The sequence below is a fragment of the Pleurodeles waltl genome, chromosome 6, assembly GCF_031143425.1.
Source record: "Pleurodeles waltl isolate 20211129_DDA chromosome 6, aPleWal1.hap1.20221129, whole genome shotgun sequence".
NCBI classification, from domain to species: domain Eukaryota; kingdom Metazoa; phylum Chordata; class Amphibia; order Caudata; family Salamandridae; genus Pleurodeles; species Pleurodeles waltl.
This window is the reverse complement of record NC_090445.1, coordinates 38221638-38293726: the sequence shown is the minus strand read 5'-3', so window position 1 is coordinate 38293726 and position 72089 is coordinate 38221638. Positions and strand designations below refer to the sequence as shown.

The window sequence follows — 72089 nt, the reverse complement described above, 5'->3', positions numbered from 1 at the left end:
CAGGTGTTGAGCAGTATGCAGTGGAGGTGGTTAGTTTCGACCTTTGTTGGTTTCGTTGTTCTGTCGCAGGTGAATCTGCAGGTGCGGCATGCGAAGGGTCCATGGGTGTTCCTTGGTGAGGACTGGGAGCATGCTGTGATGCGGCTGGGTTTGAGGGCGTTGAGTTGGTCGGCCGTGTAGCGGCGTCTGGAGGTGCAGGGGTCTCGCGGACCAGGGGGTTGGCGCTGGGCACGGTCCAGGCGCGGACGGGCGCATACGGGCTTGCCTTTGGCGTGCCTTCGGCGCGGCCGCTCTGCGGCTGGCGTAAGAAGAGGGGAGGGTGGGAGTGGCAGCTGGGAGGCGGGAGGGCCTGTCCAATGGGAGGGGTGGGGGGAGGGGCTTCAAGGGACGCAGCGGTGGGAATAACAAGTCAAAAGCAAGCGGTGAGGAGGAGGGGTGGGGCCGCAGGGGACGCAGCAGTGGGAAAAACAAGTCAAAAGCAAGCAGTGAGGAGGAGGGGTGGGGGGAGGGGCCGCAGGGGACGCAGCGGTGGGAAAAACAAGTCAAAAGCAAGCGGTGAGGAGGAGGGGGAGGCGGGAGGGGCCACAAGGGATGCAGCGGTGGGAAAAACAAGTCAAAAGCAAGCGGTGAGGAGGAGTGGCGGGGGATGGGCACAGGGGATGCAGCGGTGGGAAAAACAAGTCAAAAGCAAGCGGTGAGGAGGAGGGGTGGGGGGAGGGGCCACAGGGGATGCAGCGGTGGGAAAAACAAGTCAAAAGCAAGCGGTGAGGAGGAGGGGTGGGGGGAGGGGACGCAGGGGACGCAGCGGCGGGAAAAACAAGTCAAAAGCAAGCGGTGAGGTGGAGGGGGGAGGAGGGGGGAGGCGGGAGGGGCCACAGGGGACGCGGCGGGAAAAAAGCAGAAACGGGATGGAGCACGGAGAAGGCGGAGCGGGGAGCGACCTGCCTGCTGTCCCAAAGGATAGGCCCAAATCATGGGAAGCGGGAGCGAGGAGCACCACCAGGACGAAAGTGTTTGCAACGCAAGGAACAGAAGACCTTCTGTGCTTTTATACTGACAAACAGGAAGTGACATGCAGGAAGTGCTAAAGACACCATCTTGGATTGGGAAAGCCACATATAGATGAATGGAAAAATAGCCATAGTAGAAAAGGTGGTAAGCAATGCATGCAGGGAAGGAAACACAAACTCCTGGGAAGAAGAAGAAAATATGGCCAAGGAAGGAGAAAAAAGAAAAAGAAATCCAGAAAGCAGGTGAGTAAACTCTGGGGCAGCAAATGTGCGCGGCGTGACCCAGAGCCAAGAAAGGACTCCCAGACCATGCCGCAGCCCAAAAAGCAGGTTGTGGCCCAAAAAGCGGCCCGTGGCAGGACTGGCCACCCAAAAAGCAGACCGCTGGTCCGACCGCAGCCCGCAAGGGGGACGTCGCTAGTCTCCGTGGCGTCACACACTGGCCCCAAACCCTGGGTCCCACCTCTGGTAATTGTGCCTAAGTACAAGCAATCTGGGGCCATTCAGCTATGTGTAGATATGCGTCTCCCAAACAAAGCCAATCGAAGGGTGCAGCAAATCACCCCTACAATGGATGACATTGTGGCAGACCTGAACGGCGCTCAATGGTCCTCTAAATGTTACTTTAATGCTGGCTATCACCAACTGAAACTAAAACCAGCCATCCGCTTCATAACAACCTTTTCAGCCCACATAGGTTTCCAGAGGTATCAGAGACTAAACTTTAGCATATCCTCAACAGCGGAAGTGTTTCAGAAAATCATCCCCAAGACCCTCTCTGGCCTGGTGGATGTGTTAAACATCAGTAATGACATCTTGATTTTCTCCGACACCCTTGGTGAGCACCATGTGTGAGTGAAAGCAACACTGAAGTGGCTGGCGGAACGTTGCTTGAAGCTATAAAGGCAGAAGTGTGCGTTTTACAAGAACTCAATAAAGTTCTTGGGGATGTGTTCTCAAGAGAAGGACTGCACAAAATGCCACATACTGCGGCTGGTTGATCCCGAACCTGGCCACCCTATATTCCGTGGAGCACAGAGCAGGGTTACGTGTACCAGAGGATATAATTCCTGAAACAAATTAATATATTTGTTGAACAACATGAGCCCAGTGTTATCCCCATTGGGCCCATCCTTCTGATTCGAGGAGGGTTCCTGCTCAGATTACTATTTCATCAATTAATCATATGGTATGTGTCTACATGATAGTGAGGATTAGGTTGTTCATTCATAGGTCCTGATGAATTACAGATAGATCCTTATGACTACTAGAGCGATAAACATGTTGACCAATTTATGGTAGGCAGTGTAGGGATTACCAACACTTGACCTCTTGAGTCAGTCCCTAGATTAGCGGTACATGACACACAACCAGTCATACTTGGAGGGGATTGGGTCATTGTACTTAGCCCTCCTCTGTTTTTTTGTATTTGATCTTGACCTTGACAGGGGCTCCATCTTCATAATAACGGTTGGTTCTCTGGATCCCTCTAGTCAATTCTAACAGTTTTTTCACCAATCCCACATTCTTGCACTCACCATCACCAATAATTTCGAAAAGATCTCTGGCAAAGAGCCCCCTTGAGGGGTCCGTCATGAATTGCAGTACCAGCATAACGTGGAGCATAGCCCAACGATGAAGCATGTCACCAAAAGGTGGGTGAGGGCTCTTGTTCCAAGTACATCTTGCTTGTAGGGACAGGCTGACTTCTCCCCTAATCGGTAGTGATGATCCAATCTTCCAGTGGATCTGTGCATTCTTTTTTATTTTTTGTATGGCGGGAGTATGATGCATAGGACCAGATAAATCTCCTATATGATTTTCCATTCCCCCTTTTTTTTTCCTTTTTGCACCCTATCTGAGCCACTGAAAGGCCTAACGAAGATTGACTTCCATGAGACATGCACACTGCATTTCGCTAAGTGAAGGAGACACTGCTGGCTGACACCACCATGGCCTATTTCAACCCAAGGCACCAGACAGAACTGGTGGTTGATGCAAGCCTTGTATGCCTGGGGATTGTCCTTTTGTAGCAGAAGAGCGAAGGGCCGTGGGTCCCCATTGCTTGTGCAATCAAAGCATTGTCAGACACTGAAGCTCGACATGCTCAAATCGAGTGTGAGGTGCGAGCGATCAGATGGGCCTAGTGACATTTTTCTCTACCTATGTGGGCAACAATTAAGAGTCATCACCGATCACATGCCACTGATCCAGCTGTTTGCAAGTGCATCTCAACACACTTCTCCCCACATCGAGTGGTGGGTTGTGCAGCTGTATTTGTTGACATCCACAGGTACCACCAACCCTGCTGAAGACAAAGAAGATGAAGGGCCTGAAGATTTTATGAGGTTGGTTGCTCACAATGCATGTCCCTGAGCTTTGTCAATTGAAGAGGACCATGAAGCGACAATGATTGATGGTAGCCTGTTTATGGCCAAGGAGGCGCTTCCCAGGAAGTGGGGCAACTTTCTGGATAGAGCCAGGTTGTTAGCGTCCACTGAGTTAATGACAATGGGCCACCTGTGAAGAGTCTGAGACGAGCGAAGCACCAGCAGTGAGGACATGCTACTTAGAGGGAGGCAGATTGTGATACTCCGAAGTGTTTGGTCCCAGGTTGTCGACCTGGCTCAACAAGGCCGCCATGCATGGTAAAAACCAAAGCGAGACTATGGGAGAAAGTGTGGTTCCCAAGAATGGACACCCGGGTAGATGAGAGGGTGCGAAGCTGCCACTTATGCACCATCACCAGCTGGGATCCACCATCAGCACCAGTGACCACAGAGAAGCTGTGCTTAAAACCATGGTCCTGGATCAGGATGGTCTTTGGGGGGGTTCCCAGCAGGCTCACTGCTGTAATAGTACGTAGCCATACAAAGTACCCAATAGTTGAACTAGTGCAATCCACCGCCTTTTCAAAAGTGAAACCCATCCTGGAGAAGGTGTTCACCATGTTAGGACTCCCAGAGGAGGTGAAGATTGATATTGGGCCCCCATTCTAGGAGAGAGAATTTCGAGATTATCTGTTGTCGCTCAACCACAGACACAGTAAAGTGACTCTACAATGGCCCAAGCTAACGGGGAAGTGGAATGCTTTATGCGCACATTGAACAAAGCACTCCTTATAGGGTTTGAGGAGGGTGAAGATGCTGAGCGCTGCCTCCACAGGGTTCTTCTGGCATACCGGCAGACACCACATAGTACCACAATCTATGGCCCAATGGATCTGCTGCTGCGATGGCCTCTGAGGGACAGCAGCCTTGCAAGGCCTAGCCTGAAGCACGCTTCCCTCGACATACTAGCGGAACAAGAAAAGCGAAGGAATAAAAACAACCAAGTGAGCCAGGTCTAGAGAGAAGTGACTCCTGACCTTTCGGAGGATGATCAAGTCATCATGCGGAATGGATCGACAGCCGGATGGAAGTTCTGCACACTGTTTAAGAGATCGGGAACGTTGTGAACATTCAAGGGACCATGGTCACTGTCCAGTGGGGTCAAACCACCATGGCTAGAAATGTGTCCTGGTTATAGTTGCTCTGGCAGGGGAGCAAGGCGTTGAGCCAGAGGGGTGGATGAGATGGGATGAGATGCCATGGGAAGGGACTGAGACACCCAGCCCCACGAAGGGAAGGACGCTCTGAGAATTCTGGAGCCATGTCGAGGGTTGGGGGACTCCTGTGTTCAGCGGCCCCGTCACGCTTAGACACCTGCGCCAGGGAAGCTGATTTGGCCATCCACGCGACTGGGGAGGGAAAACATATCAACTGGAGCCAGAAGTATGGACTTTGTCCCCAATTCCACGCCGAGTCAGAGGCTGCGAGATTGTGTATGCAGAATGTGATCTCATCTCAAGGGCCGGACGCAGCCCGAGGGGATAAATAAAGGGAGGGTGGCTGTTCGTGGTCACTTGGCTGACACCAGCAGTGTACACGTGTTTCCGCCCTTAGCTTGCAGTGTTGGCAGCCTACCGTTTTGTCTGCACAAGGCCGACACCACAAGGCTTGCGATCCATAAGGAAGAGCTGGGAATGCTGGGATATTGAATGCCAAATAAGCAAAACCTGACACTTCAAGCCTCGTTTGCATGCAGCGGCCATCTTTGTTGGCCTACAGAATAACATCAGCGAGGCATGCCAAGATTGTCAGATGTTTTGGTGGCCTTTTTCTGGGATCAACATCAATACTGTTGCAAACCTAAAAAAGCATGCTCGGGAGACAGTCTAATTTAAGTACTAGTCAGTGAAAAATATTCACAGGACAAATGTTAGCATGTTTTAAATGTGGTGGGCTGTTACCAAAATGTCAGCCTATCTAAACAGTGCTTGAAGGGGGCTCGCCCAAAAAACAGATCCTCTATGAATTTAAATGCTTGTATATTTTTTGTTGCCCTGAGCTGAGCTCTGGCAGACAGGCTTAGCTGCCTGTAGCCTAATCTAAAAAAACACTTCTTTATATGTATTAATTTTTCATCACTTGCAGGAGGCGCCCTTTGCCTGCTGCCTTATCTCACGTTAAGGAATCACTGGCCCTAGTGGCATATACTGTTAATGAGCACCTGCATTACCTTTTCACATGGCCAAGATTACTTCTTAAAAGCAGAATCTCATGCCTGCTCATCATTAGGATGCCCTGATGGTTCCTGAAATTTGTCCCAGGTGTACTTGCATCGATAGAACCCCCAACATTCAGCAAATAGAAGTCCAAAGTGGGCACATCTTATTCTCACCTGAATTACATAAGAAAACTATCATCCTTATATCACTCTGGTCTCTTCTGGTCTTTCTGAACATGATTCTCAAACTGTGCTCCCTGTCAGTGCTGAGGACCGAGTTGTGTTCCCTGGGCTTCGCGCCCCCATCCTTCATGGACTTGTACCTATGTGGCTTGTCAGCTCTGATGCTTGAAATGAGCTCCCTGGCTACTGTGGATTCCACCCTTCATGGATTTGTACATATAGGGTCCATCATCTTAGATGGTTGTATTGTGCTCCTTGGTCAAAATGCTTCCTGTCCTTTGTAAACGTGTCCCCCTTAATCCTGCTAACGCTGATGCTTGAGTTGTGCTCCCTGGTCACCACGTCTCCTGTCCTTCATGATCTTGCACCTCTCCGGACCATCAGCTCTGATGCTCGTGTTGATCTCCCTTGGAGCGCGACTTCTGTCCTTGAGAGACTTGCACCTTTCCAGCCACTCAGCTCTGATGCTCGAGTTGTGCTCACTGGTCAACACACCTCCCATCCTTTATGGACTTGTAACTATCCCGCCAATCAGCTTAGACACACCAATTGTGCTCCCTGGTCACTACATCTCCTGCCCTTCTTGGACTTGTACTTACTCAGCCCATTAGCTCGGGTGCTCGAAATGTGCTCCCTAGTCACCAAGCCTCCCGTTCTTCATGGACTTGAACCTATCAGCGTCGCCATCTGAGATGCTTCAATTGCGCCGCCTGGGTCACCATGCCTCCCGTCATTCTTGCACTTGTACCTATCAGGGTCGCCATCTAAGATGCTTCAATTGCGCCGCCTTGGTCACCATGCCTCCCGTCCTTCATGGACTTGTACCTATTAGGGCCCCCATCTAAGATGCTTCAATTGCGCCGCCTGAGTCACGAAGCCTTCCGTCCTTCATGGACTTCTACCTATTAGGGTCACCATCTGGGATGCTTCAATTGTGCCGCCTGGGTCACCATGCCTCCTGCCCTTCTTGGACTTGTACTTACTCAGCCCATTAGCTCGGGTGCTCGAAATGTGCTCCCTAGTCACCAAGCCTCCCGTTCTTCATGGACTTGAACCTATCAGGGCCGCCATCTGAGATGCTTCAATTGTGCCGCCTGGGTCACCAAGCCTCCCCTCCTTCATGGACTTCTACCTATTAGGGTCACCATCTGGGATGCTTCACTTGCACTGCCTGGGTCACCATGCCTCCTGTCCTTCATGGACTTGTACCTATCAGGGCCGCCATCTAAGATGCTTCAATTGTGCCGCCTGGGTCACGTAGCCTCCCGTCCTTCATGGACTACTACCTATTAGGGTCGCCATCTGGGATGCTTCAATTGTGCCGCCTGGGTCACCATGCCTCCTGCCCTTCTTGGACTTGTACTTACTCAGCCCATTAGCTTGGGTGCTCGAAATGTGCTCCCTAGTCACCAAGCCTCCCGTCCTTCATGGACTTGTACCTATCAGGGCCGCCATCTGAGATGCTTCAATTGCGCCACCTGGGTCACCATGCCTCCCGTCCTTCATGGACTTGTACCTTACACGGCCGCCATCTAAGATGCTTCAATTGCACCGCCTGGGTCACGAACCCCCCCGTCCTTCATGGACTTCTACCTATTAGGGTCACCATCTGGGATGCTTCAATTGCACCGCCTGGGTCACCATGCCTCCTGTCCTTCATGGACTTGTACCTATCAGGGTCGCCATATAAGATGCTTCAATTGCGCCACCTGGGTCACCATGCCTCCCCTCCTTCATGGACTTCTACCTATTAGGGTCGCCATCTGGGATGCTTCAATTGCGCTGCCTGGGTCACCATGCCTCCTTTCCTTCATGGACTTGTACCTATCAGGGCCACCATCTAAGATGCTTCAATTGCGCTGCCTGGGTCACGAAGCCTCCCGTCCTTCATGGACTACTACCTATTAGGGTCGCCATCTGGGATGCTTCAATTGTGCTGCCTGGGTCACCATGCCTCCTGCCCTTCTTGGACTTGTACTTACTCAGCCCATTAGCTCGGGTGCTCGAAATGTGCTCCCTAGTCACCAAGACCACCGTCCTTCATGGACTTGTACCTATCAGGGTCGCCATCTGAGATGCTTCAATTGCGCCACCTGGGTCACCATGCCTCCCGTCCTTCATGGACTTGTACCTATCAGGGCCGCCATATGAGATGCTTCAATTGCACCACCTGGGTCACGAAGCATCCCGTCCTTCATGGACTTGTACCTATCAGGGTCGCCATCTAAGATGCTTCAATTGCGCCGCCTGGGTCATCCAGCCTTTCGTCCTTCATGGACTTTTACCTATCAGGGTCGCTATCTGAGATGCTTCAATTGCGCCGCCTGGGTCACCATGCCTCCTGTCCTTCTTGCACTTGTACCTACCCTGCCCTTCAGTTCAGATGCTCAAATTGTTCTCCCTGGTCACCATGCCTCCTCTCCTTCAAGAACTTGTACCTCTCCTGCCCAGACTTGCACCTCTCTGGCTCATCGGCTCTGACGCTTATGTTATTCTTACTCGTCACCACACCTCCTGGACTTCATGGAACCATCGGCATGGCTGCTCGATTTGCAATGAATAATGCTGGAAGAAAACACAGTATAAATAACCTCCTCTCCCACTCAAGCAATCAAATCTCAATCAATACCTTAGCAAGTATCTCATGACTTCTCAATTTTGACTTCTTTGAGACTCCTTTTCCCTTGCATTTATTCATATCTGTCTCTCTATTTAAACTGTTGATTTTGCATTTCTGCAAAACTCTGTTCAGTAAGACATCACTTCCGCCATGTGTTCGGGTATTGTATTTGAAACAAGCCTCCGTCCATCACAAAGGGCATTGATTTTACATCACCCCTTCTTTCTTCCAGAAAACCCTGTGGCTGTGCTTTGCCGTGAGAGTGGCCCTGACCAGACACGGCACCCCTGGCAGTTCTGTTGCAGACTTCCTCTCACCCAAAGCCACGACCTACTTGTTGCCTAAATTAAAGCTGACTCTTCTTTCAGACAGCGGCATACCCCTTCCTTCTCTCCCTGCCAGCACAGGATATTATTTTTCAAATCTTTTGGTTCAGCTTTGTTGTTAAATCCACACTGTCACTGTTTTTAGCACTGCACCGCCTGCAACATTGTCTACTGTATTGTTTATGTCAGTGCTTAATTTGTGCTTGTTGTTTCCGGGGTGGGGCACCAGCACTTATTTTTGAGAGCCGGCACTTATTTTTCTGCCTCAAGCGACAGAACAGATATGGGAAAGATGGGGGAAAAGAAAAATGAAAAAGCGTCACAAAGGGAGAAAGCGGAAAGCTGCAAGAGTGAGCTTAAGGGGCAGGGAGTGGCTGTAAATGAATCAGAGGCCCGAGATGGCTTCAGGATTACGTTACTTCAGTATTTCGCAAATTTAAATGCAGCAGCCGCGTGTTTCAGAGGAGAGCTTTGGGTACCAACACCTTTTTATTTACAAATGAAGCACTGGCTTATGTAATAGATTGCCTGTGATTTACGATTACAGGCCTATTGTCCCTACTGAGTGGCTTTTCCATACGTTTGTTTGAATTTAAACACATGGATTGATTTGTGCTTTCTCAACCCCACGAAACAGTTGTGTTATCTTGATGAAATGTACTGCTAGGACTGGGCCACAAAATCACCGTTCAGAGTGGTCACAATTCAACCCCATGAATGTTAATGATGTAGATTACAAATTGTGACTTTCTTCAATTAAATGCCGCCATAGGTGTGGTAGTCAGCAGAAAACATGACTTTGAATGCATTAAATAAAGTACTTTTTTAAATGCAGCCTGTTTTCCTTAAAGGAAATGGGACAGTGTTTATCGAAAAATGTTTACTTTTTAAAAATATTTGTCTGAGAGTACTTCCTACTCCTGAACACCTTTTTTTTAACAGTCCCTTTGCAAATCCGTTACTACCCCCTTTGAGGAATCTGTAACTTTTCAATGGTTTGCAGCAGAAATTATGGTTATCATTGCTACATTGCATCGCAAATTTCAGTTGTGAAGAAACGCCGTAGACACGCCCCTTTCAAATTGAGCTACCTTATAAAATTTGAAACCTATTTTGCAATTCGTATACTGAATCGCAAAATGGGTGAGGTGCATAGAAAAAAGCAATTTAGCAGTAAAAGCTTGTGATTTAGTGAATCGCAGTGTTTGCAACCACACAAGTTAAATTTGCACTGCTAAACTATGCAGTTTATCCGTTATTAGTACAGCTTTGGTTAACAAGTCTCATGCTATCGATCATGAGAGGATGAATGGCTGAGTTGGCTTTTTCATGAGACTGTGGCCCATTACAATTGAGATGTAATAGATGGACTATGACATTTACAGTTACAAGGCCCACAGATCAATGGTACAATAGACAGTGAGGAAAGACTATAAAAGTGACAGAATACACAGCTGATGCTTGCCACACACAGGTTTGCGGATTCACTTACACAAGCCCACACAGAGCGACCCCAGGCAGGGCCAGACTGCTGTGCTCAGAGGGCACAGCAGGACTGGTCTAAACACTGGAAGACATCTCAGAAAACCCAGTTCTTCTTCAAGGCTGTTAGGACTGCCCAGTAAAGCACATTCCAGCCATGGCCAGTCTTACCTGCCTCTCATAGAGACTGGCCTGGTTGTTATGTGCCATTGGGGTCTTGGCGGGAAGCCGACCACCAGGAGGTCTGACCCCCTGGGATAGTTTGGGGAATGAAGCAGTCCAGCGGCTGCTCCGCTATGGGTGCCTTTTGAGCTATAGCGGGTGCCCTGATTATGTAACCGGACATGTTAGGAAGCCAGCCACCATCTTGTTAGTGATAACACATGGCTAGCTATAGTTCAGTAGCTTTTTGCTTTTGAGTTAATTGGCATATTTTGAGGAGCGGTAATCCATCGCATTTGCGGAGTACCTTGGTTGAAGCGAATATTTCATCTAACAAGAGAGTGTCCAGGGCCATGCAGCTCCTTCAAAATATCGACTATTTTGATCCCGCACTTTAAGAACAAATCTGCTTCTAACCTCGTGAATTAAATTATGCCTATATACTGTACCTTAAGGTATCCTTTACCTTATCGCTAGTACATATGCACTTCTAGGGATTCACACAAGTATGCATGCTTCGGTTCCTGCATGGGATTGAGGGCTTGTTAATTTTGTCCTTTTTTCATTCCCCCAAACTTCTCACCCTTTCATCTGACCACCCAGAATTTTGGGAACTTGGACTATACATCTAGATACCCCATCACAATTGGCATGCCCGCACTGCTGCTTTTTCATTTTTGTGATTTTTCTAGAATCACCTCCATACATCAATTATAAGAATTAGCCATGCTTTTTAGTGACAAAACCTAATATGTACTACATACTTTGACTCAATTTTTTTAACCACAGGCTGTTTTTCACACACCTTTGTTTTATCTTTTTTTATTTTTTTATTTTTCCACACATGGTGATGGACTCACTCATTTTTTACCATTTTTATCAAAGCTATGTCACCAACTAAATTATTTGTAATCTACCTATGCAGCCTTGAGAAAACCCCAGGCTTTCAGCAGTGTGAGGGGCGAAACACGTGTTGGCTGTATCTTTAAGGAAACATTTGCACTAAGGAACAATTGGATCATTTGTTTAATATGCAATAAAATCAACTTGGAAAAACTAAAGAATCACTCTTCAATTCTTACTTTTGGCGGACTCGTGTATTTGTTTGTAGAAGATATGGAATCAAATCTGAGGCATAGGAGGTTCAAACCTCAACTAGTGATCCACCCACTTCCACGAACATAGGTATTATGCAACAGGAGGTTAGTGTTGGACCTAGGAACATCTCAATTTAATAGTTGCAGTGAAACTGTATGGGAGGTTAAAGGCCTCAAGTGAGGAAGTTTAAGTCAGGAGGGGGCACCGCCATACAGGTTTAAGTTTGTGGCGGAGGGTCATTTTTAGAGGAGGGGGTAGTTTAACACAGGTAACTTGTTTGTATAGTGAGGTTTACATTTGTAAGGCTTAAGACCCAGGGTGTATTCATATGTGATGTGAACCTGTTTTTTACACAAATAAAGTATCAAAGGTCTGTGCTTCTCCCCCTATTCCCCAATGATGTCTTGGGGGCAGCCAACCACGGGGAGGTCTGCACCCTAGCATAGTTTGGGGGCTGGAGCAGTTCAGCGACTGCTCCACTTTGTTTGCTCTCCTTTTGGGCTATCGTGGGTACCATGATTATATAACCAGACATGTTAGCAAGCCAGCCACCATTTTGTTAGTGATAACACATGGCTAGCTATAGTTCAGTATCTTTTCCCCACCGTACCTGCCCTAATTTAGATCCATTAGGCAGGGTGAATGGTGGAGACTTAGCGGGACATGCTTTTCTGTAACAGGTGTGGAGGGCGATTGGACAGATGTACGGTTTATAGGTGGCTGAGAAGTTGTCATGGATTAGCTAAGCTTATTGTTGTTGACAGCAGCAATCCAGGTGGACAGGGACTGGGTAGACAGTCGCACGCTTGGATGAGGCAGGAAGTTTATGGTTCATTAGCAAGTTAACTTAGTTACGGGTTAATAGTTGCAACTGTATAAGATGATAAAGGCATCAAGTGAGGGAGTTTAGCCCAGGAGGGAGTAGAGCCTTGCAGGTTTGGGTGTGTAGGGAGGGGGGGACATCTTAGGGACAGGGGGTAGTTTAACATAGGTAATGTATTTGTATAGTGAGGTGTAATTTTGTAAAGCATAAGGCCCAGGGCTTATTCATATGTGATGGGCTCCTGTTTCAGTAAAAGAGCCCTTTTTTGCACAAATATGGTGTCAGTGGTCTGTGCTGCTCCCCCTATTCCCCAAATTACTCTGTAGGCCCATTCTAAACTGAGGGCAGAGGGGCATGGAGGCCAGTAAAAGAGGTTCGGGAGAGGAAGGCTTGCCGTGGATTTAAAAGCTCATCTGTCAGCAGCCTCTTCCTGGGGGTGGCTGAGAGGTTTTACATTGCATTGGTTTGAACTGATGCATTTCCTGCTAATGCCCACATCAGAGTGCAGGATGTACATAAAGTACAGGCAGTGCAGGGTAAGAGGGATATTCATCACTACCACAAATGTAAACAACAAGACAAGCAGATAAATAAGTGGTAGTGCCCTGATGGGTGCGGAGTGATGCACGCCTCTGGGGGCAAGGGCCTGTGCCAGGAGAGTACAGTATAGGGCATTGGGAGGGAGAAGTAGTCCGTGAGGAGATGTACAGGTTATGGAGTGGAGGGGTGGGGTGGGGCTAGTGCTTGAGAACATCACTGGAGTCTCTATGTGAGTGAGTATGTGTGTAGAAAACCTTTCCAATGTATGCCTTCCCTAAACTTCACTTCTAGAGTTGTGATGGGGATGAGCTCTGAGGAGATGTACAGGCTCTAAAGGAATGATTAAAATGTGCTTTGGGCAGATGTTTAGGCTCTAGGGAAGTGATGGAGATGAGACAGTTCTAGAGGAGTCAAAGGGGTGGGCTTGATGGAGATGAGCCTGAAGGAGATGTGCAGGCTCTAGAGGAGTGATAGAAATGAGACAGCTCTATAGGAGTCAAAGGGATGAGCGTTGAAGAGATGTACAGGCTCTAGATGAGGCAAGGGGCTGATACCTGAAATGTATAGGCTCTGGAGGAGTGCTAGAGATAAGACCTGAGGAGCTGTGCAGGCTCTAGAGGAGTGATAGAGATGAGCCCTGAGGAGATGTGCAGGCTCTATAGGCGTGCTGGAGATGAGCTCTTGGGAGATGTGCAGACTCTAGAGGAATGACGGAGATGAGATCTGGGGAAATGTGAAGGCTCTAGAGGAGTGATGGAGGCAAACCGCTCTGGAGGAGTCAAAGGGATGACCTCTGAAGAGATAGGAAGGCTCTAGAGGGGTGACAGAGGTGAGCTGTGGGAAAATGTGCTGGTTCTAGAGGAGTGATAGAGATAAGTGCATGCTCTAGAGGAGTGATAGAGATGAGCCCTGAGGAGATGTGCAGGCTCTAGAGGTGTGATGGAGATGAGCTCTTGGGAGATGTGCAGACTCTAGAGGAGTGATGGAGATGAGCTCTTAGGAAATGTGCAGGCTCTAGAGGAATGACAGATAAGATCTGGGGAAATGTGCAAGCTCTAGAGGAGTGATAGAGATGAGCCGCTCTAGAGGAGTCAAAGGGATGACCCGTGAATAGATATGCAGGCTCTAGAGGAGTGACAGAGGTGACCTGCGGGGAAATGTGCAGGTTCTAGAAGAGTTATAGGGATGAGTGCAGACTCTAGAGGAGTGATAGAGTTAAGCCCTGAGGAGATGTGCAGGTTCTAGAGGAATTCTAGAGATGAGATCTGGGGAAATGTGCAGGCTCTCAAGGAGTGATGGAGATGAGCCAACCTGGAGGAGTCAAAGGGATGACCTCTGAAGAGATATGAAGGCTCTAGAGCAATGACAGAGGTGAGCTGTGGGGAAATGTGCAGGTTCTAGAAGAGTAATAGGGATGAGTGCAGGCTCCAGAGGAGTGATAGAGATGAGCCCTGAGGAGATGTGCAGACTCTAGAGGAGTGATGGAGATGAGCTCTTGGGAAATATGCAGGCTCTAGAGGAATGACAGAGATGAGATCTGGGGAAATGTGCAGGCTCTAGAGGAGTGATGGGGTGAGCCGCTCTAGAGGAGTCAAAGGGATGACCCGTGAATAGATATCCAGGCTCTAGGGGAGTGACTGAGGTGAGCTGTGAGGAAATGTGCAGGTTCTAGAGGAGTGATAGAGATGAGTGCAGGCCCTAGAGGAGTGATAGAGATGAGCCCTGAGGAGATGTGCAGGTACTAGAGGAGTGATAGAGATAAGCTCTGTGGAGATGAGTAGTCTCTAGAGGAGTGACAGTGATGAGCTCTTGGGAGATGTGCAGGCTCTAAAGGAGGGAAAGAGATTAGCTCTGGGGAAATAGGCAGACTCTAGAGGAGAGATGAGGATAAGCTCTGGGGAACTGTGCAGGCTCTAGAGGAGTGATGGAGATGAGCCAGCTCTAGAGGAGTCAAAGGGATGACCTCCGAAGACATATACGGGCTCTAGGGGAATGATAGAAATGAGCTCTGAGGAGATGTGCTGGCTATAGACGAGTTATGAAGATGAACCCTGAGGGGATGTGCAGGTTCGAGAGGAGAGATGGAGATGAGCTCTTAAAAGATGTGCATGCTCTTGAGAAGTGATAGAGATGAGCGGTGAGGAGATGTACAAGCTCTAGAGGAGTGATCGAGATTAATCCTGAGGAGATGTGCAGGCTCTTGAGCAGTTATAGAGAGGAGCCCTGAGGAAATGTACAAACTCTAGAGGACTGATCGAGATGTGCAGACTCTACAGGAGTGATAGAGATGAGTCCTGAAGAGATGTTCAGGCTCTAGAGGAGTGATGGAGATGAGCCAGCTCTAGAGGAGTCAAAGGGATGACCTCCGAAGACATATACGGGCTCTAGGGGAATGATAGAAATGAGCTCTGAGGAGATGTGCTGGCTATAGAGGAGTTATGAAGATGAACCCTGAGGGGATGTGCAGGTTCGAGAGGAGAGATGGAGATGAGCTCTTAAAAGATGTGCAGGCTCTTGAGAAGTGATAGAGATGAGCGGTGAGGAGATGTACAAGCTCTAGAGGAGTGATCGAGATTAATCCTGAGGAGATGTGCAGGCTCTTGAGCAGTGATAGAGAGGAGCCCTGAGGAAATGTACAAACTCTAGAGGAGTGATCGAGATGTGCAGACTCTAGAGGAGCGATAGAAATGAGCCCTGAAGAGATGTGCAGGCTCTAGCAGAATGTTTGAGATGAGCTATGAGGAGATGAACAGGCTCTGGAGGAGTGATGAGGATAAGCTCTGGGGAACTGTGCAGGCTCTCGAGGAGTGATTTGAGATGAGACAACTCTAAAGGAGTGAAAGGGATGACCTCCAAATAGATATACAGCCTATAGAGGAGTGACCAAAAAGGGTCCTGAGAAGATGTGCTGGTTCCAGAGGAGAGATGGAGATGAGCTCTCAAGGGATGTGCAGGATCTAGAGGAGTGACTCTGATGAGCTCTGAGGAGATGTACAAGCTCTAGAGGAGTGCTGGAGATGAGCTCTTAAAATATGTGCAGTCTCTAGAGGAGTGCTGGAGATTAGTTCTTTAGAGATGTGCAGGCGCTAGAGAAGTGATAGAGATTAGCCCTGAGGAGATGTACAAGCATTAGAGGAGAGATAGAGATGAGCCCTGAGGAGATGTGCACACTCCAGTAGAGTGACAGAGAAGAGCTCTAAGGAGATGAACAGGCTCTAGAGGAGTGACGAGGGTGAGCTATGGGGAAATATTGAGACTCTAGAAAGGTGATGGAGATGAACAGGCTCTAGAGAATGTAGTGGGGATGAGCTCTGAGGAGATGAATATGGCGTAGAGTGAAAGAGATCAGCTCTGTGGAGACACAGAAGGTGTGGCCTGAAAATAGTGAGTTCTAATGAAAAATATACAATGAGAGCAACGGAGGTGGTGGGATTTGGGGAGATTTACATAGAGAGAAAGAGATTAGCACTGTGGACATGTAAAAGCTGTACAGAGCAAGGAGTGAGGGATCTGTCAAAATTGATGTAAGGGTCCCAAAGAGCGAAGTTGTGGTTTTTGAGGACATGCACATGTAATGTGGCATAACTTAGAGTCTTGAAGGTGTACATACTCATGAGACGTGAGAGCTATGTGGTCGGAGGGGCATGGCGGTGTTGGTGGTGCTTAATTTCTCAGGTGACATGAGTTGATCTGTACAACCACTGAAAACATGGTGATGGATGAAGGTGAAGCAGGAGATCTCCACTGGCATGCAGGGATTGTGGTAATGAGGGTGACCTCTGGCTGGGATCAGCCTCTGTATTTAAGAGGTGGATCTGAAGAAGGACCACAGGGTGTCAGGTATGAGCTGGTTATCATGCATGTGATAGAGAAAGCCTATAAGAAGTGCTGGACTTTGAGCCCTAAGAACTGCATGGAATAGGATGCCCCAGAGAAACCCTAAGATCATCTGCAGCAGTGAAGAAACATTCTGAGGGCCCCTATACTTGAGAGGGTAAAGAAGGTGGCCATTAAAGGGTTACCGGGCATGTGGTGCTTTGGGGGCTGTAGGATAAAGGAGTGAGATAGAGATGTACTTGTTGTTGGAGTATAATGTCACAGAGCTTTTTCACTGAAAATCAAGCAAAGTAGTAGATTTTGCCAACCTTGGTCCTGATTGTAGCTTGAGGAGCCTCACAACATTGGGAAAGTATGTAAGAGGCTTTATTTGCTCATAGACATCACCCACTACATGACCCATCCGGTCAGCTCAGATCCCGACAGCAACTGATGGATGCTGCCGCAATCCTCACATGCAGTTGCATACATGCACAAGACATTGTCTAAAACATAACATGTTAGATTACAAAATATAACTTTAGAACACACTACACTGATGTACACAGGGATTTTACCATTACAAATGTCAAATTTGAGCCTTTGCGGCCACAAAATGGCGTTTTAATGTTCAACGGTGTTTTACTTTACTAAATACAGAAAGGGCGTATAAAGGGTGTCCCCTCCAAATACCGATTCCTTAATGCTTTGCATTTGAAACCTGGTTGCAAAACATTAATATTTTACCACCAAATCCAAATTGGTGTTAACCATAAACAAACAGGACGAGCTTTCTGAATGCTGGCAAAAACAATTTTAGGAGCAGGCAGTGGTCTATGTGGCCACAGCCTGCTCCTAAAAAATGATAGCAAAATTATTCATTTTGTCTTTTAAATTGGATGCATTAAAAAAACGAAAACAGATCGCTCTATTTAAAAGCAATCACATACTGTATATTGTGGTCTGCTGGCCCCAGCATGCCACCATTCCTGTGACCCCCACCCAACCATCGTGTGTCTCAATTTGTGACCTACCTCATGCTTATTAATGAGGTAGGTCGAATTGTGTCCCACTACGAATTGGTATTTTATGAACCAACCTAATAATACATGAATTGGCTCACAAAATGCCAATGCATTTGGTAGACGTCAGTATGCAAATTGCATCTAGTTCTACCGAATCCAGCTCCATATTTATCAAGTAGTTGCATCGCTCTTGCATCATGCAATGTGGTGCAACAGCGACACAACTTTTAAGGCAGATTTATCAAGCCAGGCAACTCCACGCTGCGTGGCCTGATAAATCTAGAGTAACGCATGCAGTCCAAACTGCTGCGTTGCATTGCTCTGCCCCGGGAAGGCGTTCTATGGGTTGAACGTGGGTGTTCCCACGCATCCACAAATGTATTTGGTACATTTCCATATTTCCCGTTACAGGTAGATCTGGGAATGCATCATAAAATACGCCTCTCCAAGTGAGGCCTAACGTGGATGAAATATCTTTATTCCTCCTCGTTACTTCCTCTTTCTATATGTGCTGCATTCTGCAGGACACATAGAAAGAGGAAAATGCCTCTGAGGGTTGTTTTTGTGCAGGAAGGTGTGACTTCCTAAAACAAAAACAATACTTCGTACAACACAGGGTCCCTTGCAACATGATGCAAGGGTGCCTGCGTTGGCTCTGGGCAGCACATTGTGCACCAGCACTGGGAAATTACAGGAATGCGTCGTACAAAGTTAACTCCAGCGCATTCCTGCTCTTTCCCTATCACGCAGCGCAGCTACGTGACTTGCTGCGCTGTGTGATATATTGGTAAATATGCCCCCCATTTTAATCGATTCCAAATAGGAAATTCCAAATTGTAAATCTTTATTTGGTGCAATTTAGGATTTCCTAATAGGAATCTTTGTGCATCAGCCCCTATTTTTAAAAGTGGACAATCTGTTGCTAACTATATGGTAGAAAACTGTTTCTTTTTAAATAAACTTTATTTGGTTTTCTGAATATAACTCCTTATATATAGCCACTAAACTGACCAGCAGCTTGTCAATGAAGAAGTCCTTTTGAACACAAGATATGTGTATGTGGCAGCAATGCAAATATATGAGCTTGAGGCATACCAAAGGTCATCACTTAAGCATTCGATACTGTAACCATAATGCTTTAGTATGGGAACCAGTTCAATGTATATACATTCCTCACTAGCTCCTTCTGTCCTATCATTCCCAAACCAGCCTGTGACCTTGCATAATTTGTCTTAACTCCTCTTGTGTTTCTGACATCCTTTGCTTGCCACCCTCCATCCATATTGCCCATTCCTTCCATATCTTCTCACGCTTGGGCAGTTTCAACTTTCGTAAACCACTTTTTGTCTGAGATTAATTCAAGCATTCAATCCATTATGTTTGTTGTACCTATTTTGTCACCCTGAGTGGTAAGGGTAAGCCCAGAAGTGGGTCACATGCGCACTGTATCACTGGCACCAGATGCACCCAGCTGATGAGCCCATAACTAGGGCAATACCGGTCCTGGGTTGGTTGTGTTCTGGTTCAGAGAGGGCCTGGTTTGGCAGTTTGGGCTGGACTGTTCCGTTTGGAGCCGGGTCAAGACTTATTTGCGTTTAGCTGGATCCAAACTGAGGTGGCATGGTGTGCAAAATAACGATGGATTGGAATGCGGCCCGAGTGATTACCAGTGGCTGATATTAATTCAAGCATTCCATCCATCACTGTTTTGTATACTTATTGTGTCACCCACGTGTCATCAAGTGTTCCAGCGTCTTTTACCCATTGGTTCTATTTTTGTGTTAACCATGAGTGTAGCGTTAGTCTGGAAAGTTGCTGTAATCTCCATGGGTGTGGCGAACAGTTTCAGTTAGGTGTCAGCCCCTTGCTCCAGGACATTTCCCTTTCATTTTGTGCCATGTCTTAACCAGGGTGGAGCAATTTTGCAATATGTCCTGTCGAAGGCAGCCACCATACAGTTTATGCAAATCCCACTTGCTGTCCAGCGTTTGATTGTCAGCCCTTAGGGTCAGTTCTAGGAGTAGACACGCCCAGCCATTGATTACTTTCAGTGGGGATGTCTCGCAAGATTTCCTTATGTTTAGGAGTCTTAGGGCCTGATTTAAGGAAAGTTGCGCTGAACCCTGTGCAGCGCCACTTTTCTTGCGCCCCCTTAACCCCACCATGTGCGCGCCGTATCTAGGATACTGCACACCATGGCGGTAGTTACGGAACTAGCGTCAACATTTTTTAACCTAGTTCGGAGCTTTGCAGGATTAGCGTAAAAAATGTTGACGCTAATCCTGCAAAGCCCATTGAGGACATTTGCAAACAAAGGTGTGCCTCCTTTTAACGCCTGCTCTAAGCAGGCATTGAAAGTGCCAAAAAAATGACGCAAAGAAATCTCTCAGATTCCTTTTCACTATTTTTTCAGCCCCCCTAATGGGGGAGAGCCCCTTTGCATACATTATGCCTGGTGCAGGTGGCGCAATGCATATATTGTGCCACTTTGCAAATGTGGCACAGCTATTTTGGCCTTGGTGGACCACACTAGCTTAAAAAATGATGTTAACGTGGCGCAAGGAGGCGCTAGGGGCTCTTAAATCTGCCCCTTACTTTTCCCTTGTCTGTGGATCTTTGTAGGATCTTGAGTGCTTGTCTTTGGAAACTGACCTCCGAAAGTACTTATCTTTTTTTTAAAGAAACCCCAGCATAGTGAATGGTGTGCTTTGTACCACCTGTAAGAATTTCAGAAGAGCTACTATTTTCACCTTCGATGCTCTCCTCAGCAACGGCAGGAGCAGTTAGATGTCCAACCCTATATTCCCCAAGGATGGATCCATGTTGTCCAATGACACTAGGGGCCTGATCACGACTTCGGCGGAGGGGGTTAATCCATCCCAAATGAGACGGATATCCCACCCACCGAATTACAAGTCCATTATAGTTTATGGGACTCTTAATATGGCGGGCGGGATACCCGTCACATTTGGGATGCGGTAATCCCCTCCGCCGAAGTGGTAATCAGGCCCTAGGTATTTAAAATGTTTGTATATGATCCTAAAGGGAATGGGTTTTCCATTGGGAATAACACTGACTTTTCCTAGTTTGTGCCAGCCCTGTGTATCTGAATAAATCTCAAATATACTTTTCAGCCATTCAAGGAGTTGCCCGGGCCCTTTATATATAACAGTGCATCGTCAGCATATCACAATATTCTTTCATCCTAGTCCTGGTCCTGTTGCCGTGTCTGAACATCCCTTCTTATCCATTCCACCAAGGATTCTATGATCAGCATGATCAGCATGAGTAGCATGGGCAACCCCACCATGTTTCCTTGCTTATAGGAAATGTGTTGGACTGTGCTCCATCAACTCATACTTTGGCCATCAGTCCATTCTACATCAGCCTGCCCATGACATGAAATAAGGTCCAAAGTTCATCTTTATAGTGCCTGAAGCATGACCTCCCATTCTAAAAAGGCAAAGACTATATTGATATCGAGGGATAAGGCAATGAATTCACTGGCCTTCATAACATGCTAGTTTGTTATAGTCATCTAAAGTTCAATCTAGTCGATCTCTGTGGCATAAAGCCCAATTGATCTGAATGTACCAAACTAGTTATCAGTGGTACAGCCACATAGATAGTGTCTTAGCGGTATGTTAGTGGGAGACCTAGAAGATGACCAGAAATTGTTTCTTTGTCTCTTCTTCTAGTTTTTTGTGGAAATCCACTAGAAGTCCATTGAGGCCTGGTGTTTTCCCGGACTGGATTTTCTTTGGCTTTGCTCCTACTTCTATGGTGATTTCTTCTTCTAGTCTCAATCTTGTTCCTCAGTCAGACAATGCATGGGTCAGTCTGGGATGATGTTTATTAATTCTTCATAAGTTTCTAGTTCTGGAACTTTTGGAAGTAGTGTGCCAACTTGTTGTCAGTTGCCATGTCTTCCTTGATCAGCTTTCCTATGTGTGTAATAGTCCCTGCAGTGTGTCTCGTCCCTTCCTCGCGTCTGTTTATCCAGGCTAATAGCTTCTCTTACTTGTCCTCTGCATCATATAGTTACCTTTGTGCATCCAGGTGGTGTGTGCATGGTTTGGCAGGTGTATGTGATTTGTAATTGTCTCTTTGCCTGTAGCTGCCTTGTGTCCCCGTCCCTTCTTTCTCTTTCCTTGTCTTAACATGTACCAGCCCTTTTGGACCGGCAATTGCTACCTACCCCTCGCTCTCTGCAAAGTAGTTTATGGAGGAGGCTAGTAGGGTGTCCAGGACTTCACGCTTATTCAGGTACCGTGTGTCTTATCGCCCATCGGATGCCCAATTCCCAGGGCTTGGGTATGGTGTAGTCATAGGTGGTGAATGGTCAGAGATCCCCCACGCCAGATATTGACATCTCAAAGTCTCTAGAAGTGGATTTGGGGCTTCATGTAAGCATTACTCAGGGTTTGTTTCAGGTTGGATTTGTGCCTTCCTTCACCAGTTATTAGGTTCCAGTCCCCTCGCTGCAGTAGCAGAGTTGGTTTGTCGCTAGCTATTGGGGCGCTGACCAATTACTGCATCATATCTGGTAGTGCTGGGGGCAAGTATACTCTGGATGTGAGGAGGCTCCTATCTTCCCATTAGCATCCATATCCCTCCATGTACTGTCTAAATGAAATGCATATGACTTTATTTATCACCATCACAACCCCTCCGGAGCCTCTAGGCATATACAGTTTCAATAAACGCATCATTCCTTTTCAATAATGTTAATTCCTCTGTTTTTTTCTAAAATGTTTGAGCTCCACACCTAACATGAACACTTTCCACAAACTGTGATCCTGGGCCAAATCACAACCATAACCTAACACTGCCCTTTCCCAGCCTTGTTCCTCATCTTAAACCTAAATTTAACCCTAACTTGTACCATAATCAGTGCCTTAGCCTTTCCTTAAATCCTTAGTTTAACGCTAACCCTAATGTTAATGCTTACACTCTAATGTTAACCTAAACCTAATCATGATACTTATTGGAAGTCCACCTTAACTAACTCTTAACCTGACCCTAACCTAAAACTGACTGTCAAGCCAGATCGCCAAACCTGCATAACTCGGGGGGCAAATAGCCCTTGTAATAAGTGTTGCCGCTGGTGCTGGATACGCAGAAACCATACATCGCTGTGAGCTCACTGAATGCCTAGGGCCCCCATTATTTGGTTTTCAGGAGTAGAAGGATTCCAATGGTCAAGTCTTACACTGATGGGCTCTGTGGAGTACAACATCTATTTCAGGCTACTCATGTATTGCTCACCAAAATGAACACATCGGTTGAATAGTGTTATTCCTTTCGAAAAAAGTATATGACTTGTATTATGATTAAGAAGTTATACCTAAAAAACGAGCCGTGTTTTCAGATCAACAATTTATTATTTATTTATCGTCTTCCATTTAGTGCGAACATGGCCCAGTGGGTGCAGATGTGACTGGAGACGATGCAAAGACAAATGGACAAATGAAAATATACACAGCGAGCTGCCTGGGGAAAACAGGTTGTCATTGTCTAAGATGGCGAAGGTAAGTTCACATTTAGAAATGTTGCAACAGGTAAGGCTTACATTTTCTTTTTCCAACTAACATACAACAATATTGTTCCAATGTGTTGTGGAATGACATTCCAGATCACTGGCGCCCTCCCAGGGGAAGACTGCTTCACGATGTTTGTTTTCCTAGTTTTTGATGTTTCTAGGAGCAAGGCCCATATTTATACTTTTTCACACAAAACTGACTTAGCGGGGGCTAGCGCCATTCAAAGACACCGGCCGGTCGCCATATTTATGGAATGGCGCTAGCTGGCGTGTCTAGCGGCAAAGTATAAATATGGAGTTAGGTTTGCGCTGAACTAGCGCAAAACAAATTATGCTAATTCAGCGCAAACCGAGTATAAATATGGGTCTTAGTGTCTCTGCTTCTGAGGTTGCATTTTCTGCCTGAAATGTTTGGATTTTGGGCAATGTAGCCTGGCGCTTTTAGAAAATACATTATGACTATTGCTGCCTCGTTTGAACATGTGTCTTGCTGGGAGTGGGAGAAGGGGAAGGGCCAGATGAGTGATTTTGAAGCATTGTTGGATTTCTCTTTGATGTCATGCTAAAGTAACATTGGATGGTGTGGGGGGCGGGGTTTCTCCATTTCTCATCCTCTTGTCTCCTATGATATACTTGATGATACTGCAAAGAGTTTCATGTTCTCTCTATTTAAATGTTAAAAGTAAAATAAAATACAGCATTGAGAGTGAAGCGCGCTAGCTGAAAGATAATTCACAGATCAGTGGCGGTCCATTTCATGATAAGGATTGTTGAAATTTGGTCAAACTTTCTAGTGCCAGGAGCCAGCCTAGCAGCTGCATGGAGGGAAAGTCTGGGATTAGCAAGATGTATGTTCAGTATCCCACATAGAAGGGGGTTTACCATAGTCAGTCCTTGACAGTACAGGCGACTGGATGCTAAGCCTAAAATCTTTGGGGTGAGGAGTTAAAGTCCATGGAGTAGTTTCAGTTGCAATTGTTCCCCTTTTGAAAGTTTTGTGATCTGAACTTGAAGAATGAGGCTTTTATCTTGTTAGAAGCCAAATGATTTTGTCTTTCTCACAATTGAGGGATTTCAGTTGAGTTGCAAGAATGGATCCAGTCAGGCTTGAAACAGGATTTAACGGTTGAGCTGGGATTTCAGTAGAAAGTCAATTTTTAATGGGTCACATTTCAAGTGGAGATGCAAAATTGGATATTCTTGAGTATAAATGATGCGTGTTTCACATCTTATGTGGATGTGATTCTCGTGAAAATGTGTATTATCAGCTTTGAAATGGATTGAGATTCCTTAGCAGCTAAGAATGCAGGTGAATGCCTCCATTTATTGACTGAAAAGAGTGAGCAAGAGAATTAATCCTTGTGGGATATCTTACACAGTACCCTCCATCCTATGCAGCTACATGCATGCAGGGGTGGCTGCAAAGTGGGTATGCCATCGCACGATATTGACAGCTAGTGTCGAGATGCAGGGAGTGTGTGAAGCTGTGGAGGCGGTCTGTGAGGATCTTTATAGGGTGCCGTAGAGAGTCTGAAGACCCCCTGGATGTGTGGGTCTGTGGAAGTTTCCTCTGTTCCTATCCAGGCTCTGTAGAGTTATGAAAGCTGCCTCTGATGATCCTTATAGGTGAGATACTAGTGTGCATGCAGCACTGGAAAAGTCTGACAGTGTGTTGGAGTGATGCTGAAAGCCAGTGCGGAGATGCACGTGCTGTGTGAGGCTGAGGAGGGAGCCTCTGAAGAGCTTTACAGAGTGCTAGAGTCAGCTAGAAGACCTCAAGATGGTGGGTGGAGATAATAACACTGAGTATCATGATATAGAAGACCCCTTGTCCCCTTACAGTTGACTAATTCAGTACCAACCCTTAATAAAGGTGGTACATCCTGAACACCGAAACCAAGCAGCAACTTTAAGCGTGGCATTGACGTACTATGAAGCAACACTTAGGATATTTTAGCTTGATATCTGATTTTCCACAGTAGCTGCTCAAAGATGACCCACAAAAGAAACTTTTGGTTCATAGTCCTCCATCCAACTTGTGGGTTTTCCGTATCCGTGGTCCACGTCATGGCACCATCATGGCCCCAAAGAAGGTCTTTCCTTCATTGTAGTCCACCAGATCAGGGTGACTGACTTTGATGGACAAGCGATGATTCTTTTTCAGCTTCGCCAAGGCCCCCTGGCTGATGGAGGTGTGCCAGGTTGTGGCGTGGTTTCCATGGCTGCATACGGTCTCCATGGCCTGCAGCAGTAAGATGCTCTCGTTTGGGTAGGAGATGTGGTGCGTATAGAGCCGGCTGAATAGGGTCAATGAGTTTCCGCTGCTGTGGCAGCTCTTGTTCCGGAATCCCACCTGACAGTAAACGTAGTAGAACCCAGCTTGCGGGATCACCAAGGAGAACCTGCTGTCCTCTGCTTCATGGTTTGAGAAGACCGGTTTCCACACCAAAGTGTTCTTGTCTTTTAAGTTGCTTGGGTCCATCCCTGTGGGAAAAGGAACAAAAGCAAAATGCTGTTTAGTAAATTAAATTTTTAGTGTTTCCCTCAAAAACCCCATAGTGATTAAATATGGAGTTACTGTGGGGGGCTCTTCCACAGCACAGGGTGCACATGATGATGTGAAATGGGGGTGGCACATTGATTTGCAGAAGGTGGGCACAGGGTGATGTTAGAGATGCATTAGTTCACCCTATGTCCGTCACGGGCATCTCTGCCCAGTATGATTTGGAGCTTGCAGATTTCCCCATTGTAAAACAACCACAGATGCCAAAATGCAAAGAACAACACCTCGACTGGATAAGTAAGGTTACCGGGTGACTCCTTGTCATCGAGAACACAACACAAGTACTGACCCTTCGTTTTAAAAATTATAGTTTGTGGTTGAATTAGTTTAATTGGAACTGAAGTAAACAAGGACCATTTATACCACAATGCAGTAGGTTGTTAAAACAACGCACAGGAACGGAGCACTGTCCTCAGTCATCCGGAAATTGCCTCTGCACCTAGCACTTTTCACGAATTATGTAATAATGGTTGTAATGCAACTTCTAATTGATGATTTTGTGCTCAACATATTGGTTTTTATTTCTCTGTTTTTAATGATTTAAGTTTTAAATAACTGAGCAATAAAGAATTATTTACCTACTTACTCATCTGGTAACCTGATGGTTAAGTTATTCACATCTGACATTTTGGAAGAGAAAGAAGGGCATGCTTGGTAATGCATCTGAGTGTTTGGTTAGAGGAGCTGCGTGTTGTTGTTACAACACGGGGGCACACATACGGGGGGCAGATTCTGTTGACCTCCAACTCCGAATATCAGCCTCTCCCTAGTAAGATAGGATAGGTTCCACTTCACACAAGAATTAATAGGGATCTTAGGCCCTGAAGAATGCCCCTGACCAGTCATGGCTTAGCGTGAGGGCAGAAACATGTTGGCCTTAATGATTATAGTACCGTAATGAGTCATTATACTCAACAAGCATCCATTTCCTGATTTTAATTTTACCAGCAGACACCACTAATAAAGGTGTGATTTACACTGGTTATTTTGTCAATTTCATTTAGATGACTGGATCCCTGTATTATGCAGAAAGAACTATGGGCCTCATACTGACCGCGGCGGGCGGCGGTCGCCGCCCGCCATGTGGTCACTGCCAAATTGCCGCTCCACGGTCAGAAGACCGCGGATGCCATTCTGGCTTTCCCGCTGGGCCGGCGGGCAACCGCCAAAAGAGCGCCCGCTGGCCCAGCGGGAAAGGCCCTGCAACAATGAAGCCGGCTCCGAATGGAGCCGGCGGAGTTGCAGGGGTGCGACGGGTGCAGTTGCACCCGTCGCGATTTTCACTGTCTGCAAAGCAGACAGTGAAAATCTTTATGGGGCCCTGTTAGGGGGCCCCACGACACCCGTTCCCGCCATCCTGTTCCTGGCGGTAAAAACCGTCAGAAACAGGATGGCGGGAAGGGGGTCGGAATCTCCATGGCGGCGCTGCTTGCAGCGCCGCCATGGAGATTCAGCCCATGCAGGGGAAATCCGGTGGAAAACCGCCGGATTCCCTTTTCTGACCGCGGCTTTAACGCCGCGGTCAGAATGGGCTGGGAAGCACCGCCAGCCTGTTGGCTGTGCTTCCGTGGTCGTCGACGGTCAGAATGACCCCCTATATCTAAGAACTCCCTCTGGGCTTATCTAACCACCAGGTTGAGTCCGCCCAGGTGGCACTGTCCTACCTAGGTGGGGATAGGTGACCAAATGATGAAGCATGACACTATTATGTGTGTTAGACCACCTATTCCATAAGGAGGAACCCCCAAGCAAGGGTTCCAAATTAACAGTCTTCATAAACCATCCCTAAAGAGGCTAACCGGACCACAATAAAAGAGATCACAACCATAAGCTGGTCCTGTCTCTCGTCCCCGCCATACTTTTTGTGTTAATGGTTGTTATAACATTAATGAGCTGCCGTTGGTTATACTGGTTGGCGAAGACCCTATCCCGTTGTATAAGCCCGAGCTGCTGGCCAGGGCCTTTATTGAAGGAGAGGGTTGATAAAAACAGATATGGCCAACGGCATGGGGAATATATTATAACATCACACCTATTAAGGGTAGAATGTTCTCAATTGCATGGGGGAAACTGGAACAATAAGCACTGGAATGGTGGAGCAGAGGGCTTTTGCCAACGCTATGCCACTCAACTAGCTTGAAAAGAATTCCCATATTCCACGGTTTTAATTAAGAGTTGATCCCATATTTGAAACAGTAAATGCACTTGTGTGTGCTGATAACACACAGGAACAAATGCAGACATGCACAACTCATAAACCTGTGTATAACCTATGAAAGATGCCCTGTGTCGCGCATGACACCCTCATCTAGTCCTTGGTTTTTGGTTAGCAACATGCATGCTTAATTTGTGCTTGTTTTTTCCTGTGCCGAGCACCGGCACTTATTTTTGTGGGCCGGTGCATATTTTTCTGCCTCAAGCATTTATTGCGAGCAAAAGACACATATGGGAAAGACGGAGGAAGACAAAAACGAAAAAGCCTCACAAAGGGAGAAAGCAGAAAGCTGCAGGAGTGAGATGAAGGGGCAGGGAGTGGCTGTAAATGGATTAAAGAGTCCCGAGATGGCTTCAGGATTACGCTGCCTCAGTATTCCGTGTTCGCACATTTAATTGCAGCAGCCGCGTGTTCCAGAGGAGAGCTTTGGTGCACCGGCACGTTTTTATTTACAAATTAAGCACTGGAAACATGTCATTCTCCAAATTATAAACCTATATCTATAATACTCAAAGCAAAACTACAACGACACGGGATACTTTGCAGCTATCGGAATGGTTGGATGGAGGGGTAAACATACATTTACCCATGTATGTTGATAATTTGACTCTTTTTTTCATTGATGTTCTAATGTAGTCTCTGTTTTTTCCCATGTGCTGCATTTTTAACAAAAAATGTGTCTTTAATGCCTTGCTCCTCTCAAACATTTTCATAGCCAATGTTATATTTCAGTGCCCACAATAAAATGTTTTTACAGGAAGTCGAGAAGATGTGAGATTTCATACAGCTTGGTACTATCCAGCGATAAATTATCCAGCTAGTGATTTCGATGAAGACTGAATTTCATTCAACAGGGCACCGACGAAAACCCCAGGGGTCTAACTAGAGTTGCAGTTGTATTTTTCCAGACGCACGCCTAGGAAAGTCACGTGACTTACTTTTATATTGGTATTCCCAAAACACACACAGGTCAAATCTATATTAGGATGAGCCAAAGCAACTGACTTCTCACCATTTTCAATATAGGAAAAACATTTTTCTGGCTGCAGAAACTTTCCCCTCCCACCACAGTACGCTGTTTCCCTTCACACTATAGGAACTTATTTACTCCTGTGCATGAGTGGTGTGGATCTCTCATCATTTCCCAGAGGGAAGGGGTCGGAGTTCACTATCCCTGAAGGCCATTCATGCCTTGGACTGCCCACTACCCACTCTCTGCAGGGTAGCATAATATTACACTGAAATAGTGATTTATGCAGAGGTAAGTGGTTTTATGACTGCTGACTGCTTAGCAGTCGTAAATCCAGCCATTTTGAAAGACAAATGCACTTTCACTGACAACAAATGTCTCAGTGAATCAGGCCCAGTAAGCACCTGAGACAAATAAGTTCTTGCATCGTGATGCTCGTATTCCTCTTGCAATCAATCAATCACAATGTCAATAATTCCTCACAAACGTCCATTATCCTTAATATGCTCCAAAAGTATTCAACAAAATAATTTCCCAAGCAGTTTTTATAAAGTAAATGTAGTAAACATTCGCAAAGTTCATCCCAGCAAAGCCCAGATCTGCCCTTTTTAGGTCTGGTGTTAGCCAAGACCTTTCAATTTTGCTCCACACATAGAAAGAAGAAACACCTCTATAGATTGTTTCTGTGCAGGAAGCTTTCTGCATAAAATAGTCCTGCATGCAACACAGACACCTTTGCAACATGATGCAGGGGGGCATGTATTGGCAGTAGGCAGCCAACTGTGCACCAGCGCAGGTAGAAAGGACAGGAATGCACCATATTTCATAAATACAATGCATTCCTGCCGTTTCACATTGGCGTAGGGCACCGCAGCAAGAAGACTTGAGGCGCTGCCCTAGGACAATTCCCCATAAATATGTGCCTGAGTCTCTTGCCCTTGACTAGCACAGATCTGACAACTTAGCCTTCCCCCTGCAGACAGAGGCCCGAAGTAGTTGGAGGCAGTCTGAAGTCGCTGAGGAGGGGTCAGGCTTGGCTTGCGTCTCTTCACATGTGGCTACCTGGCATCAGTCCACCTCAGGGCAGGTGTGGGCCCAGCTGCTGCAGCCCTGTCCAGCCAGTCAGATGGATCTAACCTTGATTCAGCTGTTGGTTGATGCCAAAGCAGATACAGGGGACGATAGGGCGATACAACCACCAGGGCAATTGCAGACCGACTGGGCTGATACATTAACAAAGGCAGCTGCAGCTCCGACCATGCTAAGACATGCACAACAGCAGTTGCCTCGTCATGATCACCAGGACAGTTGCAATCGAGTGGGCTCACATAATCACCAACTGGGCCATTGCGTTCACAGAGGTCTTTCATGGTTCCCACCAGTAACCTAAAATACTGGATGACCCGCTGCATCACGGGTGACTCGTAGTATTGTTCTCAGGTAGTCAGCTTTACCTCCCTGAACCTACACTTAGGGAAATGCTGGGCATCTGGACAGTCTCTCCTCCCACAGGGACAGGCAGGCTCAATTCCTCTCTCAGCAGCTCAGCCTGCTTTCAGGCACCAGGAAGGCACTCAGCTCCTCTAGAAAAGGGTGCAGACTTCAGATGATGGTCCCTTTCTTCTGGGAGATTAACTGATAGGCAGACCCCAGCTCTGGTCACACACCAGTCCCTTGAGTATTCTGTGGATCACGCCGATCCTATGTCATGAAGAACGCTGACTTGGGACAAAGTGGGGTGATTTGGATCCCACTTTTATACACATTTTTTAAACAGGGGTTGTGGGCAAGAGAGTGGCCAGAAAACTGAAACAACCCTAACTTTGAACCAAAGCTCTGACAGCACCAAGCATGTGAGCCCGGCCCTCCCTAGAAGAGCTCTCTTGTCGCTTCCATCATGCTTTCTCCCTTCCACCCATCCACTGATATCCACCATTTCACCTTTACATTCCATCATGCTTTCATTCTTTCGTCCATTATTCAGTCTTTCACCATTCCATCCATCAATTGGCCATTCCGCCCACCCATCTGTTCAGACATCCATCACTTGTGCATGCACCCACCCATTCAGCCTTCCACTAATACATCCATTGCTTGACTTACCCATCTATCAAAAAAGCCATCCATCCATCCTCTCAGATTGCCATTTACTGCCATTGTTAAACCCTTTCACCAACCAATCCATTCACCTATCCTTTGACCTACTCATCCATCAATCCTTACTGTCACCTTCCCTTACTGGCATCTTTATCTTTTCTTCCTTTTAACCTTCCATCCTTCTTTCCCTTCACCCTATCTTTCTTTCTCCCTTAGGCCCTTATTTATACTTTTTTGCGCTGCATTTGCATTAATTTTTGACGCAAAAGTGGTGCCAACTTACAAAATATAATTGTATTTCGTACGTTTGCACCGCTTTTGCATCACAAAATGACTCAAATGTAGCGCAAAAGAAGTATAAATATGGGCCTTAGAGTATTAATTATAAACTTTGGTCTGTCTAGTTGCAGATAGAAGAGAATCATAAAGAACTCTACTCCACTGTAGCTGCTAAAGCAGGGAGTTCACGATGCCCCTTGATATGAGTCCACTGTCTCAACCTTCAGGGCTGGTTTGAAGTGTCCTTCTCTGGCTGCATCCAGACGTATCCTGTGTGTAGAGTGTTGTTTCTTACAGTAGGTAGCACTGGGGCTTTCTTCAAACTGGAGCCCCCACATAGGCGTAATGAAGTTTGAGGTTACTGTACCTGGCTGTAAAAGGCCTCTCTGAAGCAATATGGAAGGACAGAAAAAAGCAGGCATGATCTAGAAACCTCTACACCCTGCACAACAAAAACTGCTGCCCCACCTCTCATGCCTTCCATCGACCAAATAGCAATGCTCAGGAAGAACTAGATAGTAGCCCCTTGTTAACAAGAATTTCTCAAGGGACTTCTAAGGGAAGTGCTGTCTGCATCATCCTTGTTTTAGTGTTTGTATCTCCACCCCCCAGCCGCAGGAATGCAGGCAGTGAACTTTCTGGAGAAGCTGCCTTCATCCTCCATCTTGTACCATGTCGAACCGGGGCCATCCAAAATGGATCCCTCTGGCTACAGAACTCAGACTCACCCGCACACAGAGTACTACTACTGCATTTGTGCTACTCTCACACTACACGTGCATGCCCTGTTTTGTTGTCTCAGCTCACAGTCCACACAGTGTAGTCCAAAGGATGGACATGGCCTTTGCCCAACATCCACAATGTACCGATATATACTAATATGGACACATTTGAAACGCACAAAAGTGCCTCTTTTTTCAGAACTCGCCAGGGTTCATATTTTGGGAGACCTTTACAACTAACTGGTGTGGTATATGCTCCAACATATAGAACAGGTAGAGATTTATCCCCTCCAACGGGCACCAATCCCTATCACGGAGGCTTTGACTTACACTGATGGAGAACTTCAAAGAGGGAGAGGTGCTCAGGGGCTGAAGGACATGACTTCTCAGTGACAAGGTCAAGAAACTAAGTGAAGGAGGCCATCCCAGAGCCTTTATTTTAATGGACTCCTTAATACCCCTTCCACCTTGTTAAAAGGGTCAAGCCAAGTGTGTCAACGGTGGAACCTTGTTGCCAGTTTGTTGAGTTTATATCCTGGAGTGGAACAACGCTACCTAGTGTGGAGGCTTTCATGGAGAACTGCAAGGGAGCGTGCTTTGTGTCTGGAAGGGAAGAGATTGTCTTGGATGACAGCCTGGGTTTACTAAGGGTGTGCATTATCCTTGTGCCTCGCAAGGCAATGGCATCCCTTAAGTTAGATTTACTAAGCCACGCAAAGCCATCTTGTGTTATTGTTCTCTGGGAAGGCATCCCATGGGTGGAGTGTGGGCGGACCCATTCATGGGTGTTAGTGCACTCCCAGATTTACCAAGGGTAGTAAACGTGGAAATGCATCAGAATCATACGCCATCCCAGCAGAGGCATAAAGAGGAGAAATATGTATATTTTGCCTCCTTATTTCTTCTTTCATGGAAACTGGAAAATGCCTCAGAGGATTGTTTTTGAGCAGAAAGTTGCACCTTCTTGCACAAAACAATCCTGCCCATAGCACAGGCGTTGGCACTGGGCAGCAATATGTGCGCCAGAGCAGACAGAGGGCAGGAATGCATCATATCTTAGTAAATATGGTGCATTCCTGCTTCCTCCATTTGACACAGTGCAGGGCAACAAGTGGTCTTGCTGCGTTGTACCAAATGTTAGTAAATCTGGGCTGACATGGTGATCCTGAATATGTCAACAGGACCCTCTGTGACTCTCTATTTTTCCTGCTGGATCCCAAAGTGATCATCGGTTTTACAGAGTCACCCACATGCTCCATGATCATGGTGAACCCTTTGTGTTTGAACTGGCTTTGGATCGAAAAGTTCATCTATTTCATGGCATTCGCCTGTCACCAGCAGTGGCAGATGATGATCGCAGTACATGGACCACGCTCTGATTTCCATCGCTTGCTCACCTTGTACCTGAGAGTCTGTCTTGTAGCCAGATGGAGTTTCTGAAGATAGCTTGTCTGTCTCACAGACTGATATGGGGGCTCCCAACAAGAGAAAGTGCTTAGAATTCATCACTTGGACTTGGCAAAGAACATCAAAGGCATGCTTTGATAAGTGCCACAGCTAGAGTGGTCAAGGTTTAACGGGGAGTCCGTCATGCCATACCTGACAGCTACTGGAGACTGCAGTGGAAACTCATATTCACAAAGTTTTTCCTGCAAAATGCTGCAGTGAAGCATATTTTTTCAGGATTTTTTCCCTTCTAATTCAAAGACTACACTCTTTATGAAACCTAATTTATTTCTGGTTGGCTTTCACTTGGATGTCACCAGGTCAGTCACACGGGGTGCACTAGAGGCCATCTATAAACATTACCCCAGGAACGTCTGCTCATACTCAGGGGCAGATTTAAGAGCCCCTTGCGGCACTTTAGTGCTACATTAGCGTCATCTGTTTTACGCTAAGGCGGTGCTAAGGTGGCCCTTTCCCCGCACAATATTTGCAAAGTGGCGCACTGCATGCATTGCTCCACTTTGTAACCCTTTGCGCTACATTATGCATGAGCTAGGCATAATGTATGCAAAGGGGGGGTTCCGGAACAAGAAGGCCTGCAAAAATGGTGCAATGAAATCTACTAGATTTTACTGCACCATTTTTCATGTCATTTTTAACAGCTGCTGAAAATAGGCGTTAAAAGGGCGCACCCATTGTAATCAATGGGCCTCCTCGCACTTTGCTCCACTAGTGTAAAAAATGTTGACGCTATTGTTCCGAATACCGCCATGGTGTGCCGTATCATATATATGGTGAACAAATGGTGGCGTTAGGCGGGTCCGGGGGGCATTGGATGCAGCACCACTTTTCTTAAATTCAGCCCTCAGTTTGGCTGGACTGTAGCTGTCCTTATGAAGGAGGGGATATATGGGAGATACCTGTACTGTGATCTTGCAGGTACTAGCTGTACCGACTTACTATACCGACTTTTATATTGGTAGACCATCCCCCTCCCTGTCTATGCACCTAGGTGGAAACAGAGAGACAGGGAATGAGGGATGGAAGCTGTGGGGCCCTGTGAAGCAGCTGTGTTCACTTGCCATGTGTTGTGCTGTGTAAGATGTGTCCCGGTGCCTCCGGAGTACCTATGGGCAGCTCATGAGTCTGGTGGAGAGAAAACTAAGGACCATCAGCTTTGTGCTCTACTACAGTGAGTAACGTATCCTTTATTATCAGTTATTGTCATAGTCAACGCGGAGGTTGTTCAGTGTCTCTAGTACAATGTTTGTCACATACCTTGTTAACTCTGTTTTTACTGGTTAAAACCAGCCCCAGAAGCAGATATTTCTGGGTCTTTGTACCTTTAAAACACCAATGTCATCCTCTGTGGCTGGGGCATATAACTTACTCCTCAGTGCTGTCCAAGGAGGAGAAGGAATCTCATGCATTCTACTTTTGTGCACCACGACATCACTCAGACAGGAAACCTCACATCTCTGGCACTATTGCTGCTATCACTCCTGGTACATGAACCTTTGCACCCTGGGACCACGTGCTTCATGGATGGATACAACCCTAGTCCCTGAGTGGCCTTCTGTAACTGGCATCCCCAATATTACACTTCAAAAAAGCCCTCCCTCACACACCTTGACCCTCTGCTTTCTGTTCAAGATTGTTTGCGATTTTCACCTTATGATGAACAAGTCAGAGGAAAATAGAAGGTGGATCTTAGCTGCCTTAGGAAATGCTGTGGCAGACAGACTTCTGTTTCTAGTAAAGCTGGCCCTGTGTTGACATTTCCCCAACATCAAGGTGAGCGTCTGCAGCTCTCTGTCTATGCTCAGTGTTAACCTTGGCTTTTAAAGGTAAATCGAGTTTTTGTTTTGCAGACCCCATGAGATCCGTGATTGAGCTCGTGGTTGATGTGTCTCCCTTTTACTTACCCATTAGGTGAACAGCTGGCTTGATCACATCCTCGTGCTGTCTTGCTTTCATGTGTTTGTTGCTCTTGCCTGTAAACAATGAACACAGAGCTCTGGTTAGGGTGTACATATGGTATGGAAAGAATGGCTACAAAAAACCTCAGGGATATGGTGAGAAGAGGCGTATGGGTTGCATTGTAGATATAATTTTATAGAAACAGAGGGCTTGATTTACAAGAAACTAGTGCATCAGTCCTGATGCGCCGGTCTACCTGTGTCGCCCCTGCCCCACCTACCGACACCATGTGTGCGTCGCATTTATAATACAGCGCACCATGGCGGTTCTTAGGCCAATAGCGTCATATTTGTTAACGCTATTGCAGTGCTTTGCTCCAATGGCGGCAAAAATGTTGCCGCTAGTGGAACAAAGTGCAAGGAGGCTCATAGGTTAATATGGGTGCGTCATTTTAATGCCTGCTCTGAGCATACGTAAAAAATGACGCCAAAAATGGCACAGTGAAATTTTGTAGATTTCACTGTGCCATTTGTGACACTAGTGTGGAGCGCGAAGGCACAAGGGGCTTGTAAATCTGACCCAGAGTCCTTAATTGTGTGATTGCACAGTGAGAACTGAACATTGCATTAGAAGGCTGTACCAGCAGCTAGGCTAGGATCTAAGAGGGAAGTAAAACAACTTACATTAGAATAATACAAGAGCATTGTATGACTTTAGACTAGGTTTGGAAAACAGCATTACAGGAATTTAGTCAAGGATCCAGAAAGAGTTTTGCATTTATTTATATTTAGATTAGAAGAGATAATTATATAGGTTTCTCTTGGGATCATAAACTTATTACAGGAATGTAAACAGTAGTTGGGAAAGAGTATTAAAAAGACAAACTGAGATCTGAGGACACCATATTGAGCTCAGATTGGGATTGAAATCTATAATAATACAGAGGGATTCTGGGATCAGAAACCTATATTAAATGCCTTTAGATTAGCATCAGTATCTTATAATAGAAATTAATGCTGGGATCAAAAGAAAGTTTTGTTCACACGTTTGACTCCGATTCAGAAGAACGTATTATAGAAATATGTATAGAACTCATGAGAAAGTTCTGGGAAGTTAGATTAAGATTACTTTGTTGAAAACGTGAACCGGATAGAAGAACTAGAAAATATCAGGGGAGAGTGTCATTGGAATTTTGTCTGAATACAGAAGGGAGCCATTTTGACTGCAATCTCCAAGGAGTAGGATTGCTTTAGGAGCAGCTCAGTGCCTCAGCGCCTTGAGACCCTCACGGGTGAGTAGAGCGCTTTACAAATACTCTGATTGATTGATTGAGTGGTTTTTGTGCATTTAGGGAAAGTTCAATACAATATATTGTATTAATTTAGGTCACAATCAGAGGCTCTCGAATTGGACTATATTTTTTCTGTTTTCTTGTTTGTAACTAAGTTCATCTATATGTTTTGTTAGTGTGGGTACCCTGCTGAATGGCTCGCTCTCGGTAATGATGCTCTGCACTTAGCCATGGTCCTGTCTTGGTATCGCTGTATTTTCGATCTACAGTCTTGAATTCATCTATTGTTATAAATGTTACTGGAGATAACATTTAAATTAACAAATTGTTTTGATGGTCATAACCTATTTACCCAGATGAGCATCTAGCTGTGGACTTTTAGCCTAAAATTACTCGGTTTACATAGACTAGCTCTGCAGGTATATGCAGAGAGGCTGCAGCATTGTCATTTCCAGATCGACTCCCAGTGGTTCTTGCAGTCTCTTGAAATAAGAAAAAGTTGAGATTGCTGCCAGGCTTAGTTCCTTTAAGAGATGAAGTAAAATTAAATATAAGTGAAATAATAATTTAGATTTATGGTGATATGAACTGTACAGTGGCATTCCACTTGCAGTCTGCGAGTGGGAAAAGAGCACATGCAAGACCCAGAATGTAAAGGCCCAGATTTACAAGAAAGTGGCGCATCGGTCCCAATGCTTCACTTTTCTTGCATTGCCCCTGTCCCACTTAACGACACCATTGTTGTGCTGTATTTACAATACGGTACACCATGGCGGTCGTTTCCAGGATAGCGTCATAATTTATGACACTATTGTGGCACTTTGCAGCATTAACACCAGTCGTAGCTGGCGACTGGGCAAAGAGGCAGGTGGGGGTGGGGGGAGCAAAACAAAAATAAAAAAAATATACATAAAAAAATTAAACTTAGCTGGTCGCCGCCGCACTGCTGTCGCACTCCAGGCACAGGCTCCCGGCCTGCCCTGTGCCAATCATGACGATACTCAGAGCACCGTTATGATTGGCTGGAGCACCCTGGCTGGGCTCTCTAATGCAGACTGGAAGCATGGGCCAGCTCTCTCCAACTCGTAACACAGTGCTGGGTTGGAGAGTGCCCTTGTGCGCATGTGTGTTTGGCTGGCCCGAGATGGCCGACCAAACATACATGCGTACTGAGGGGAGTGCTCTGTGCCCTCCCCTCATTGCTCGTGACCCCCATGGCCCCTCCACTTTCAAAATAAAATGATACTGAACACCGCTTATTATAATTTTATTTCTAAAGGTTTGCAGCTCCTGCTGCTGCTGGCAGGGAAGGGGGCGAAAACGAGGCAGTGAAATCTAGTAAATTTCACTGCGCCATTTTTCTGGCTTCCTAATGGGTGAACATCCCACTTGCACACATTGTGCCTGGTGCAGGCATAATGTGGCACAAAGGATTACAATGTGGTGTAATGCATGCATTGCGCCACTTTGTAAATATGGCGCTTAAAACCACATTAGCATAAAACAAAATGAGTCTAGTGTGGCGCAAGTAGGCGCAAAGAGGCTCAAGGGCCTTGTAAATCTGGCCCAAAGTGTCATAAGTTATAAAGAGAGGACTGGATGGTGTCACCCAAACAAGACACATCTGATGGTCACACAGACACAACCACACAATGCAATAAGAATATGGATTCTCTGGGAATGACATCCCCCGTCCTAGGACAAAGGAGTTTTAAATATGCATATCTGGCAATTTACCTAAGCTGTCATTGTAAAACAAAACAGCAAAAAAATGTTGACCTACACAGCTCAATCAATACACTGCACTGCTGCAGGGAGGTTAGTTTCCATTCAGATTGTAGCATCAGTCCAGATCCACTTCCACCACTTCAGTCATGAGGAGTCAGGATGCTGATGAGCTGCTGCCATCTGTAGCTGCCATAACTTAATCCTTTCCTCATCATTACGTGTGAGACCTTCAGCCAGTAGTTGCTTTTATAGCCAATGGCATATTGCATTCGGGCACACAAAGTTTTTCTTTTTCTTTTTTTTAATATGGTCCATTTGCTAAAAATTCAAAATTTGCTCGTCTCAGCATCCCCAATAAAGTGGCTCATTAAACTTTAAGATCAGTAAGTGTTTGTGCGAGTGTGTGGGAGGGATGCAACCCCTGCACTACACCTCCCAAACACAGCCCTGCAAAGCAGCTGTACTCTCGGCCACAACTCATTTTGTAGACTGACTGGATGCATTTTTTCAAATACCTGCATGCATGCGATCATGTTTGTGTTTGCTGAGTTTGAATAAAGAAGAGCAAATGCATGCATATTTGCATTATTTCTGTTTGCTGGCCTTTAATTATTTCTGCAAATGTATTTGCAGGCTCGAGGTTATCTTCCAGTCAACATATTAAGCAAATTTTCAAGGGTGCAAATTTTCTCGCAGCTCGCCGCCAAGACATGGCACACTCTTCCCACCCACCTGCGTCAGACCAAGGGCCTCCTTACCTTCAGGAGACATCTCAAGACATGGCTGTTTGAGCAGTAGCAGCCCCCCCCGCACCCTGAGACCTTCACGGGTGAGTAGTGCACTTTACAAATTCCCTGATTGATTGATTGAAGTTTGACGTTGTCAGGTTAATTTAGCACTGGGCCCACCCAGAACCCCCTATAAAGAATCGTCTTACCGGCGGCCCTCATGCTGCTCCGTGTCACACATGGGCCTTGCATGCACCAGTCCTATGCCTGATCACCAGAGCACGCCTTCATACCTCTGATGCTGCCACAGCTCCTTTCACAGCTGATCACTGCTATGCCACCCCGCTCCACAGTGTGCCTGACTCCTTTGCAGGGATATTTACACGGGCAAAGTGAGTCGCCCTAAATTTATTTTCTGCTCTGACCTTCTATATATAACATGTTACAGGTAAGCCTGCATGGAGTTCGGCATGCGGAACTCCATGAAGTGCTGAAAAAACTCTGTTTCGCTACTCAGAGATTTGCGAGCTGCAGAGTTTGTGCAAGTCACGCAGCTCATGCTGATTTTCAGCACCAGTAGTTTCTCCTGCGCTGTAAAGTCAGCGCAAATGGCATCACACAGAGTGCAAGAGTGCGCTATCTTCTTTCTGTCACTCAAGAAGATTTTCTACTAGAGCAGCAGCTTCCTCAACACGAGCAGCTGCTTTCCCACCGTGGGCAGTGTGACCTGCTGCGACTGCCCAATTCAGAAATCTTGCTCGTACTCACCAACTTAGTGACTTCTTTTGCTCATGTGAGAGAAAAACTCCACTCCGTGTCACTTCACAGAGTTATTCGGAACTCCGCGTGGAGTGTAGAGTGGGGAAAACTCTGCAAACTCCTCAGGCGGTGTGGAATTCTTCACCCGTTAAAGGCCGGGTCAGGCATGGTTCACAGTGACAAGATGCATAGGCACGCACGTGGATATCAGGTCCAAGATGCATGCCAGTTCAACATAGGCAGGGTTACAAAATGCCACACCCCTATCAGGATTGTGCAAAGTCATAACTTATCAAACACTTGATTGGCTTTGTGAGCTAGCTATCCCATATCAATGTTACTCGAAGGGACCCAGCAGAACTTATTTATAATAGAGCTTGCTCATAGCTGCCTAGTTTCCAGTGTGCACATGAGTGACATTTCTATGTTCTTACGGCACCTATAAGTGACATTTACATTTCTCATATGTGACAACTTGAGTGATACTTTATCATCAGCACATAATTACTAAAATGTGTAGTTGGAAACAAAAATCTTGTTTTATGAAATGTAATGTAGTATCTGAATTAAGTAAACCACCCATATCTGACATGGGATACTTTGTGATTTCTGAAGTTGCCCTTTTTTCTGTCCCAGCATCCCATACCCTTCTCTAATATTTTTAGTAGCATTAATTAAAATGCAGATGGTGATATTTACTAAATGGGAGCTGCCTTATCTCAAATACCCTTTTTATCTTTGAGTTAGAAGCTAATGTTGATTTAAAAATTGAATGCTAGTTTGGTAGTCCAAAGTGCTTCAATTGATACCTGTTGATATTACTCTTAATTAATTACCAACAATTGACCATTCTCTGAAGGATTGGAAGGCAGCCATGTCCTTTTTGGGATTGTACTCTTGAACCTCATTTAACACAAGACATCTGCTTTGAGTGTGAAACTTAGTGAGTACACTGGAATGGACTTGTGAGCTAAACTGGAGGAACCAATCTACACTGCCCGGGGAAGACCCGCAAAGTTCTCCAAAATTTGCAGTAAATGGTAGTACTACTATGGACTTTCTTCAACACTGGATTCTTTGGATAGCCGTATAAATTAACTTTCGATGGGTGATGGGTGGGGAGTGGAGGTGGGATAGGGACTGATGGCTTGGAGCTTTATAATTGTTTATTTTGCCTTTTTCTTTTCCTAGCTGTTTCTTACTTGAAATCTAATAAAATCTGTGTAAAACAAAAAAAGACTCTTAAATGGTTGCTCACGACTAACGCAGTCCTCTCCGCCACCATAAGAAGCTATCTCAACGTGAGTTACCACTACCAGGGCCTTTGAAGTGGTGCAGCCACTGTCAATTCAGCTGCCACCAGCCAGTTCTGGCTTTCAAATTGTTGCTGCTGGCTGACTGTGTCGTCGCACTGGGGTGGGCTGCCTCCCAGGTTCTGCAGTGCAGCCAGCTTTCTTTCAGACGGAGCATCAGCAGTGCTTAATTTGTAAATAAAAACGTGCCAGTGCCCACAGCCCTCCTCTAAAGCATGCGGCTGCTCCAATTAAATGTGGGAACACGGAATACTGAGGTAGCGTAATCCTGAAGCCATCTTGGGCCTCTTCAATCCATTTACAGCCACTCCCTGCCCCTTCAGCTCACTCTTGCAGCTTTCTGCTTTCTCCGATTGTGACGCTTTTTCGTTTTTCCCTTCCTCCATCTTTGATTCAAATGATTTCCTAAAAAAATGTGATTACAAGAACATGGCCTTCCTGCTGACATGGGAATTATCAGGCAACCGTGAAATAGCAGCATTCTAGTGAGGTGCCCCGAAAACAGGGCTGGTGGCAGCAGTGATGTGCACCCAGGTAAGGGCACCAATAGCGGGGTAAGGTAGCGGCTACAGGCTGCCTTACCTGTCCTCCATCTCGCCTAAAGAGCATGGTCCCTTCTTCGTCCGCTATGATGTTCACGCCAGACACACACTCATGACTACGGTATCCATCACTGGCCTTAGCACCAAATACAACCAGCGTGTCATCAGAGAATGACCACCAATAGCAGGGTGTGAGGTTTCAGAAACATTCCTGTGCGCTGAACACATCGTAGAACAGTGGTCTCCAAACATTTTAATGCTGCGCCCCCCCAGTTGAAAAATAAAAATCATTGGACTCCCTTCAGAATTTTTCACAAATATTTTATAAAGATGGCAATGTTTAAATATGTCTAGATATATTTAAACATTGCAGTTAAGTACTGTTGCTGTTTTAAAAAGACAATAACATGATTCTGCATAAAACAAAACACTGTTATCTGTGAAATGCTTCTTTTGGCCTGAGCCTGGCGCCCCCCCGGGATCACTTGTGACCCCCCAGGGGGGCTCGCCCCCCAGTTTGAAGACCCCTGTTTTAGGAGGTGGCAAAAACACTAAAAAGACGAGACTGCGTTCTCGCACTACTGTAAACACCACGGACCGATCAGCACTTTTCAAGATTGTTTCAACTCATGACTTAGTGTTAACATTTGAAGGGGCAGTGGTACACTTATATCTGTAAGACAATTCTAATGTGCTCGCTAATGCTGCCTCGCTCGTGCGGCGCCTCATTGCAGTATTGTCACACGGGCGCTATAATGCGTGACAATACATTTTAGTGCGGGGATGGGGACATCAGCGTTAAAATGTGTTAGTCTAACCCCTGATGCATGGCATTTGGCAGGGCTACTTACTACCCCTGATGAGGCATTGAAATATCTGCAGGACATGGAGATACCACACTCAACGTTTCCTTTCAGCTGATTTACATAGGAAATTCTGCCCTTTGCATTTATGCAGGGGTTTAATAAAAATAAAAACGTACCTGTTGCACCGCCGCTCCTCTTTCCCTCGTTGCTCCAGGCACAGGCTTCCAGCCTGCCCTGTGGCCAATCCTGACGCTGCTCAGAGCAGCGTTAGGATTGGCTAGGTGCGCCCAGGCAGGGCGCTTCCAGGCAGAATGGGAGCCTGTGCATGCTCTCTCAGTGCCGGGCTGGAGAAAACACAGTGCACATGTGTGTTTGGCCGGCCCAAGAAGGCCGGCCAAACACACATGCGCACTGAGGAGAGTGCACAGCGCACTCCGCTCATCCAAGTCACTCCACAAGGCCCCGCCCCTTTCACAATAAAAGGATAATAAACATAGTATAAAGGATAGTTTAAATATCCTTTAGTTGTAAAAGGTTTGCAGCTTCTGCTGCTGGTGGGGGGAGCGATGCTCCTCCGCCCTAATGAGGAGCCGCTGCTGGGTTTGACCTAAAAAACGTTACTCTAACACGTGATGTGTGGTACTTGGCAGAGCTGCACCTTACCATGTTGAAATGCCGCCTCCTTGCTGTCCAGGGAAGGTGTCTCCACCTGCAGAAGGGAAGAGAAGACGAACATCTTACTGGGACCACTGAAAAATGTAATTATTTCTGTTACATTTTTAAGCACTTGTAGCACCAACAGCAGAGCGCAGAAGTTTAGACACCCCTCAAACACCTAAAGGAGGAGCAAGCATAGACCCCTGGATGAAGAGAGTGAAGCAGGGCATGTGAGACATTATGCAGCCTAATGCAGCACATTTTGAAATACTACTTCATTAGGTTCTCATTTCTACACACTTGCCAAAGGTTTTACATCATTAGGAACAATTTAGCGCCTAAATGCAGCAATAAGCAACTGAAAGATGACCAATCAATCTTTGTTAAGGTCCTTCCCACTGCACGGTAACAATTAGTGCTACGTTTTTAGTAACTTTTCATCCGTTTGAGCTCGAAAAACGTATTTTGCTAAAATTACAAATTATACAGCTGATGATAGATTATGCTCCAAATCCATAGCAGTTAGAGAGCAAGTTAATTATAAAAAATGTGAAATATTAAAGTGCTATTTAACAGAGTGAAATGTGTATTTAAATGTCCGTCTTGCAACGTTGATAGAAATTATCGTTATGTAGAATGGTGAAAGTGGTGGACACCATAAACAATATGTGCCAATAGAAAATAATGATGTCTAAAGTAGAAATGTTTTATTACTCATTAATATTCACATTAATGTAATTGAATTAAATGATTATAAGGTTTGAAATGTTAATTAAATGTTTTATTAAATGTTCATGTAGGCCTAAAGCTAATTTTACGTTTAGCATTTTTCTAAAGGCCTGTGCATGTCTCAGCAGTTTCTAAAAATTCAGTGTTAATTGTTCACCTGTTTTCTGACCTTTTAGAAATGTCTCAAATGTTTAGAAAGATAATTATTCAATATCCCATGTGACTGTCATATTGTGGAAAAGTTATGTTCTTTTGGTTGTTGCATTTTTTCTTCTTGAGATGAGATAATGTGTACCCGTGTACAATAGTCTTCAGTGCTCATGTATACCCTGCAATACTTGTATTCTACTGCGGAAACTGGTGACTAGGAGCGAGAGAAGATGGTCCAATCATGAATGCAGAAAATGAAGAAAAAGACTTCTGATGTGGAGTAAAGTTTATTGGCTACGCCCTAAACCACCCCATAGACTGTCCAATAGAATTGTAGCTAGTTGCTTTCTAGGGTTTAATGTAGAAATATTTAGATGATGTAAGCTCAGATTCTTCTTTTGCTCGGCTAGTGAAATGATGAGTTGTGTCTTTAGTTTTCTGCCATAGACGGTTCAGATACTATATGGCAAAACATTACTGAACTGTGCCCTTGTCCATGTCCTGTTTAAGTGAAGAAGATGCTCTACTGATGAAGACTTCGCTTCTTACTGATCCAGTCCATTAAGGAGAGGCATAACCAAATGTGCATTTGTATTTTTGCTGGTTTTTATGTTTTCTCTTTTTTAGAAATCCAACCATATTTTTGGCTAGCGCCTTAGCTCGATGGTTTCCAAATTAATTATTTGTCTTTTCTTGTTTCATGCATATCCCAACATGCACTTCTACTTACTGTAATAGCCAAGGATGTCATAATCAAAATTCGATCAAATTAAATTGGATTGTTAATGATTCATCTCTGCTAAATAAATGCATTCTGTTTCTACCTTTCATATTCTTTTGTTGTTATTCAGTGTTGTTATTCATGTATGTTTGATGTTAAACTAGATTGGGATTCTTTAGACGTTTCAGTCAGCTGGAGCTGTTTCTGTATTTGTTTCACTTGGTTCTTCGTATGATTTACATGAACTTAGCATTGTTAATTTAGGGTAATAAATGTTTTGAACTTTACTAAACTGATGTGGTGATTCATGGCCACGTTGATCATGGTGTGTGGAAATTAATGACTTCAAATGATTAAATGTTATTGTTGTAATTGTTGTAATTGTTGTTTAATGTTGTTTAGGACATTATCACACTCCTATCTGAGTCCAAAGATCTGTGCCGACCTCTAAGGGTAATTGATGGTTACCGTATATGTGACACCTCATAAAACAAATAAATCAAAATATCAAGGTTGGTCACGCCCATATAGCTATGCAAAAAAATGCATAGAATCAAATAATTCCAGTTGTCCTGGTTACATGTTACACTTTGTGACGCCATATTTCAGCTTATGGAGCTTGTTATATATCATGTTATACTACGCAATAGTGTTCAGTATCAATATTATGAGTTATGTTACCTAACTTGGTGTAGTGCACCGAAGATCATTTTTAGGTTTTGTTATATTGATGATCTATTCTTGGATATGCTGGATTAGCTATGTGCCATTATGGAAGGGCCGGGGGGCAGTCAGATTAGTATTTTAGGGGGTACATATTTTCACCCATGGGAGCTGCCTGCCTCTGCTCCCTGTGAATTCATTCGCAAGGCTTGTTTTTGCTGGCCTCTCTTTTGTGCTGATTTTGAATGAACTTCACTTTCATGACAGTTAGACACACTCATTGTTGGGATAACCCATGGCGAACAATATTAGGAATGCGTATGGTAAATGCTTTGCAAAATCTCCCAGCGCCCCTGTCTTTAAGGCTACTCATAGCTGATTGTGAAGATTTCCTTTAAAGTGAGAATGGACTTTGCAAGAGGGAGGATGGATGGTTCTAAGTGAAGACAACTTATTGCCCAAATCTTGCTCCTATTCCACTCTGCGAAATATTTTGTTGACTACAGTTTTACCAAAAGCCTTCCTGAGGAGGACAACACCATCCCGGCCACATTAGCTGACTCTTCGAACCGTGGGATGCACTGGTCATGACGGGCAGGGGCCGGTGTGATGCAGCTCGTTGACCATCTCTTGACTTGGACCTCCATGGACTCTGTAGCTTTGTTGTATCCCGCGTTTGGATCCAGCAGTACACCCTAATCATGTCTGATAGTAAATCTGAAGGCTCGGTGAAGCTCTCTTGTCCTGCTCTGCTGCTGGCCTTGCCAAAATGGCAGCCCCTAGAATCACTGAGACGCTGAAGAGAGCTTGAAGCCCGCTTTATCCTTTGCCATGGGGTCAAAGCCGGGCTTCCTAACAAAGGCCTCAACATCTGGTGTTCTGAAACATCTGCTGAGTCCCTCCAGTCCCTCGCCAGAGGTGGGCTGTTGAACTGCATGTTTTTTATGTTGTTTCACCGTTCTCAAACCGCTATCATGCTCTTCAACCTTACAAATTAACCATGTTGTTAGATAGTTGGAGGCCAGGGGCACCTCCTTTGCAATGGCGGAGATGCGTCACCCCACTGGCTAGGAGCCAGCAGCTGAAAAATAAAACAATATTTTGCTTTGTTTTTCAGCTGCTGGCTCAGCTGAGCCAGCGTGTGCAGGGAGGGGCGGGGCTGGCCCATGGGATGGGGGAGGAGGAATGGAGTGAGTGCTCATGCTCATGTCAGTTTGGCAGGCCGTCTTAGGCTTGCCAAACAAATGTGCACACTCAGGTTTTTTCCAACCAGGCTGAATTACACAGCCAGGTTGGAGAAACTGCACAGAATCCCATGCACTGTCTGAGTGGCAGACCAAGCCGCTGAGACCAATCCAGGCGCTACTCTCATGCTAGGTATAGCATGAGAGCAGTGCTAGGATTGCATAGAGGAGCCTGTGCTAATGTCTCAGAGACTGCTGGGACACCATCAGAAGAGGAGCATGCGGTGGCCCTCGATGTTGGGACAGGTGCATTTTTTAAAATTATTCATTTTTTTATTGTTATTTATTGTCCCCCCGCCTGCCCCTCCCCTTGAGATTTGCAGCTGCAGGTGCTGGATGGCTGTGATCTTTTTTACAATATCAAGTGTTGCTTCGGATCAGAACAGTAGCTAGTTTTGTACTACATTGTGTTGGTTCTGTGTTTCTTTCCTTCTAGGCGCATCTTGAGTTTTGTAAAGATTTTCGCTGTGCGAACAGTAGTTCTTCGTTACCATATAACGAGTTTGTGGTCAGGGGCCCTGCTGTTATTTCCTGTACAGTGCTATTAACATTTGGTTTGCCTGATTATCAGTTTCGAATTGAGAGCCTCACTCTCCTTGGGCGATTATCAGATTTACCTTGTGGTTACTGTGCTACACGTGCTACACGTGTGTTTTGAATTTCATGGACGTCTGACTTTTTGATTATTGCTCAATCTTGTGCATATTTAGGGGCATATTTAAGAGCCCCTAGCGCCATTCTAACGTCACATTAGAGTCATTTTCTGATGCTAATGAAGCGTTAGAAGGCCAAAAACACTGCACCATATTTACAAAGTGGAGCAATGCTTGTATTGCACCACTTTGTAACCCTTTGCGCTACATTTTGCCTGCGCCAGGCATAATGTATGCAAAGGTGGCACTCTCCCGTTAGGGGGGCCGAAAACATGGCGCAAAGAAATCGAACCGTTTTCCTTGCGTAATATGTTTCTGCACTTTTAATGCCTGCTCAGAGCATGCGTTAATAGGGGGCATGCTATTCAATACAATGGGCCTCTATGTACTCTGCAGGAGTAGCGCCCAAATTTTGACGCTACTCCTGGAGAGTACATCAATAGCGTAAAAAAAAATAACGCTATTTCCCTCTACCCTGCGCCATGGTGCGCCATATTTTAAATACACCGCACTTATGGTGACGGTAGGGGGGTGCTAAAGGGTGCAAGAAAGTGGTGCTGCACTCTTAGGTGTGCCCCATAATATGTTACTTGATATAATTGAAAGTGTTGTCTAACTATTGTGTTCTACAATACATAGACTTGCCTCACAATACCTCCAGTGAGTTAACCCTTGACTGTTCATCCCCTTGTACCTGTGATGCATTTTCTGGGGCTCATTCCTCCCCTCCCCAAGGAAGCTAGCGTAGGATATTTTACTCCCTGACACCAGGTTTCTGTAAATGCACCAACACGAAGTAGAAATCCAATCGAGCTGCAGCCCCCCCACCCCACCCCCCGCTCCCAGAGCTGTGCAGGAGATGTTTTCTGGAAATGATCAGTCCTACAAAATTAATTCATCCACATAGTGGAACACCAAACCATCTTTTGCCAATAAATAACACACTTAAAATAGCACTAAGGAACAAGAGAGGTACTTTCAAATATTGATTTTAAAATCCTAGTCTAGTGCATAAAATATGAACTATAACCACACAGAATGCCAAAAGGAAAGTAGTAATGCGTGTCATGGCCAGCAAAAACAACAAGAACATTTGTAACACGGTAAGCGAGTTCTTAACATTTTAACACCCTAAAGCTATTTCTAATCGCCATGCTAATTTTTAGCTAAAACCAAAAATAGCAAGCCTGTTCCATTTTCTTAAGATGGATCAATGACACCCTAAAGCTATTTCTAATCGCCATGCTAATTTTTAGCTAAAACCAAAAATAGCAAGCCTGTTCCATTTTCTTAAGATGGATCAATGACATACCTCTTTATGTTAAGAAACAAAAGCCACTCAGCTGTTCTCTATCACAGCTTTGCCGGGAAATGGAAAACAGTGCTAGGCTGACTTCCTCTCTGACTGAGGCTGGTCGGCACTACAAACTGGTGTGACCTTTGGCTTGATAGTCCTAGGAAAAAGTCCTCTCCTACCTAAGGAAGGATGTCTGGGTTGTTATAGTATGTGATTGTCGATGATATATTTTGAAATCAAAGGATGGGACCAGGAGACACCTAAGCAGTAATAAGACACAGCATCATGGCGGCAAATGCGTCAGCTCAATCCACACGTTGATTATATGCACCCATACTGTTAGAAATGGGGTCTCTAGTTGGCAGTCAGTTTGCACCCTGTCCAAGTAGGGATTCTCACTCTAGTCAGGGTAAGGGAGATACACACCTCAGATAACCCTGCTCACCCCCTTGGTAGCTTGGCATAAGCAGTCAGGCTTATCTCGGAGGCAATGGGGGTCATTCTGACCCCGGCGGGCGGCGGGAGCCGCCCGCCTGGAGGGAGCCGCCATATATGGCCGCTCCGCGGTCGAAAGACCGCGGAGGCCATTCTGGCTTTCCTGCTGGGCTGGCGGGCGACCGCCAGAAGGCCGCCCGCCAGCCCAGCGGGAAACCCCTCCCCACGAGGAAGCCGGCTCCGAATGGAGCCGGCGGAGTGGAGGATGTGCGACGGGTGCAGTGGCACCCGTCGCGAATTCCAGTGTCTGCAAAGCAGACACTGGAATTCAAAGTGGGGCCCTCTTACGGGGGCCCCTGCAGTGCCCATGCCATTGGCATGGGCACTGCAGGGGACCCCAGGGGCCCCACGACACCCCTCACCGCCATCCTGTTCCTGGCGGTCGGAACCGCCAGGAACAGGATGGCGGTGAGGGGGGCCGAATCCCCCATGGCGGCGCAGCAAGCTGCGCCGCCATGGGGGATTCCCAGGGCAGTGGAAAACCGGCGGGAGACCGCCGGTTTTCCTGGTCTGACCGCAGCCAAACCGCCGCGGTCAGAATGCCCTGCGGGGCACCGCCAGCCTGTTGGCGGTGCTCCCGCATCCCCGGCCCCGGCGGTCCTTGACCGCCGGGGGTCGGAATGACCCCCAATGTGTAAAGTATTTGTACAAACACACACAGTAACACAGTGAAAACACCACAAAAGGACTCCACACCAGTTTAGAAAAATAGCCAACATTTATCTAAATCAAACAAAACGAAAATGACAAATATCCAATATACAGAGGCAAAGATATAATTTTTAAAGTAAAAAGAGTTTTAATTCATGGATGCTTTGTTTTAGCAGAGTATCTGGTATGCATCAAAAATAAAGCCGCAAGACTGAGTGTGTGTCAGAAAAGCAAACGATGCGTCAGTTCCTGACTCGCAAGTGAGGCAGTGCTTCAATTCTTTACTCATACCGGAGGACGTGCGTCGATTCTTTACTCGCAAGGGAAGCCGTGCGTTGATTCAGGTCCGTGCGGTAATGTTTGCTGATTTTGACGCCCAGGATCCGTGTGTGGAAATTCCCAACGCGCTGTGCAAAGAGTCCATCATGAGAACAAGCGCTGCTGCGTTTCTCCAGCCTCGAGGCAGGCGCTGCGTCAAATTTTCAGCTGCGGTAAAAGCGGTGCGTCGATTTTTCTGATGCATACACAGCAGCGAGTGGATTTTTTCCCACAGGTTACCAGCTTCCACTTTTAGGGACCCAGGGACTGAATTTGGTACCAATTAGCAAGTCAGAACATTCAGCAGAAGAGCCCAGGTACTGGCAGATGAAGTATTTGATGTCCCTGAGACTTCAGAATGAGGGGCAAGCTCAGTCCAAGTCCTTGGAGAAACTTCACAAGCAGAATTTCAGAAAGCAAAGTCCAGTTTTTTCCCTCTTCAGGCAGAAGCAGCAGCAGCAGGCCAGCACAGCATAGCAATCGACAGAGTGGTAGGTCCTCCTCAAGCATCAAGCTCTTCTCCATGGCAGAGGTTCCTCTTGATCCAGAAGTAATCTAAAAATTTGGGGGTTTGGGTTCACTACTTATACTCATTTCTGCCTTTGAAGAAGGAAAACCTCAAAGGAAACTCTCTGTTGTTCACAATATCCTGCCTTGCCCAGGCCTGGGCATAGACAGACTCCACTGGGTTGGAGACTGCATTGTGTGAGGACAAGCACAGCCCTTTCAGGTGCAGGTGTCACTTCCTCCCTCCTCACTCTAGCACAGGAAGACTGATTACGATATGCAGGACACATCTCAGCTCCCTTTGTGTCACTGTCTAGAGGGAATTCACAAACAGCCCAAATGTCAGTCTGACCCAGACGTGGATTCCACAGGCAGGCTGAGGCACAGAATGGCTAAGCAAGAAAATACCCACTTTCTAGAAGTGGCATTTTCAAACTTACAATCTAAAAACCAACTTTACTCAAAGCTGTATTTTTAAATTGTGAGATTCGGAGACCCCAAACTTCAACCTCTAGCTGCTCCTAATGGGAACTTACACTTAGAAGGTATTTCTAGGCAATCCCCTTATTAACCTATGAGAAAGATAGGCCATTCAATTATGAAAAACAAATTTAGCAGAATTTCACTATTAGGACATGTAAAACACACCAGTACATGTCCTACCCTTTAAATACACTGCACCCTGCCCATGGGGCTACTTAGGGCCTACCTTAGGGGTGGCTTACATGTAGTCAAAGGGAAGTTTTGGCCTTGGCAAGTGGGTACACTTGCCAGGTCAAATTAGCAGTGCAAGACTGCACACACAGACACAGTGGCAGGTCTGAGACATGTTTACAGGACTACTCATGTGGGTGGCACAATCAGTGAGGCAGGCCCGCTTGTAGCATTTGATTTACAGGCCCTGGGCACCACATAGTGCACTTTACAAGGGACTTGCCAGTAAATTAATTTATGCCAATCATGGATAAATCAGTCAGCAATACAATTTAGACAGAGAGCACATGCACATTAGCAGTTGTTATCAGTGGTAAAGTACTGGGAGTCCTAAAGCCAAAAATAGGAAGAAGGAGGCAAAAAGTTTAGGGATGACCCTGCAAAAAGGGCCAGGTCCAACACATACCTAAAAACAATAAAAGCAGGTCTTCCTGTACAGTAGGTGAACATGATGCTATGTCAGTCTAGGCAGCCGGGCACATGATGCTATGTCAAACTAAACATAAAGTAGATATAATGCTAAGATTTAGATGCATGTCTGAAAATCTTCACCCTTTCTATGAAAAGAGATCAAACTGTGTAAATAGACCAGTGATGAAAACAGAATAGCTGGGAAAGAAAAATGATGGAAATAGTAGAAACTGAAAGGGAAGTGTCATAGTGTTTTACACTTCTCCAGATTAAGTCCTAAACTAAACAGTTAACATAAGGAGCCTGAGTGTTCTTGCAGTGGCTTGTGGAACATTGAAAACTAAACAGTCATGTGCCTAAAAACTATTATTAATGTATTTTGCATAAGCTTGGCTATCACAACTTCATGAGACATTTGCAGAGCAGAAGAATATGTTAGAAAAGTGCATTCAAGGGAATCGCAGTTATTCACTTGCTGCTTGTAAATAACACGTGCTTGTACCAAGTGAAAAAGGTCTCTGCATTGAAATAAATGGTAATTACAACATCTGGAGGGTCAACAATGGTTAGTGAGGCCTGCTTTCCACTGCAGATCTTGTTTGAGGAGCGGTGGTTGTTAGGACCCTCAGATCGATAATTTTGGGGTGCTTAGTGGATCCTGCATCTGTGCATGTGTGCTGGACATTGATTCAGCCCTTGTTGTTTGTGTGCACTTTTGTTGTACTTATGTGAGGCAGTGCTTAATTTGAGCAGGTGATTTCCTGTGTGGGGGCACCGGCACTTATTTTTTAGGGTACTTAGGTGTCTGCATCAGGCATTTACTGCGAGCAAAAGGCACATATGGGAAAGGCGGAGGAAAGGAAAAATGAAAAAGCGTCACAAACGGAAAAAGCAGAAAGCTGCGAGAGTTAGCTGAAGGGGCAGGGAGTGGCTGTAAATGGTGTAAAGAGGCCGAGATGGCTTCAGTATTACGCTGCCTCAGTATTCTATGCTCACACATTTAACTGCAGCAGCCTCATGTTTCAGAGGAGGGCTTTGGGCACCGGCACGTTTTATTTACAAATTAAGCACTGGTGTGAGGGCAGCATAAGCCTACACTGTTCCTCATGTGCTGTATGTGAGGGTGAAACTGGCACTTCTGCGCTTCGGTTGAATTTGAAAGTGCCATGAACTCTGAAGATTTTGAACAATATATTAAGCTGTTACAGTTTGTCTCCCGGGCTCGGAGGCCTGCACCTAATTCGTGCAAACTCTCCGGATGTGCAGGGGTGGAGAGGCTAAGTTGTAAACTAATGAGGTTTGTGGTTTTAAGACTTCCTTGACAGCCCTGGCATTGCTCTCTGTGTATAGCTGCAGATGCCAGAAACCACAAGTAGTGTGCAGTGGCGCCTGGGGTCACAGTCAAGTGAACGTCTAGGTGCAGAGTGTCCTGTTTGCACGGCTGCGGGCCCGCAACAGAAATGAACAATCTATTCCTTGAGGGCCATTGACATTGTTAGCATGATGCACAATGCTATGAGAATTGTGATTTATGCATTCTTCATTTTCTACACATAAGAGAACTAAAGTACAGGCAGATATTGTGATTTGTCCAAGATCACACCGTGCGTTCTACTTGAAATGATATAATTGGAGCTAGGTCTTTTGTTCTTCATTAGATGAAATGCTGCTACATTCACTGTATTCCAGTTTCACGGCTTTCTGTGGTGGGTGAGCTGTAGAGTGGGGCTTGGGGGAGGTGGTCTTCAACACTTGACAGACACTAGACTGTTTAGGACCCCAAGCTCCTATGTGGTGTGCCTTACAACCACTAATATCTGATGACTTAAGGAGAGATTCGAAATCTAAGTAAATGCTGATTTTTTTTACTTTCCTACAATTAATTTCAGATGGCCAATCGAAGAGTCTAATTCTATCTCTTGTAGGTCCCATCACCAGGCTTGCGTATCTGTCCTTCGTACAGAAGGTGTTTAGATGAGATGGTCATTTGAAAGGTCTCATTGCACCTCTTGTCGTTCCTTTATTCAGAAGGTTAGCTCAGATGGTCATTTGAAAAGTCTTAGTGCATCTCTCGTAGGCCCCATCACCTGGCTCGGGAAACTCTGCTTCATCCAGAAAGACTTTAGCTCAGATGGTCGGTCGAAGGGTCTGATTTCTTCTGTTGCCCTTCCTTCATCCAGAAGATGTTTAGATCAGATGAGAGTTTAAAGGATCAGATTGCATCTCTTGTGTCTCCTCCATCCAGAAGATGTTTAGTACAGATGGTAATTCGAAGGGTCTGATTGCATCTCTTGTAGTCTCTATCATCAGTCTTAGGTAAGACCTTCATGCAGAAGATTAGTTGAGATGGTCCTTCGAAGGGTCTGATTGCATCTCTTGTAGTCTCTATCATCAGTCTTGGGTAAGACCTTCATGCAGAAGATTAGTTGAGATGGTCATTCGAAGGGTCTGATTGCATCTCTTGTAGTCTCTATCATCAGTCTTGGGTAAGACCTTCATGCAGAAGATTAGTTGAGATGGTCATTTGAAGGGTCTGATTGCAACTCTTATAAGCTCCGTCACCAGTTTTGAGTAAATCTTCATCCAGGTGCTTCAGATGGTCGTTCAAAGGAGCCAATGGCTTCTGTTCTCTTTCCTTCCTCCAGGAGGTGTTTATTTCACATGATCATTCGAAGGGTCTGATTGCATCCTTTGTAGGCCCTGTCAAAAGGCATGGGTAACTCTCCTTCTTCCAGAAGGTGTTTATTTCAGTTGAACATTCAAAGGGTCTGATTGCTTCTCTTGTCGACATGGTCGCCAGGCCTGCGTACCTCTCCCTACAGATGGTGTGATTAGTCATTTGATCAGCTGGTCATTCGAATGGTTTGGTTGCTTCTGTTGCACTTTGGCACCCCTTTCATCCAGAAGTTGTTTAGGTCAGATGGTTGGTCGAAGGGTCTGATTACTTCTGTTGCCTCCTCTTCCTCCAGAAGGTGTCTATTTCAGATGATGATTTGAATGGTCTGAACACTTCTCTAATGGGCACCATCACCAGGCTTGAGTGACTCTCCTTCATACAGAAGGTGCTTCTCTAATGGGCACTATCACCAGGTTTGAGTGACTCTCCTTCCTACAGAAGGTGCTTCTCTAATTGGCACCATCACCAGGCTTGAGTGACTCTCCTTCATACAGAAGGTGCTTCTTTAATGGGCACCATCACCAGGCTTGAGTGACTCTCCTTCATACAGAAGGTGCTTCTCTAATGGGCACCATCACCAGGCTTGAGTGACTCTCCTTCATACAGAAGGTGCTTCTCTAATGGGCACCATCACCAGGTTTGAGTGACTCTCCTTCATACAGAAGGTGTTTAGTTCAGCTGGTCATTCGATTGGTTAGGTTGCATCTGTCGCTCCTTTTTCATACAGAAGGTGTTTCGTTCAGATGCTGATTTGAAGGGTCTGGTTGCATCTCTTGTAGGTCCTGTCCGCGCTGTGTCTAATTCTCCTTTATTCAGAAGGAATGTTTTTGTGTTCAGTCTTTCCTTCTCATGCTTTCATCTGTCCAACTTGTCATCACCACACATAGGTAAGTGCAGCTGATCCTGAGTGATCACTTCTGCCTGTGGCCGTGTATGGATGGAGAGTGGCCGCAGTGGAAGAGATGTCGCGTGAGGCTTCCACTGGAGATGTTTGTGGTGTAGCATGTAGCAGTGATCATATGGTGGTCCTGTCTCCGTTCATGCAGAGGGCTGCACGGGTGGCTCAAGCCCGCTTCTCCAGGTGGTCCTATAGCTCTCATAATTGATTGCAAAATGCGCTGATGATATAAATAAACATTTCAGGATAATACTCGTAAGGGGCGAGAGGGAATCCTCTCTGATCACAGACTTGGTGCTCTCTGTCTCCTGAGATGTCTATTTCAGAGTTTACTATAATGGCAAATATTGTGATTTTAGCACTAAAACATCTGTAGTAGCAGTGTGCAAAGCCACATATTTTTTTCCAAATTAAAAACATAATTTGTGCAAAACCTACACAAAAAAATTCCATACTTCAGCATGAAGGAAAAACTAAGCAGGATAACTGCAGCCATACAAAGTACTCATAGGCTACAAGGGCAACAGAGTTTCAGAGTACACAGGAGGAACAGCTAAGCAAAGAATGCACTGACATACAAAATACTCACAGGCTACAAGTGCAAGAGTTTCAGAGTACACAGGAGGAACAGCTGAGCAAGGAATGCACTGATATACAAAATACTCACAGGCTACAAGTCCAAGAGTTTCAGAGTACACAGGAGGAACAGCTGAGAAAGGAATGCACTGACATACAAAATACTCACAAGCTACAAGGGCAGCACTGACATACAAAATGCTCAAGAGCTACTGCATCACATGGTCGCAGATACTAGAAAGAAAGGGGCAAGCAATGAATTCACTTACGTGCAAAAGACGTATGAGTTACCAGCAACCAACTAATACTTGAGAGAGACACACAGGGCCAGATTTACAAGGCCCTTGCACCCCTTAGCGCCACATTTGCAGCAAAATCTGTGCCGCAAATGTGAGGCTAATGGACCACTACCAAGCGCCATATTCACAATGTGGCGCAAACTAGGTTTGCACCATCTTGTAAACCCTTTGCACCAAATCATGCATAACATATACATGATGTATGCAAAGGGGGCGTTCCCTCGTTAGAGGTTCGCTAAACATGGCACATGGAATCTACAAGATGCCATTGCACCATTTCTTGCGTCATTTTTAATGCCTTCTTTGGGCATTCTGAACACTATAATGGATTACCATCATTTTTTTAATGCTAATCCAGTGTAGCGTTACAATAGCAAAAAAAAAAAATGCCGCTATTGCCCCTAACATGCGCCATTGTGCGTCGTATTGTAAATATGGTCTACCATGGTGGCGTTAGGGGATGCGAGGGGGCCGCAAGAAAACTGGTGCATCACTAGTCCAAATTATAGAACTAATAACTCAGTGGGTGTACCGGGATTAATGGTTCAGTGGAGGACTTCAGAAGTCAAAAGGTTAAGAACCGCTGATCTATTGTGTCTGAACTCGGAGACCATCAACAATGCATACGCCTGACACACACATAAACAATAAGACACTGAGGGACACGTATGCACGTTGGGAGAAGCAGGGGCGTAGCTCGGTCAGTGAGATTGGTGATTCATGAGCTTCAGATTATCCAATAATCACACTGGCATACAATGTTAAAATACATTATACAACAAGCAGAGTGCATGAGAGGGGCCTATGGGCCAGTGGAAAGGAACGCGGATTGGTGGGGTACTAAGTGAGAGAAAACACAATGGGCATATTTACAAGAAAGTGGCACTTCGGTCCACATGCCCCACTTTTCTTGCGTTGTCACTGCCCGCCTAATGTCACCATAGTTGTGCCGTATTTACAATATGGGCACCATGGTGGTCGTTAGGATAATAACCTCAACATTTTCACACTATTGTGGTGCTTTGCTGCTCTAGTGTCAAAAATGTTGACGCTAGTGCTGTAAGGCACAGGGAGTCATTTTAACGGCTGATTTGAGCGGGAGTTAAAAATGATGCAAAAAATAGTGCAGTGAAATCTCGTAAATTTCACTGCACCATTTTTTCGGGCCTCCCTGTGTCAGAATGCCCACTTGAATACATTATGCCTGACGCAGGCATAATGTGGCGCAAGGGGTTGTAAAGTGGCGCAATACAAGCATTGTGCCACTTTCTACATATGCCGCTAGAGAAAGGCCTTCTAAATGCCGCCTTAGTGTAAAAAAGTTGACGCTAAGGTGGCACTAGGGGCTTGTAAATATGCCCCAATATTTTGTAACATAACCAACATTTTTGAGAGCTCTCAAAACAGCAAGGGAGAGAGTGTGTGTATTTTTGTCTGAGTGTGTAAACATTCCTGGTGCAATCCTACAGACACCTCACCATACCGACTGAAAGCCCCTGTACCCAACTATTTAGTAGAAAATACATTTATTAGGGGGGTGTTACACCCCACCTGAAGCTACGTCACTGGGTAGAAACACACAACCACACACTTTCCCCTACTGAGGTCTGACACAAGGGCAATTAGATTTTCAGGACAAACTGCAGAATAGCCGAACTAAGGTTAAACATTTCTGAAACGACCACAACAAGGCTGACTAAAGACAATCTGGGAGGAAGGACGGGTCAGCCAGCGGGACAGCCTAGGGTGCCTTGCACTAGGGGCGCAGACAGGAACATGTTCACACGAGGCTAAGACATCAATCAAGAGCGGAAGACGAGGGCCGGAACGTCCCTGTCTCTAGGGCAACAGCATCCCAACTCGAACCGGAAGAGAGAGTCTCTGTAGAAGAAAGAAGGCGGTGACAGCGGCTTATCCTGGGACAGAGAGATTCCTGAACCGGAAGACGTGTCTGGGGCACCTTTCTGAGAAGCAAACAATGACCCAGGAGGCCTCCGAAACACAGGTGGACAGAAGGCACGCTGGGGAGCATCCTGTCTCTGGGCACCAGTGTCGGCTTTAGGACTTATATATTAACTTATGGGTTTCACCCCATGAGAACTTCGTTGTGCGTCCAGCAGTTTTCAGGCAACAATAAAAAGGTCAAAATAACTCTGGTGAATAATGTTCCTCTTGGAGAGAGTTCAGAATGTTGTCTAATGGCAGTTTTGACTCATCATAGTTGCGCAGAGGGTGAATGTGCCTGCTGCGAAGAATGTGTACCATGCAGATCACAGAACTGAGTGTGAGTGAGCCATGAGTAGCGCTATAAAAAAAATCATGTATGTCAGAGAGGTGCTACGGAGAGATGACGGGCACTGCTAAACGGTGGCAGTGAGGGAGTTCGAATAGAAGGAAATCTTGGGGAGGCGGTGGCAAAAAAGACTCTTGCACATGGTGCCAGCAGCACTGAAGCCAGCCCTGTTTGCACTACACTGTGCCATCAATGGACCAAGGGTGCATGCACTCATACCACCAATTGTATCTTTTAGCAGCGGAGAGCTCTTCCACTCACCTGTAAGCACAGCAAGCGGACACTCATTCAATCTACCACTCACCCGGCGGCACGTGTACTCATCCAGTATACCACCCACCCATAAATGGAGTGGTGCAGACACTCATTCAATCTACCACCCACTTGTGAGCCCAGTGGAGGTCAACTGTGAGCCCAGCGGCATGTGTACTCATCCAATCTACCGCCCACCCATAGATTCACCGGCGTAGACACACCTTCAATATACCATCCACTTGTGAGCCCAGAAGTTCAGACACTCATTCAATCTACCACCCACTTGTGGCACCTGCTGCATGGACACCCGTTCAATCTACCATCCACCCATAGATCCAATGGTGAGGACACTCATTCAATCATTCAATCTACCACCCACTTGTGAGCCCAGAAGAGCGGACACTAATTTAAACTACCACCCACCTATAGATTCAGCAGTGGGGACCCTCATTCAATCTACCACCCACTCATAGATCCAGCAGTGTGGACACTCATTCAATCTACTGCCCACCTGTGGTCCCAGCTGCATGGACACTCTTTTGATCCACCACCCACATGTGAGCATGACGGCACAGACACTCATTCAATCTACCACTCACATGTGAACCGTCTGCATGTGTACTCATCCAGTCTACCACCCACCCATAGATCCATTGGCGCTGACACTCCTTCAATCTACCACCCACTTGTGAGACCAAGAATTCAGACACTCATTCAATCTACTGCCCACTTGTGGCCCCAGCAGCATGGACACCCATTCGATCCACCATACATCCATGGATCCAGTGGTGAAGACACTCATTCAATCTACCACCCACTTGTGAGCCCAGTGGAATGGACACTCATTTGATGTATCACCCACCCGTAGATCAAGCAGTGTGGACACATTCAATCTAACATCCACCCATAGATCCACCAGTGTGGACACTCATTCAATCTCCCACCCATCTTTGGGCCCAGCCGCATGGACACTCTTTTGATCCACCACCCATGTTTGAGCATGTCGGCACGGACTCTCATTCGAACTACTACTCACCTATGAGCCCAGCGGCACGCGTATTCATCCAGTCTACCACCGACCCATAGATCCAGCGACGTGGACACTCATTCAATCTACCACCCACTTGTGAGCCCAGTGGAGCGCATACATATTCAATCTACCATCTACCCATAGATCCTGCCCTCTCCTTGTGCTGGCGCCAACGCAGGCACATTTATGCTGTGGTGCAAGCGTGTCTGTTTTATAGGCAGGATTGTTTTTGTGTAGTAATGAGCACCTTCCTGCAGAAAAACAATCCTCTGAGACTTTTTCTTCTTTCAATGTGTGCTACAGAATGCAGCACATGTAGAATTAGGAAAAAATGCGGCAAAATAAGGTGTTTCTCCTCCCATGGCAAGGCGTCGCATTTTGACACATTCCCAGGTCTGCCACTCATGGCAAATCTGTGGATGCACCAGAATCCATGGGTGGAAACGTGGGAACAACCATACTCCACCCATGAACACCTCCTGGCACAGAGGCACAAAAGGCAGCGACTTCTGCTGCCCTGTGGTACTTCAGATTCAGCAAGCACCACACCACTTCCGTTGCTATCTAAACCTGACTTTAGTGTTGCGTTGCCTTTGCAATAACTTGCGTGACGCAAGGGCAACACAACACCATGATAAATGTGTCCTGTAGTCTTTATCACTCTCCTGAGACTAGACACGTGGCCAGACGGTGTGAAGGACTCCACGCATCTCAGAGCCTTCTACCCTCCAGAACTCTAATACCACCTCTTTCAATCTCGAAACCTAAACTCCAAGCCCTTAGAGTTGATGTATTTTACAGCCTGGAGTGTATGAAAAGTGTTATGTGCTAACAGTTAAATTTTTAACTATTGATACTTTACAGCGTGCAAGTATGATTAGTAGGTAATTGCGCTTTCATAAAAATACAGGAGCACATTTTTCAAGGTTTTGCGTTGCCATGTGCCCTTGCGCCAAGGACGACACAAAGCCTAAATTAGATTTATCAAGCCACACAAGGCCACCTTGCATGGCCCTGAATGGCTTGATAAATCTAGAGTAAAGCAAGGCAGCGCAAATTGCAGCCTTGCATTACTCTGTGGCAGGAAAGCGTGCCATGGGTGGAGCATAGGTGTTCCTGTGTACCCACCCATGGATTCTGACATGTTCCCAGATTTACCAGCATTGGTAGAGCCATGAATGTGTCAGAATTGCACAGCTTCCCACTAGAGAAGCAAGTAGGAGAAATATATTTATTTCTTCTCGTTGATCCTCTTTCTAAGTGTGCTGCGTTCTGCAGCACACTTAGAAAAGAGGAAAATGCCTCTGGCGATTGTTTTTGTGCAGTAAGGTGCCCGTTCCTGCACAAAAGCAATCCTGCCTGCATTGCAGGCACCCTTGCAACATGACTCAAGGGTATCCGAGTTGACCCTAGGAAGCCAATTGTGTGCCACCACTAGGAAAGGGCAAGAATGTGCTATATAATTGTGAATACGCGGCCTCATTTACGGACATTTGGCGTAGGGCAGCGCCGCGAGCTTTTTAGCTGTGCGAAATTGAAAGGGCAGGAATGCACCGTATTTACATGATATGGTGCATTCCTGTCCTTTCAGCCAGCGCCGGTGCAGAAAGCGCCAACACATGCAGCCTTGTGTGTTTGCGTTGTTGGCATGAGGCATGATTGTTTTTGTGCAGGTAGGTGCTCCAATGAATGGAGGCGTTTTCAGGAAACAATGAAGAACTATTAGATATTTCTCTCCGTTACACCCCCACCCCCCTGGGGGAGTCACACAGTTGCGACGATTTCCCAGGTTTACAGATTCTTGTGAATCCGGGAATGTGTCAAAACCCATGGGTGTTGCGTGGAAGCACCCACCGCAACACGCATGTAATGCTTCATTGACATAGAGTAAGGCAAGGCAACATACAATTTACACCAGAGCTCTCCGGACAGGGCCAGAAACTACAGCTCCCAAGATGCAGCAGTATTAGTGTTAGCAAACAAGCCTTAAGGGTGCAGGTGCATAGCTGGGGATCAGGAGCAGCAGGGGCGTAGCTTCAGTGGGTCTTTGGGGTGTTACACACCCTAATAAATGTATTTTCGGATAAACAGCTGGGTACAGGTGCTTTCAGTCGGGTCTGGTGAGATGTCGGATTTCACCAGGAATTGTTGCACAGACACAAACTTACACACGTTCACTCTCTCTGTTTTGAAAGTCCTCAAAAGTACTGGTTAGTGTACAAAATATTGTTATCTCTCACTTCGTATTCCTACCAATCAGCATTCCTCTTCCCTTCCACTGCCCCCTGGACTCTTCTCGTGCACCCTACTTCTTGCTTAATGTATTTAAACATTATATGCCGGCGCTCCCCTCTCCTGGTCCTGTCTACTCCCATAGGCACTTCCCGCCATTCTCTGCCCGCGCAAAGCTGTGTGATCTTGTGCATATTGAGCTGGCGAGTTGCGCATCTCCAGCCTCACCATCTTGTTGCCTCAGCCCAGGCTTGCCAGCCCCACTCACCTGCACCGTAGCGTTGCTCTGTTCGCTTTCCTGGCTGAAGTAACTCATTAGAAAGGCTGTGGCTGGCACCGATAGTGCCAGGGTGGTCAGTACGGCGCAGGCCACCAGGGCCAGGCTGGGGCCGCAGCGCCTCTCCGTCTTCGTGGCACTCATCTAGCAGGCTGTTGTCCCGACCTCTACCCCTGGGCAGTGCCAGTCAGCTCCTCTGCACCTCGCTTTTAGGCGCAGGAGGGGAATTTTCATGCACCCAAAGCAGCCCTCCCTCGCCTCACCACACTTCCTCGGTATCAAAGGGGACTCAGCGACTTCCTGCCTGCTCGGTGTCCCACAGCCCGTGAGGTGTGGGGCCAGGGTGGGCAGCCGGGTGGGGCGCTGTGTGCAGTATGTCGTGCTCTGGTAGGTAAGCTGGCACTACAGCTTAGTGGACTCATGAACGCATTCATTGTAGACATTTGCGCGGAACCTGAAGGTTACAGGTTTGATTCTCGGTGGGTTCACGTGGCCCGTCATCCTTCTGAGGTACTCAAACCTCAGAAGGATGACGGGCTATCAGCGCCTAGTGACCCGACGCGTCATAGAGCGCGCTGTATAAACTAAGCAGCGTTTGTTTACTGTTGATTTCATATCAAACAAGAGGTTATGTTGACTTCTGGTGTAGCGCTGTACACCAACGCATGGTCTCCAAGCGCTAAAAGTGCAAGAAAGATAGAAAGGAATGTCCAGTATAGGGTACAAAGGAGGAAATCTGAGAAATTTCGAGGCATTCGGGCCTTTTCCATGTACTGAGTTTCCAAACGCACTCTTTCTCACTAGAGAGGATGACAGTGCTTAATTTGTTAAACAAAGTGTGCCGGAGCCCAGAGCTCTGCTCAGAAAGCCAGAGGCTGGTCCGATTAAGCGTCGGTGCAACGAATACCAAGGGTTGTGGTCTTAAACCCAGTTCATGCCTCTTTAATTCACTGCCAGACCCTCCCAACCCCTGTACGTCACCCTTGCAGGTTCCTGCTTTCTTCCTTCGAGACGGTTTTCTGTCTTTATTTTACTCACCCTTTCTGATCTGTGGGCCCAATTCACAAAGGTAAACATAGACCAAAAGTATAAGTTTACAACTTTCATTATTCACAAAGGTAAGTTACGAGTAGTATCTTTACATCTGCACTCGGTGTGGAATCTCAGCACTCGGGGTGGAATCTCAGCACTCGGTGTGGAATCTCAGCACTCGGGGTGGAATTTCCCCGCCCCAAGAACGAGGCTCCACTCCCAACCCAGAGTGGAATCTCTGCACCGAGTGGAATTGTGGCACCCAGAGTAGAATCTCCGCACCGAGTGGAATCTTACTCGCACCCAGAATGGAATCTCCGCGAACAGAGTGGAATCTCTGCACCGAGTGGAATTGTGGCACCCAGAGTGGAATCTCCGCACCGAGTGGAATCTTACTCGCACCCAGAATGGAATCTCCGCGAACAGAGTGGAATCTCTGCACTCGGAACAGAATCTCCGCACTTGGGGCGGATCTCCTTCCCGAGCGCGAAGATTCTGCCCAAGCGCAGACATAAAGATTCTACTCATAACTTGCCCTTGTAAATACCGAAAAGTAGCAAAATTAGACGTTTGGTCTAAACTTAGATCAAAAGTCTAACTTTACTTTTTTGAATCAAACCTTGTGTCTTTTCCTCCCTCTTGCTCTTGGTAAATATATGTTGCGGAAAAATAAGTGCTGGTCCCCACAAGTGAGTACCAGTGGGCCCCACCGGCTCAACTTAAGCACTAGAGTGCATTGTAGGAGCTGCCCTTAGGTGTGTGAATGATGAGCAGATGAGAAGGCAACAAGAGGGCAACTGAGAAGGATAAAGCCACGGGAGGGCAGGAGGAGGAAAAAGTTGAAAAGGGGATTAGCGCGAAAGGATGGAATAAGAGTGAAAGGTGGACAAAGGGGGAAGGATGGAGCATGAGGGATGGCATTAGAAGGGGGAGGGGCTGCATGAGAGAGACAGGCAGGAGGAGGGGCAAGAAGAGGACAGTTTGGAGCAGGAAATTAGACAGGAGAAGGGGAGCGATGGAGTAGGAGGAGGGGCTGGATAGTGCCTGCTTCTGTTGGAATCTGCAGGTCTGTGATTGGTGTGATCCTGGGTTCTGTGATGTCCACACCCTCCTTGTGATGGTGAATGCTTCTGTCTGTTGGTTGTTGCAATCTGCCTGCTTCTGTTGGTATTTCCACGTCTTTTATTGGTATGATCCTTAGATTTGAGAGGTCCACACTCTCCTTGTGATGGCAAGTTCATCTGTCTGTTGGTTGGTGCAATCTGCATGCATCTGTTGGAATCTGCAGGTCTGTGTTTGGTATGACCCTGAGATCTGTGTTGTACACACCCTTCTTGTGATGGTGAATGCTTCTGTCTATAGGTTGGTGCAACCTGTCTTCATCTGTTGGTACTTGCAGATCTGTGATTGGTATGATCCTGAGTTTTGTGATGTCCACACCCTTCTTGAGATGGTGTCTGTTGTTTGGTGCAAGCCTTCTGAATCTGTGGGAATCTCCACGTCTGTGCTGCCTTTCTTTATCCTAGGAGGACTAGGGTGTGTCTTGTGTTTTCTAAGTGAGTTCCATCCTTTTGCTGTCTATATGAAGAAGTAAGTCCCACAGATGCGTTCCTCTTCTTGTAGAAGGTACCATCAGCCGAGGTTCCAGCTGAAAGAGGAAGGTTTCTATTCTTGCAGTATCTTTGCAGTTTTATTTGAATGCAAGTTGGCCCTGTGGCGTAGATGGTCCTGTGGGCAATGCAAAGTTCCATGAAGACAAAGCATATGGCCATGGGTAGCCAAGGAAGTGCTTGGCAGGCAGGTGAGGTGTTCTTTAATGAGTGGTGGCATTTGTCTCGCTGCAGCATTTTGGATTGCTCTCGGTCTTTTTAGTAGTAAGAACAGGCCTCTAAGCACAGTCCTTCTGCATAGTCTAGAAAATAAATGACACGGCAATGGTAGCTTGTAGATTCCTCAAGGAAAAATATGTTGGGCAGGTTGTGGAAAAGAAAGAGCTTCTTGTGAGTTGGTGATTGGTCAGAATAGATGATCACTCCCTGGTTTATCACTTCAGAAGGCTGATGCAAAACAAAAATCATTTTAAATCTGATCCTGTAACCTGTAGCAGCCATCATTTTCAAGACGGCACTAGCATACTAAATGAAAACCCAGGTCACGCAGTTAAATAAAGATTGTATTTTTCACCTGAGATGTGGATTTAAAAAAACATGTTGAGTACATAGATTGATGAAGGTAAGAGCGCCTTGACTGGATGCAACCCAAGAACACTAGCTCTGATTTCATTGTTTCTCGTGATCTCATTCTATCTTCTGCCTTCTAGAGCAGTGGTTCTCAACCTTTGGTCCAAGGACCGCCAGGGTTCCAGGAGACTTACTCGGGGGGTTTGCAACTGTTTTACAAAATAAAACATCACTAAAATTAATTAAAATTAACAAAGTACACACAATTAAAGAAGGAAAGTAAAAAAATGACAACTTTCTATGTCTGATTGTGAATTACACCAACTATTTCAATATTTGAGCATTTGTTTGGTGTATACTTGTTTTTGTATTTTTGTGTATTGTTTTGAGGTTCAAATTATCGAATTTCTTTAGGTCAAGAGTCTGAGCTTCCAATGATGACTCAGTGGGGGCCCCTCGATTCTAGGAATGATTCATTGGGGGTCCACATAAATCAAAAGGTTAAGAACTGCTGTTCTAAAGAATTAAGCCTTATCCCCATGTAACTCTAGAAGTTTCCAACACTTTTCTATAAATATGTGCTCTGCCATGCCTTATGGAGCTACCAGGGGTAAACCTTGCTTGATACTTTCTATGATTGCAAGACTTTTTTTAATAAGGTATTTTTCCTGGATTCATTAGAAATGCAGAATATTGAAGTTTTCGTCAGCCCTTGTAGTGGGCTGTGTTTCTAAAGCCAGATGTTTGTGTATTAGTTGTTCTCCCATTTTCCAGAGATTGGGATCCCTGTTTTGTAACAATTAAGCTTAAGTTGATTCCTCAGCATCCACTGGTCAATGATTTGGAGGCAGTGGTCCGGTACATACATGTACAGGTATTTTCAGGGTTCCAGCTTGAGGCCAATCTTAGTGATGATCGTGTAGCTGTAAGATGTCCAGTGGAGGGATCGCATAGATGTCTGAGATGATCAAGCTTTGAGATGCTCTTGAGCTGGTGTTTGCTAGAGGTGACGTAAAAGGAGGCAAAGGAGACGATGATGTCTGTGTCATTGCAGTTTCAGGAGATCCTGTCTAGAATAGTTACTGTGAGAAATGGGGTCTTTAGTTGGCAGTCAGTTTACACCCTGTCCATGTAGGGACCCTCACTCTAGTCAGGGTAAGAGAAATACACAGCTCAGATAACCCCTGCTCACCCCCTTGGGAATGTGGCACAAGCAGTCAGGCTTATCTAAGAGGCAAGGTGTAAAGTATTTCTACAAACACAGTAACAAAGTAAAAACACCACAAAAGCACCCAACACCAGTTTAGAAAAATATTTATCTGAGTAAAACAAGACAAAACTGACAAAAATCCAACATACACAAGCCAAGATATACATTTTCAAAGATTAAACTTCGACATAGTGCTTAGAAACACAAAAGCTTCAGTTTGGTGTTATCACGGCATCGTGACAGAGTAGTTCCCAACAATCCAACGCCAATGGCACCAGTCACTGAGCCTCACGGACACCCTGGTACAGTACCTTTGGTAATGAGTGATGAAGCAGAAAATGAAGGTTTTGATTTATTAACGCTTAAACGTAGAGTGAAATAATCATGTGTGACATTAACCGAACTAATAAAGATTGTACGGGGACAAAATGTGCCCTCAGAGTAGTTTGCCAACATTTATACGCGTACTTTATATAACGTGGTGTATTAGAATTGCACTAATCCGACATAATCATAAACGTGTGCTACGATTTGCTTGTTTGAAATGCTTTAGCTTAACATTACTTTAGCGGAGGCTTTGGCCTAGTGGCCTGGTCTCACGGTTTAGATGTTCGTATTTTTCCACTGTGCTAATAAACGTGTATTTCTGCTTGAAGCTGTACTTTTCCACAGAAACTGTTCACATGCTTATCTTAAAGTTAGTGCCAGCCTGGCATATTTTCTCTTTAATTCAAGGTCGACTTGCAGGTGCGGACAATGGAGGCTCTGAAAGTGAGCTAATTGATAGACAATGTTGCGATTTGCGTACCCATCTCCAAGGATAATGTATGCTTAAGTAAAAGCTTGAGAGCTGTCGTTTTTGATTGGTCAATTTGAAGCTAACCTATGAACCCTCCAATGGAAGACCCTACTGGACTTGAACTGTTGTCTATAAAAACCAGGTGCACGAGAGGAAGCTCTCTCTCTCATCGGACACCCCGCCATTTTGACTTCGTAGCTATTATGGCCCACTTTGCTGCGACGCCATTTTGAAAGAGACTTTGATGCTTTCTCTAATCGAGAGAAAGAGACTTTAAATGATTCTTGCCCTAGAGACTGTACTTTGATTTGATCCCTTTGCATGAAGTAATAGTTTTACCTTGCCGCCGTGAGGCAATTGCCCCGTTCACCCCTGCCCCTTATGCCCCGTCCCATGCTGATCGAGAAACGGTACCCATGCTGACCGAAGAACGGTACCTGTGAGACGAAGACTTCCTTGTATGCTGATCGTAATTGGTAAATATGAAAAGGAAATTGTAAAATTGCATTGTGTTTCTTTTAGGTAACCAACTGCTGATTCTTTTGGTAAGATCCCTAGTTAGGAGTTTTCTAAATTAATGTTGCTAAATTGTTTTTTGCATGAAGTCCCACATGCCGATGCTAATTTGTGGTTAGATGAGGATTCCATATGTCGCACGGTGCAATTTGAGATCTTGTTATGCTGACTAAATGTATGCCATTAGTTCATTACAGATTTTCGTATTAGTGATTTGCATTGCTATTATCGAATGCCTTGTGATTCAAATGCTTCATAGATTGCACTTGTTTCGACGTTATGGACAGCTATTAATGTTCATATATGTTTATCATTTGGTGTTGAGACACATTTATATTGTGCTAGCTTTGTTAATATAGGGAAATAAAATTCACTAACTTTGCAATAAACTGGTGTGGTTATTCCTGACTGAAAGGTCAGGGTTCGCCGAAATGTATTCTGGATTAATCATTAAGTGTTATGTTGATCAAGGTATTGCTTATGTACGTTATTGATTATTGATTTGATGCGACGGATCGATCAAGAGTACAGAGAGTTCCCACTTAGTCAAAAGATTCATCGGCCTAAAGAGCGTCCGAACACAGATAAATTATTACTACGGTTTCGCTCTATCAGTAGATGGTAGCAGAGGACGGTTACGTCTTTTGGGACCCGGTACTCCTAAAGTACATGGTGTTGAATTAACGGTTACGCATTTTGAGACCCCACTCGGGAAGTTGAATTAGATTTTCTTGGGTAAAACAGATTGACAGAATGATGATGGGCTAGGTCCACCGCGACTTTCCCGGGATCTCGGAGCTTGCGAATGGAGAGAACGGAGGTGTGGAATAAGCGTTGGCGGTACTAGTGATGGTATGAGTGAAGTTAGGGTTTTGCGCTTGCACAGCTTATTGCCGCAGGGTGTGTGAAAAGGTTGCGAGGATTTTTCTTTTAAAGGATAGCGGAGGTGCGACTCCGGGTGTAGAAGTAGAGAAGTCGTCGAACTTCATAGAAATAGCGGAGGTGCGGCTCCGAGTGTGAGAGTAGGGAAGTCGTCGAACTTCATGTGCGTGTGGCGCTTTGTGCATAAAAAGGTCCACGTGGTTGTTGTTGTTGAGACGGGCCCTGCGAGGTCAAGAGACTCCGGAGTATGTTGATCCATGTTGTGGTCTGGGCGGTTTAGTAGGTTGATCGGGCGTGGTCAACAAGTCGGTACGTGTGTTAGGGAATGAAAGAAACTTCGACTTCGGGCTTTGACAAGATTCTAAGTGCACTAGAACAGATCATTGACAAGTTGAGAGTAGGTCTGCGGGTCAGATTTGCTTGCGAATGTGGGGACTGAGAAAGACGGAATAGCGGCCAGAGGCTAGTGAAATGTCCTGAGGCTAGTGAAAGGTCCCTAAGGTCCTGAAGCGATTGTGTTACCCTTCCTGTAGTAAACCGACAGATCTGTTTTATTTTTGGTAGCTCGCAATATATGCAAAGAGTTGTTACGAGAGGAGGTGAGTGAAGGAAGATTAGCCGCGAGGCTTTGTCAGCCGCAGTGTGTGTGAGTGTGACGTCACTAAGAGCCACGCTGGGATAGGTTGGTTGCAGAGAAGGGTCGCGCACGGATTGGACGCAGTCCGTGGGACTCGATTGGGAGGGGAAAGGCAGGTGAAGAGTATTCCGGGAATTAAAGTCACCTATTGATTACAAATTTTGTGGAATTTAAGTCACCTATTGATTATAAACTTGGTTAAATAAAAGACGAGAAAAAATGAAATTCTTTAAAGCATTCAGGAGCGCGATGAAGGGGGAGTCTTACGTTAAAGCGAGCGTAGGAGAGGAGACGCCGCCTGAGGGTACACCAGCTTACATTGTAATGGAAGAAAAGGGGGTAGCTCCGTGCCTTTGGCTAAAGCAATGGCACAAGTTGACAGAGAAACATGGGAGCGTAGCGTTCCCGATACATGGGACATTCAACATAAGGATTCTAGAGAATTTGAGATTCACGATGTACGACATGAAGGTGCCTCCAAGGCCAGCACAGTTTGAGGCTCTAGCAATTTGGGAACTAATGGCCAGACAGCAACAGCAAAAGAAGTTCGAGACCAGAATGAGGAAGGTAGAAAAGACACTAGCGGATGCTAGGTGGGATAATGCACAGAAGGTGTGGAGATCAGATGTATTACAGGGGATAAAATTGTTTCCCGCAATTACTAAGGAAGGAGAGGAGACAAGTAAGAAAGCTACCTGTAAGACAGACAGGAAGTGTTCCAAGGATAGAGAGGACGAGGAAAAGTTGAGAAGAGAAGAGGAGTTAGAGGATGAGGAGTTGATAATGCAATTGCTGAACGACCGTCCACCGCCTTATGCAGAGAATGGACAAGGTCCAAGTACCAGTTCTGCCCCTCCGGCATCGGTACAGAACAGTGAAACCCAGAGTTCAGGAGCGTCATCGGGATCTAAGGACTCGAGTCTGCTGTTCACCCCGCAGATACCGCAGGTTAGGAGAATATATCCAGATGTGCCCGTGTTGAAACCAGCAGAAAATTATCAGCCGCAGATGCCAGGGTACTACAACAGTGATAACAGTGCAGGAATGATTCTAGATCCAACCGTAAGGGGAGTACAAAATGGTTACAACCCAACAATGGCACAAGCTGAATCAACTCAGTTTATGCTGCCCCAGAAGCAGATGCAGGGAGGAAACGCACATGTTCAAATGACGGGGAGCCAGATGGGCATGCCGGCAATGATGACCCATGGTGTGGGAATGAACATGCCTCAGAACATGGGGAATGGACAGAACCCAGACGCGATATCACTACCCATTACTGTAGGTCCCCCGGTACCTCTGTATAGTCAGCCTAACTTGGGTCCGAGCGGTCATGGATCAATGCTGCAAAATGGGACCGAAAGGAGGTGCATAGAAAACACTCCGGGGATAACTCCGATAGCGACTCAGCCAAATGGGTCTGGGTCCTTGATGGAGTTTAGTCCCATATGTGCTCAGTCGACACTGGTGAGGTCGAGCCCCCCACTGATAATACGTTTAACATCGAACACTGAAAAGTTGCCTCAACCATCGATGGCAGTCGATGTGAACGCTACCTTGATGGGGGTGAATGCGCAACAGTTGACACAGTGGTTCAACAGTCTGAATTCCACACAAAATTCAGCTAGTGGGAAAGGAGAAGACTATATGAATAGGGTCAGGTTGAACATGGAAGCACAAGAATTGGTGGAAGGGACTATGGGTGTGAACAGGTTAGAGTCCTACACAGAAGAAGAGCTGAGGTATCTATGTCCCAGGATTACGAAGGAAGTGAACAAGATACACAAGAGCTTGCAGGAAGCAGCTGACAGAAACGGGGTTGACATAGACAAGACGAAACACTTGAGCAGGAGCTACAGGTTAGATTTTGGGACCACAGATTTTGAACACATGAGGTCAGCAGGCATGAAGACACACCTTAGAGAATTGCTGCAGAGTGCACAAGTGTGGAGGTGCTTAGACAAATGGGAAAGCAGGTGGGTAAAGAGGAAGGAAAAGAGGAGGGACAGTGCTACAGAGCTCAATGAGAAAAGACCGCAGAGTAGTGATACAGTAACAATGTTACCAATGAGGGAGACAGCAGGGGGAAAATTAGTACATGTACCATGGCACAGAAGCGACATTCAGTCTTTTACGGACGATTTTCCCAAACTAAGAGAGAAGCCGATTGAATGGTATCAACAGACTGATAGGTTTGTGAAGCTTGCAAAATGTCTTTGGGAAGACCTGAACACTCTCTTTGAGATTGTGGTTCCGGCAGATTTGTGGGAGGATTGCAAAAGAGCTGTAGGTTGGACGACAAGTGAACCAGAGAGGGACAGGGAGACAGGTGCACCATCCCCTTTGGTGATGAGCTTGTACTATAAGGTGATTGAGCATTTGAAGACTAAGGTACCCGCGAAGAATGTGGATTGGCAGAAGATTGATCGAACTGCCCAAGAGGCTAAAGAATCGATTCATAGTTACTATGAGAGGTTGTTGAAGGCGTTCAAGAATTACAGTGGCACGGAAACAATAGAGGCGAAGGACATG

General features: G+C 46.0%; 1 protein-coding gene across 1 annotated transcript; it reads right to left on the bottom strand.

Moving 5' to 3' along the window:
• Nucleotides 1-22997: 22997 nt before the first annotated feature.
• LTB (lymphotoxin beta) lies at nt 22998-62553 on the bottom strand. The gene is made up of 4 exons (XM_069237166.1): nt 62293-62553; nt 43218-43263; nt 35393-35461; nt 22998-25659 (listed from the first exon to the last, which is right to left on the bottom strand). The coding sequence occupies exons 1-4, from the start codon at nt 62443-62445 to the stop codon at nt 25241-25243; spliced, it is 687 nt and encodes a 228-aa protein (XP_069093267.1). The 5' UTR covers nt 62446-62553; the 3' UTR covers nt 22998-25240.
• Nucleotides 62554-72089: the final 9536 nt, after the last annotated feature.

Coding starts and splice junctions, on each gene's coding strand:
- LTB (XM_069237166.1), bottom strand. CDS start 62,445: ATGAGTGCCACGAAGACGGAGAGGCGCTGCGGCCCCAGCCTGGCCCTG. Junction 43,264..62,292: donor AGAGCAACGCTACGGTGCAG/GTGAGTGGGGCT, acceptor TCCCTTCTGCAG/GTGGAGACACCTTCCCTGGA. Junction 25,660..35,392: donor GCCAGCTGTTCACCTAATGG/GTAAGTAAAAGG, acceptor CTTTTCCCACAG/GGATGGACCCAAGCAACTTA.